General features: G+C 42.3%; 6 protein-coding genes across 10 annotated transcripts in view; 5 read left to right on the plus strand and 1 right to left on the minus strand.

Moving 5' to 3' along the window:
* LOC115545396 (arrestin domain-containing protein 3) overlaps window positions 1–2081 on the plus strand; it is a 2373-nt gene extending 292 nt beyond the window's left edge. Inside the window, exons 1-6 of the mRNA XM_030358504.1 lie at window positions 1–23; window positions 133–199; window positions 315–459; window positions 580–682; window positions 784–1046; window positions 1390–2081. The exon at window positions 1–23 is cut by the window's left edge and continues 292 nt beyond it. Of these exons, the coding sequence (XP_030214364.1) occupies window positions 1–23; window positions 133–199; window positions 315–459; window positions 580–682; window positions 784–1046; window positions 1390–1491 (703 nt within the window). The 3' untranslated portion in view covers window positions 1492–2081. The remainder of the gene's footprint in view (window positions 24–132; window positions 200–314; window positions 460–579; window positions 683–783; window positions 1047–1389) is intronic.
* A 2134-nt stretch (window positions 2082–4215) lies between these two features.
* LOC115545393 (arrestin domain-containing protein 3) lies at window positions 4216–22517 on the plus strand. 3 transcript variants are annotated; one of them, XM_030358497.1, is made up of 6 exons: window positions 4216–6370; window positions 17777–17837; window positions 18014–18158; window positions 20722–20818; window positions 20995–21251; window positions 21557–22517. In XM_030358497.1, the coding sequence occupies exons 1-6, from the start codon at window positions 6109–6111 to the stop codon at window positions 21794–21796; spliced, it is 1062 nt and encodes a 353-aa protein (XP_030214357.1). In that variant the 5' UTR covers window positions 4216–6108; the 3' UTR covers window positions 21797–22517. The 3 variants fall into 3 exon arrangements, with proteins under 3 accessions (XP_030214357.1, XP_030214359.1, XP_030214358.1); XM_030358499.1 differs by lacking the exons at window positions 17777–17837; window positions 18014–18158; window positions 20722–20818; window positions 20995–21251; window positions 21557–22517 and adding exons at window positions 6801–6861; window positions 7050–7194; window positions 7427–7523; window positions 7719–7975; window positions 8281–9272 and having other exon boundaries at window positions 4250–6370; XM_030358498.1 differs by lacking the exon at window positions 4216–6370 and adding an exon at window positions 9974–10405.
* A 491-nt stretch (window positions 22518–23008) lies between these two features.
* On the plus strand, window positions 23009–25123 carry LOC115545395 (arrestin domain-containing protein 3). The gene is made up of 6 exons (XM_030358502.1): window positions 23009–23466; window positions 23636–23690; window positions 23770–23917; window positions 24059–24155; window positions 24444–24700; window positions 24809–25123. Exons 1-6 carry the CDS (start codon window positions 23208–23210, stop codon window positions 24932–24934), a joined length of 942 nt encoding a protein of 313 aa, XP_030214362.1. The 5' UTR covers window positions 23009–23207; the 3' UTR covers window positions 24935–25123.
* Window positions 25124–25210: 87 nt separating this feature from the next.
* On the plus strand, window positions 25211–28449 carry LOC115545394 (arrestin domain-containing protein 3). 2 transcript variants are annotated; one of them, XM_030358501.1, is made up of 7 exons: window positions 25211–25773; window positions 25865–25925; window positions 26054–26225; window positions 26385–26472; window positions 26610–26872; window positions 27505–27552; window positions 27779–27920. In XM_030358501.1, the coding sequence occupies exons 1-6, from the start codon at window positions 25512–25514 to the stop codon at window positions 27535–27537; spliced, it is 879 nt and encodes a 292-aa protein (XP_030214361.1). In that variant the 5' UTR covers window positions 25211–25511; the 3' UTR covers window positions 27538–27552; window positions 27779–27920. The 2 variants fall into 2 exon arrangements, with proteins under 2 accessions (XP_030214361.1, XP_030214360.1); XM_030358500.1 differs by lacking the exon at window positions 27505–27552 and having other exon boundaries at window positions 27779–28449.
* Window positions 28450–48132: 19683 nt separating this feature from the next.
* tmem167a (transmembrane protein 167A) lies at window positions 48133–50894 on the minus strand. The gene is made up of 4 exons (XM_030358646.1): window positions 50797–50894; window positions 50061–50170; window positions 49314–49348; window positions 48133–48891 (listed from the first exon to the last, which is right to left on the minus strand). Exons 1-4 carry the CDS (start codon window positions 50797–50799, stop codon window positions 48821–48823), a joined length of 219 nt encoding a protein of 72 aa, XP_030214506.1. The 5' UTR covers window positions 50800–50894; the 3' UTR covers window positions 48133–48820.
* On the plus strand, window positions 50888–69013 carry LOC115545457 (DNA repair protein XRCC4). 2 transcript variants are annotated; one of them, XM_030358645.1, is made up of 7 exons: window positions 50888–50973; window positions 54445–54605; window positions 55385–55599; window positions 63130–63296; window positions 64183–64353; window positions 64881–64954; window positions 68612–69013. In XM_030358645.1, the coding sequence occupies exons 2-7, from the start codon at window positions 54467–54469 to the stop codon at window positions 68737–68739; spliced, it is 894 nt and encodes a 297-aa protein (XP_030214505.1). In that variant the 5' UTR covers window positions 50888–50973; window positions 54445–54466; the 3' UTR covers window positions 68740–69013. The 2 variants fall into 2 exon arrangements, with proteins under 2 accessions (XP_030214505.1, XP_030214504.1); XM_030358644.1 differs by having other exon boundaries at window positions 50890–50973; window positions 64875–64954.
* Window positions 69014–70322: the final 1309 nt, after the last annotated feature.

A 70322-nucleotide genomic window follows, 5' to 3' on the forward strand; every position in this document is an offset into this window, starting at 1 on the left:
TGTTATCATGATGAACCGCGAAGGTAGTTCTGCGTAAACAACTCAAAATCTGACAGGATTTCAGAATGAAACGATTCGCTGTGAATCCGTATACAATGTGCATTTAACTTCACTTTATCCCACTGTCTGCAGCTGCCGTTCAGTCCAAATTTCCACCTGGAACGCATGTGTATCCGTTTACATGTCAAATCCCACAAGGGTGTGTATGACGTTTTTCTGAAAGTGATTTGTAGGCCTGATCTTTGTAGACATATTGTTGTATGCTTTTTTGGTTTGTAACCAGTCAGTCTTTTTATTTATTTTTTTCCAACAAGGGACTTCCCGTCTTCTTTCAAGGGGTTCGCTGGTCAAATAGCTTACACTTTGATAGTGGGTTTCGATAGGCCATGGCACCTCACTAAAGAGTTTGAAACTGTGGTCAACTTTGCAAACCGTTGCAATCTAACCTACGAACTTATGGTAAAGTACCAAGGCAGACTGCAACAGTAGGGCCAGCACTTAAACTCCAATTAAACATATTTTGTATGCCTGTTCATTCAGATTGAGACTCATTCTGTCCTCTCCACATTGCTCTTCTAGGCACCTCTCTCCGGCTCCAACAGTATGACGGTGTGCAGCCTGTGGTGTGCATCTGGTCCCATTTCAATGAATGTTCGTCTTGAGAGGGCAGCTTTTCTCCCCGGTAAGGAAATCCGGTAAACGTTGCTTCTGCCTTGTGGGACAAGATACAAGACAGCAGGTTCAAACTCGTTTTGTATTTAAATGCCTTTGTTCTGAATGCAGGGGAAGAAGTCAAAATCATGTGTGAGTTCAGCAACTCATCATCTCGACCAGCCACCACCAAGGCACGCCTTCTTCAGAAACAGATGTTCTACACTCTTAACCATGGCCAACACCGGAAGTTTGAGCAAACTCTGGCCCGGCAGACTGGCCTTGTGGGTCGCCATAGCCCTGAGGCTCACAGTGAGCTCACAATCACTATACCTTCAACCGTACCTTTCTCAATCTCCAACTGTGCCATCTTGGAAGTCAGTTACGTAATTGAGGTAAGTGAATAATGGTTGTAATGCACGTTTTATAAAAGAGTAGGAAATACATCTTGTGACGACACTAGGGTACCCACCTCAGTTATGCTTGTTCTGAGTACGGTCCACCTGCTGCAGATCCAGCAGAGCCTGGTGGAATATATTGTGATTTAAAGAGGGTAACTAATAACCAAACAGCATTCTCCCTTCTCCATGCTTTTTGTTCGATTTGAGGCAGAACTTCCGGCATGTTTCTGACAAGACACTGTTCAAAATGCAGCTTGCATTTTGAACAGGGCAATTGCGTGCATTGGCGAAAACTGATTTGCATAGTCTTTGCTGACTGTTTTCTGCAACTTCCTAGGTGTGCTTTTCTGTCAAGTACTCCCCTGACCTCACAGTGCTGTGTCCTATTGTCATCGGCAATCTTCTGCAGGACTCTTTAGCTCCACCACCACATGTGTGAGTATGATAGAAACTCATCTGTTGTGGATATATATATATTATATTATATTATATTAAGTGCTGGTTAGCCTTTGCCAATTTGTATCCACTCAAAATTGTTATGTAGGTCTATACTCTAGAATACTAGTTAAGTTAATATTCTCGCATTCTTGTCCGTGAGATATTTTCCCAAACACTGAAAAATGATTTTATTGTTTGAATGCTATTTATTTGGCCAAGTGAGTGTTGAAGTAGATAGCCCAGTTGAGTCGACCTCAGAAAGACATTTTCAAATTCCTGCTTTGCATGGAATGACCATGTTTACATCCGGGACTTTTGTGTATCTTAAACCTTGTCAATGTGCTGGATAGGCCTGAATGGCTTAACAAATGTTTTCGTTGACACCCAATTACCGATGAGTTAAGCACAATTTTATGTTAATGAATTCGATATTCTTTGTAATTATCTGTGTTACAATGCAGTATTACAATTGAATTAGTCCTTCCTTTTGTTACTGAAGTAGAATGTTGATATCTATCTCTTCTGTTCTATTCCTCCTATTTCATAAATGTTCTTTAACATTAAATATTACACCAATTAATGCTATCAACATTCAAACCAATCTTTCTGGAAAAATGCCTGACTGAATTCCACGGCCAAACATCCGAGATTTCTGTTTCCCAACCATATTTTAGCTCTCACTGTCGTTACAAGTTATCGTCAAAGTTGTGACTTTTTAAAGATAAATGTAAAAACTCTGGCAGATTTTCCTGAGGTTAGCATTTACCTTTCCTTCTCTACTTTGCCATAACTCTGCCTCCTTGAATGTCAAAATGTGTCAAGACCAAATAGTTGTGCAGGTAGGAATCAAGTTTTATGTTTTAATTAACCAATCATGTTTTAACCCCTCATCATGGTAAATTAAATCAAATACTACAGACACTAAGGGCCCTATCTTGCATCCAGCGCAAGTGACTTAGTCACTGGCGCGTGTCGTTGCTAGTTTACAACTGGCGCAGAGCGTTCTTTTCCCACCACCGCCACTCGCCGGTAAATTAGGGATTCATCATGCGCCCCAAGGGGCGGTTCGGCGGAAGGAGGAGGCGTGTTCTGGCGCAAACGGTATTTTGCCGTTTCTGAATACCATTGCGCTACTGACCAGGAAATACCTGGTTTAAAGTCAGTGGCGCGTTGTTCAGATGCTATTTTAAGGGCGCATGCATACATGCGCATGCGATGCATACGGATTGCTTGTGCACCTCGCGCATACACTTTGCTTCTCCCATCTACCTAGCCGCACATTCTTGGTAAATTATTTGGGAAAGAACAGCTGATGCAGCGGTAATAAGTTGTACTTTTAAATCAATGCATCTGCAAACACCGTACAGCAAACACATATTTTCTTGACAGAGACATCGTGTAGGCCTACATGCCCATAACTTTTAGGATTGATGAGTATTTGATCGTGAAAAACATTGTTTTACCGCGAGTGAGTGTTAAAAAGAATGAATGAATGCGGGTGCGCGTGTGTGCTCTGTTTAAACACACACAAACTAAACACGTAACGCATAATACAATCAATGGCAATGTCTATTACCGTGGGGACACATGCATATTAGGATAGCATACAATACTGATAAGAAACAATGTTTATAATGTATTGCGTATATCATTAAATATAACCACAGTTACCGCATATCATATGTTATATCATATACGTTTTCTTTGCCGAAATTTATTTGAGGACTCAGTATTTCTGAAGTTGTGGAAGAAAAACCCTTATTCCATGTGTGAATTAGGACATATTATTTGGCAATAAACTGAGCCATTTGCAGTTTGAAATTCATGTGCATCTGTCTCATCGGAGACTGCAGACGCGCTGTCAGAATATCAACTCGTCCGATTCAAATGCGCTCATGGCTCTTAAAGGGGATGGGAGCTGGCACTCTCATTGGTTTGTTGGACGTTACGCCATAACCACACCTACGGGTAACTAGGCTGCTTCAGACCAACCCTTTTGACACTTGCGCCGCGACGCAAGTGTAATTTATCCACCTGTAAAATAGCGATAGCGCCGTAGAACCGCCCACAAAGCTACTTGCGCTTTGCGCTTCCCATTTGCGTTTCAGACCGTTAAAATAGGGCCCTAAGTGTCCCGCAAGGAATCATTTTTCGTCCACTAGCCTTAACAATTTGCATCCCAATAATGTTGAAGGGTAACAGATTTGACATGATGTGCTACGTTTTCTGAGCTTTTTAATCAATGTCCAATATATTTCAGAGGGGACAGTGAGTTATAGCTTATAAGTTAAGTTACGAGGCCAGCTGTTGTATTCCTGTATCCGGACAACAAAGTTGAAATTCTTCAATACAGCTTTATTAGGATGCTTTTTGAAACGTGTCTTCCGAGTGCATTCTAGCTATTAAATCCTGTATAATACAAGCCTAGACAGTACTCAACCTTAAATACAACTTTACGAATTCTATAATTTGCTTTTTTTGTTCAGTGCTAAAGCCAGTGGAGAGGTTTATTTTTGTTCATTGTGGCTCTTTCACCAGGTATTTGCCAAAGATTTCTTTTCAGGTTTATTCCCTGTTTCGAACCATTGTAATACCAACATTTCTTTGTACTCTTTCTTCTTTTTATTGCGACAATCTGCAACCATATTTATGTCTATATATATATATATATATATATATATATATATATATATATATATATATATATATATATATATATAGAATATATACAGTAAATCTTTTTATTAAAAATGTCAAACTTCTTTGTTTTGGACTTCTTTTAATGCATTGGGGTTTGGTTGTACCGATGCTATAAATATATTACCATTGGGATTTCTGAGTTTTATTGCAACATCTGGTTATTTATCAATCTTATGTATTACGATACATTATTTCAAATATAATGGAAGAAGATGAAGTCAATAAGTATTCATAGTATATCATTTTTATAAAATGATATATTTCTGGATCCAAAAAAAGAAGTTATATTTGCATTCCCTTCAAATATAATTCTCTTCATCCATTTACATTTAAAGAACATGTCTTTATCAATCATATTTTTTTAATGTACACCTAAAAAAGCTGTTTATTATGAATTGTGATGTTGACAATATTAGTAGTTCTTGTTAGTTAGAATATAGTAGAACCATTATACTTCACAACTGCCATCATTAAACATGCATTAACGTGCTAAAGTACCAGACGAGAGAAATACATTTAAATGTATTAATGTCCACATTACTTCATTTGAATATAACATTTTCTTTCAGTCACACACACACAAGTTTTCGATCCAGTTCATACAGTTGTGTAAAGCAATGACAAGCCCTTCAACTTGTGCACACTCGCTTTCTATTTCTCAAATACGCTCAACCAGTAGTTAGGCTGCCTGAATGACACACAGCAGACCTGAAACATAGTGGTGTTTTTGATCAACAATATACTTTTGCCTTGACTTTAGAATGGATGAAAGATGATTAATAGATCCAGTAGGCCATTTCTTTTAACCGTGGAGGCCTAACGACCTCCATGGCGCACAGAGATGAGCAGCCGTCACATGGAGTTTGGCCTCACCGCTGTGGCTTGTCAACAATCTCACCTCTCCTCCCCTTCAGTCGGCCTATTCTGTCAAATTGATGCTTTTACTCACAGTCACTCATTCACGGTCTCCATTATGTGGATAAGGAGCAGCTGGTTGTTAGGAAGTTATTTGTCTGACATTAGGGTTTAAACCCTGAACCTTTGCCTGTGAGGGATACGCCTAGCCACTACACATCCTGTTGCCTAGCTTGACGAGGATGATGATGATGATGATGATGATGTGGATGCTGCTTAGGAAAACAAGACCAGTGCAGAGATTTGACAAATGCTTTGTTTTTCTTTTAATTTAGTTGTGATGCATCACTATGTTAAAGGCCTACACAGAGATATTTCAAATATGCTTTTGGTTTATTTTTTAATAAATTAGTTCTATCAGGCCTACCACAAATCAAAATCATCGGGGCATCTCGAGTTAGGATCAACGGGTAAGGTCCTTTTTAAAGGGACTGTCAATGTATAAATTGACAATAGGCTAAATAAATAGGATTTAATACTAATTTACCTAAATTAACCTTTCCCCGGCTCACTCTATTGCAGCGCCCCATCTGGTAGACTTCCCTAGCCATCGAGATGCTTATCCCAGGATAAAGTACCCTCTAAATCCATAGGGAATGGGTATTACGTGTGACCCAAAGCCATTTTGCCAGGAAACAGCAGCGAGCGCTTCAAACAAGTGTGCTTGTCCTCTACGTGCACCTCATCGGGATAGGCCGTAGTAGGCTCTGTTTGCTTTTAATCTATATTTTTTATCAGACTACAGCAAACAAGGAATTTATAAATCAGAAGGGAAGGAGGCTGAAAATAACACTTTTCAAACTAAAACCTTTTTTCCTTTACAGAGACATTTTTGGGTGTAGCGCAGTTTTAAGTGCACCTGAGGTTCAATGGTCAGCATGGGATTAATAAATAACGAAAGGGGGAGTGTCGGGAAACACCTTAAAAGACATAGTATACGTTAGCTCCTTGCTCGACAGAGCAATCCCTCCTTCACTTCTCATTTAGGCCAAGTTGCGAGGCCATGGAAGACACTGTGAAGGATTTCTCGGTGTCTTACAATCGCATTAACAATGAAGACACCTTTACTGGAGGAGATTTCATCTCAGGGAACATCAAATTAGAACTTTCAAAAGATTGTAAGATCAATTCACTTTATGTGCAGATCAAGGGGAAGGCCAAGGTCTTATGGTCAGAAGACCATGGTAGAACGTCAACAGTTTACTCTAGCACAGAGAAGTTCTTAAGTATTAAGCAATCCGTCATACAGGAGCTCAAAGGACAGGGTAAGTGTGCTGTTTACAACATGAATCTCATTCATATGTGCATTATGTATATACAATGCTGTAATCAGAATCTCTCAACTTTTTATCAGTTTCTTGCTGTTGTACCAAAATAAAGTTAAAGTTAGACATATAAATCACATCTTATTATGACAGCAACAAGACATTGTTACATAATGACGATTAAATCAACATACTTTCAAATCTAGCCTAATCTGGCTGGTTTCTCCTAACTGCCTACCCTGGTTTTCATTTTCACTGTTGCAACCTGAGTATATTCTTCTATTTTAATAGGGATGAAGCATTACATTTCCCTCAAATGTACCTATGTCTCTTGGATAAATTATTATTAAATAATTGTATGCACACACTTTCTGTTTCAATACCCTCCACAATTCTTGCCAAAACTAACCTAATAATGTTTTCATTATAGAAAGCCAAACGGTTGGCCAAGGGTGCTATGCCTACCCATTCAACTTCCAGATTCCTTCAAAGTATGCTACATTTATTTATATCGTCATTTCTATCTGCTATCAATCTGTTTTATAGTGGAGGACCTTATGATATTTTGGAGGTTTTGTTTCACCTAAACTTTCTTTATGAAAAAAGAAATGCATAGTAAGTAATGTCTCACAATTCAGCTTGTTAATTTTATTTAATCTTTTCCAAAAATGTATTTCAGAGATCTTCCATCATCCTTCAAAAGCTTCACTGGGAAAATCCAGTACAGGGTGAAGGCCTACCTGAGTAGGTCTATGAGCCGAGATACCAAAGCTAATGCTCCCTTCACCGTTATTTCCAAAGCCAGCTGTAGTCCAGAAATGATGGTAATGATCTAGCCTTTCTAACACGTTTGACTTACTAAGCTTTTGTCTTATTTGTAATTATCGTCATTTGTTTTGATGGGATATTTTGGTAAATGGCGAAAAGGAGGCCTCATCTTCAAAGTAGAAATACTGCCTAAAGACCTTTACATAGAATGTCTATCAGTTGTGTAGAAAGAACCCCAATTGTTTTAGGTCTATATTACAAATGGAAGTTGTGTTTCTGTACTTTCAGATTCCACAGCATAGTACCAAAGATCAGAAACTAAGACTCTTCAACTCAGGAAAAGTGACCATGGATGTTCACATAAATAAAATGGCCTTCTGTCAAGGTAAAGGTCCCTCTGTTTTCACAGTCAAATGATTCTTCAATGTCCAATACTTAAAGTAACAATGTAATGAATACAACAAACCTCCTAAGAAATATTAGGATAATCTATGTTTGATTACCAACGATGATTTAATGAATGCATTCATTCATTCATTAGCCAATTGTCTGCCTTATTTTCCTGTCATCTGCCTTGCAGGTGAGGCCATGCAAGTAACAGCCTACATTCAGAACAGTTCATCCCGGGACATTAAGCCCAAGTACTGCTTGTACTTAAAGACCAGCTTTTTTGCAAATGGGAAGAAAAAAGTAAAGACCAAAGACCTGGTGAAAGAGGTGGGGGAGCCCATCCCCCACTCCGCCGGCCAGAATGTGATCAGGGTCATCACCGCCCCCGCCACCGCCGAAGTGTCCATCTTGAACTGTTCCATCATTAAACATGAGTACAGACTCAAGGTGTGTATCTTGATGTTGCCAACAAACATCTTTATCTGGTTCCCCTCATAAACCTATCACTATCACTATCGTCCGCCGAAGTCCTGCACAGAGGACACAGAGTGGAAGCACTCTCTGTGATCTGATGTGTACTGCTTTGTTAACAAGCCATGCAAACGGATGTGGAGTAACAAAGTATAAATACTTGTTGAAGTCGTCTTTTGGAGTGTCTGTGCCTTTCTTGAGTTTTTATATTTTCTGTTGATTTGTTGTTGGACGCCAGCACTTGGTTCTTGCTTTGTAACCATGCATGTCTTGCCCGTTAGGTCTATCTGGACGTGAAGTACCAATTCGACCCGGAGGTCGATTTCCCCATCGTCATCCTGCCCGCCACAGCATCTCCTGGCCTGGGTCAGCCTCCTGCCTATGGGGGCTATGGCTTTGAGGCGTTCGGGAACCCTTCACCTACCTCAGCAGCCTATGAACCCTCTGCCCCACCTCCGCCTCCCTCCTACGGGACATACAGCCTGTATCCCCCCTTGTCTTGAACTTAACAACGAACAACAACAACCAGTATCTGACATTGAGTTTAAATGCTGAGTCGATTTGAAAAGATGGTACCTAAAGGGATATCATGTTATATACTTTGGTACATTTTACTTAATCAATCGGTCTAACACGTATCGTTGTTAATTACATTTTGGGCATTAATAGCCATGCTTCTACTGTTATTCCCTTTGATATTCAGTGTCAATAGGCTGCAGTAATTTGGTGTTCATTTAGCCTCCGTGGCCACTGAGTGCACTTAACAAATAATGCCTTCATGCACATTCATTCCACTGTCTATACACCTGTTAATATGAAACGTTCATAAAATTCTTCACCTAATAAATACACACGTTTGTACACCCAATTATACAAACTCATGCACCCATGGACTCATTCATATGTCCATTATACACGTTCATTCACCTATTTATACATAATTCACTCACCTGTTCGCACACACATTCATTGAATTAATCATGCTTAAAATACATCCACATTCATACATATGCTCATACACCTGTACACATCAATGGTGATATCAACCATACAAGGCAACAACCAGCTCGCTAGAAGCAGATAAGGCAGCTTGCCTTGTTTCACTGAGAAGGAACCAGCAACCCTCCAGTTGACATATCAACCTATCTACCTCATGGGATACTGTTTGGATCCTAAAGATAATCTGAAAATCTTCTGTATAAATTCAATTCTTGCAATTTATTACTGGATAGACTCATTTAAGATTAAATCAATTAAGAGAGACAACGATTAAGTTTAAGCGTCAAAATGTCAATTTATTTGATTTATTTTGTCTTGTTTTTTTATGCTACCATGAGGACCCTGTTATGTATGACCTGAGAATATTCCAAAAAACTCATTGCTTCCTCACAATTAAAGGCTTTATGTGCAATGAGATTACCCTGGTATGGTAAAATACCATCTCAGGAGAACAAACATGCTGGAATCCAATCCAAAAAGTAAAACGTTGGGATTATTTGAGACTTTGATGTAACAGAGTTTCGCAAATCTAGCCAGTTCTATAGAGCTTTGGTTATTGTAAATAGAGCAAACATCTATGTCTAAATTACTCCTAGTTTCCCAATTTCTGAATCGACAAGTGACAAGCCAAACATTAGCCACGTATCCGATACCACGTGTCCTCAACCACCACTATCAGGTATGGAAGGCAATTAGGCCAAAGATGATAGTCATTTCAACGTCATTGTTACAAACAGATGACTACCTTACCGGTCAAATTACTTTGGAAGTCAGTAAAGATTTAATCTTCTTTTTGACCAATCTGGTCCCAAGAAAAAGAAAAAATATATATTAGCCAAAATCAAAAAATACATCAATTTGTTTGCCAATCAGATTGCTCAAAAAAATATATGTGAAGAGTGGACGTAACTGCGTCGAAACTGAATTTCTTTTTTTTAGCTACAACCTTTTTTCATTTCCACAAACATTTTCGGTGTGGCACAGTGTAAGTGCACCTGAGGGTCAATGGTCAGCATGGGATTAATAAATAATGAAAAGGGGACACACCTTACAAGCCATAGGCCTATATGAGCTCCTTGCTCAACAGTTCAGACCATACAAAAGACTGACTCCTTCACTTCTCATTTAGGCCTAGTTGCGAGGCCATGGAAGACACTGTGAAGGCTTTCTCGGTATATTACAATCACATTAACAATGAAGGCACTTTTACTGGAGGAGATTGGATCTCAGGGAACATCAAATTAGAACTTTCAAAAGATTGTAAGATCAATTCACTCTATGTGCAGATCAAGGGGAAGGCCAATGTCTTATGGACGGAACAATATGGCAAAACTGTAGTAGTTTACTCTAGCAAAGAGAAGTTCTTTACTATTAAGCAATCCGTCATACAGGAGTTCAAAGGACAGGGTAAGTGTGCTGTTTACAACATGAATCTCATTCATATGTGCAATAGGAGTGGGGAAAATAATCGAATCTTCGATGCATCGCGATTCTCTGAAACGATTCGGTCTCGATGAAGATAAATTAATAATCTGAATTTAAATATATATATATTTTTAATTATTATTATTTTTTTAATTTGTTCGCCTGCTACGACGGAGTATTAGGACCACACATACCGTAACGAGATTAAAGTCGACACGTCGACTTTAAAGTCAAACATGTCGACATTAAACTCAAAATGTCGAGAATAAGGTTGAAAGGTCATACCCTTGACAAGTCGAGATTAAACTCGAAATGTCGACAATAAAGTTGAAATAGGCCTATAATGTCGACTTTAGTCTCGATTTGTCGACTTTAAAGTCGACATTAAACTCGAAATGTCGAGGATACAGTTTAAATTAGTTGGGAGAGATAGCAACCTCTCCACAGGGCCTGCACTGAATCCAATGGCTTGTGTGGATAATTTGGTAAAATTGCATTTCAGAATCGGGTTTAAAGGGGTAGTTCGGAATTTTGGACATAGGGACTGATTCCGAAGTGAGCATTGGTATTCTACATCACTGGAGACAGTTTTCAACACATTTCATTCAGTCCTTCTAGTTGCAGAGTTCGCTCGTGCTAGGCTAGCGCACGTCAACGGGCAATGCTAGCCTGCTATTAAAAACAGTCTTACCCACTCCACAGTACACCCGAGGTAAATCAATTATAACGCCAGACTATAGATTTAAATGTCTGTGTTGATTGAATAATGTTAGAAATAAAACAAACCTTGCATCGCATGAATCATCGAGGGACTACTTTCTCAGCAGAAGCGGAATTCTACTATGCGCTGGTTAGGTTTGTAACCGAATCACGACAAAAGAACGAAAAACAGAGAAGCGTGGGACAGAAGCGCAATTGAACGACTAGGCAACATGATGGTTCAGTGTGCTTTTAGAAATTGTAGAAATAAACGGTACAGATGGGCACCACAAAGTTTCCACCAATTTCCAGTGCGAGATCAAGAAAGGACTCAACTGTGGCTTGTTGCTGCTGGCTTTGACATCAAAACACCGGCTCGTACATGTACGGTTCGTTGGATACAACAAATTCCTCATAATCGTCTTCAAAAGCAGATGCATCGCTAACTCCTCCAAACGTGGCCATATCTTGTTAATTGAATACGCTCATAGAATTCCTTCGTTCACAGTACTCTGCGTTTGTAGCAATGACAGCGGCAGGTAATAACCTAGGTATCAGTCCGCCGCTGCCGTAGCCTACGTACAGGTAAGGTACAGGTATTACGTGTACTACGTACACGTAATATAAACACTGCTGCTGAGAGCCCGCAATTCCCTCAAAATGCAATGCAATGCAAGGTTGGTTTTATTTCTAACATTATTCTATAAACAGACATTTAGAATTATAGTCTGTCGTTATAATTGATTTACCTCGGGTGTACTGTGGAGTGGGTAAGACTGTTTTTAATAGCAGGCTAGCATTGCCCGTTGCCGTGCGCTAGCCTAGCACGAGCGAACTCTGCAACTAGAAGGACTGAATGAAATGTGTTGAAAACTGTCTCCAGTGATATAGAATGCCAATGCTCACTTCGGAATCAGGCCCTATGTCCAAAATTCCGAACTACCCCTTTAACAATAAAGAGATCCTCGCTGTTTTAGCGCAGAGCCACAGTCTGGTGATTAGTGTAAGGACGCTGAAAAGATTGTGCGGAAAAAATCGTCCGTTCAGGTGGAGGACCTGAGCAGACGTGTTAATTTACGAGTCGACGTGTCGATTTTAATCTCAGGTTATCGCGTAATTATGACATAAAGTTCTCATAATTATGAGAAAATATCTCATAATTACGAGATCTTTATGTCATAATTAGGCCTACTAATTAGCCTATCTCATAATTACGAGATCTTTTATCTTTCTCATAATTACGAGATTCTTATCTCATAATTACGAGATCTTTATGTCATAATTACGAGATAATTATCTCATAATTACGATAGGCCTATATGTATCTCGTAATTATGAGATGGTTATCTCGTAATTACGACATCAGATTCCCATAGCCTAGTCTTCCACAACATGTGGTTCAGTTGATTGTTGGTCGGACTCGGTACCTCCGTAAAGATGGAAAGAAATGGGCAGATTCGGAGTTTGAGGTTCAATAGATCATCAGTGAAGCATCGTTGCGACACCAATGACACCTCAAGCTAAATGTAGTAACCTAGAGATCCAGCTACAACATTGTTTTCATCCAAACGAGCTGTCTTTATAGCGAACGGTGAATTGCATTGGCTTCTATGAGCTGTCGGCTTTCAGTCGCGACCTTAGGGATCGTCTGCAAAGTGCAAAATGGAAAACGACCACAATGGTCAAATTTAAATACCGTCGCCATTAGATTATATATAGTCATGGCCTCTATATGGTCTTACTACAATCTTTAGTTTTGAAAAATATATCTCTACTTATTTTAAAGGATTTTTCATTTTGCAACAATTTCAATAGCGTCCCCATTATTAACTGTAGAGCCCCAAAACTTGTTCCATATAGGCATGGCCCATATTTTTCCAAACCAAAGGTTGTAGTCTGACCATAATGAGCCCAAGCCTCTATTGAACAAGTTTTGGGGCTCTAGAGTCAATAATGGCGACACTTTTGAAATTGTTACTATAAAAATTCCTCAAAAATAATAAGAGATATATTTTTCAAAACTAAAGGTTGTAGTAAGACCATAAAGAGGCAATGCCTCTATGGAACAAGTTGTGGGGTTCTATAATCAATAATGGCAACCCTGTTGAAATTGTTGCAAAAAAAAAATGGACATTGAAATTGTTACTATAAAAATTCCTAAAAAATAATAACAGATATATTTTTCTAAACTAATGGTTGCACTAAGACCATATAGAGGCCATCCCTATGGAACAAGTTTTGGTGCTCTAGAGTTAATAATGGCGACGCTATTGAAATTGTTGCTAAATAGAAAATCCTGAAAGGTCCCATGGCATGAAAATCTCACTTTATGAGGTTTTCTAACATAATTATTAGTTCCCCATGCCTGCCTATGGTCCCCCAGTGGTTAAAACTTGCGTTCGGTGTAAAACAAGCACTAGGTGTTCTGCTCGCCTTTGAAGAAAACGGAGGCTCAAGCTCGCTGATTTGGAATGTGGTCCCACATGTCGTCATAAAGCATCTAAGCTCCTCCCCTTTCTCTGCCTTGTCCGCCCAGAGAATTTGGCCCGCAAGACCGTGCAAGCGCCACATGTGTGTGTGACTGTAACGCAAGTGTTTGCTGTCGGTTCTTTGACGTCTCTTGTATTTCCACAACGAGACTGTAGTGGGGTTATCTCAGCCATGGTTGAGAACGAAGGAATTGGGGGAAAGGAACTTTGGCTTTGACTCCCTCAAGAACATGAACCACGACATGGAGGAGAACGGGATTGTTGGCCGCGAATGTCTCCCGCTTGAGCCCCGCTTCCCGCTGCCGAGGGACCACCGCCTCGGCGCTGCAGGAGGCGGAGGTGCCTAAAGGCCGATATATGCTCTGTTTTAGACATAACGCGTAAGCACGTAAGATACATAACCCCCCCTTGCGCGGTAAAATATCCCCCCTTACGTGCTTAAGTGCGTCGGCCCAAATTCCTGACTATGCGACTAAAACACTACGGCCCTACGCAGCTCGCAAAGACTGTGATTGGCCAGCTAACCACATCCTTTCAGGAGTCTCACATTTCCGGTTTTACAGCATAATAGCGCCATTTTTAAAAGGCCGTGACATAAGCGAATGAAGAATTTTGAAGAAGGAGAAGAAGAAAACACAAGAACGAATTAGGATAATTATAAACAGTACCGCGGGAAGTAGGGGTGCTGGGGGTGCTGCCGCACCCCCTGTCTGAGGCCCTGTCTTATCACAGAAAACGATTATTTCTAAAAACTCCGGCCAAAGTGGAGATTTCTGAAAACGCCGGTTATGTGTTGTGTCAACGGGGAGAAACGGGATTTTAGGTTCTGAAGCGTCACATTATGCACCAGGAAATGCTTAACATCATGTGAGCGCCCGCTGTACCGTATTGGTCCGAATATAAACACAAACCCGACCTATGTTTGGAAAAAAGATTTGAAGACCAGATCTTGTTTTTATAAATAAATAAATTGTATTCATTGAAATAATATACGAAAATTAAAAGGCATAGAATAAAACACTGCATTGCCACTAAACAGTAGTGCAAATAGCCCGTACTGATGTGTACACAAAAGACTATTCCTGACACTCCTCTGCCCCGCTGTGTTCGCTCTGGCTGTGGTCGCTCCGCACTGTTTCGGCCCGTGGCAAAGCGGGTCATCGTCGCTGCTGTCCAAGGCATTTTGAGACGCAGCATTTATTTAATGCTCATATGACCTAGTGCTGAAAAAAAGTTATATGAAAAAGTGTGAGGGGAGCGGTGGCGCGCTAAACTTGTTCTGTGAGCAGCTGGATGTGAACCATGGTGTGAACACAACGATCGATTTTCGACTGTGCGCGCATGCACTGGTGTAATTGAGCTGCGGTGCTATATATCTTTTTTATCAATGTAGCGAGTTGCGAGTCGAGTCCAGGCTGAGTTTTTTTTTCCAGCACCCCCTGCTGAGAATACGTTTCCGCGGCTATGATTATAAATATAAACAAGCCAGCGATTTCCACTTCCACGCCCACAGATTCGTTCGTTGCTCCCCCTACTGTTCTGGCGGAGAATCCCCTTGCAACACGCGCAATCCTTAAGGAACCTTACGGGAACCGTAAATCAAAACTTGTCTAAAACAAGTCCCTTGTGTAAATTACGTGCTTACGTCTCTGCGTCTAAAACGACCCTAAATAGGCCTTAAGCGCTGCCCGGCAACAATCCCTTTCTCCTTCATGCTGCGGTTCAGTCTACTTAAGATTGATGTGGACGTGGAAGAACCAGGAACGGAGAACCCAACGCGGTCGTTTGAGATTCATAATATCGGCTCACACAGCTTTTGGCCGTGATAATATATATTATATTATATGATATAGATATCTGTGTCTAATATGATATTATTTAGATATAGAGCTCAAGGACTCCCGTGTGTTCTAGAATATTTACAGAACAGGGCTAAAGGCTCTGTGCGCCTCCCATTGCTATACATCCACTGTAAACAGAGTGCATGGTACCGTGGCTGCAAGCTGCTCAGGGCCACACCCCCACCCTCCCCCTTGACCCGCCTCGCTCCTCCTCAATGGCGTTATAGCTACAGACACAAAAACAGCGCATTTGGGGGGAACTCAATGTGCGACTTGTTCGGAGTGGCTGTAACTCTGCACCACGGCTGAATTTCGGGAATGTCTTTGAATGTCTTTGAATACTGTGTTAGTGGCCCACTAATACCTATATTAAAGCATCCATAAAAAAGCATGCCATGGGACCTTTAAAAATAAGTTGAGATATATTTTTCAAAGCTAAAGGTTGTAGTAAGACCATATAGAGGCCATGACTATCTGGAAAAAGTTGTGGGACGTTTTCAGTTTTGCACTATGCAGACGGTCCCTAAGATCGCGGCTGAAAGCCGACAGCTCATAGAAGCCAATGCAATTCACAGTTTGCTGAAGACGGCTCGTTTGGATGAAAATAAGGTTGTAGCTGATTCTCTAGGTTACGCTACATTTAGCTAGTGGAGTCATTGGTAGCAAACTCCGAATCTGCCCATTTCTTTCCATCTTTACGGAAGTACCAAATCCGACCAACAATCAACTGAACCACATGTGGTGGAAGACTAGGGCTGCGTTTTATTATCCATCCGTCTACTCTCGGAGGTCCGAGGACGTTGCCTAGTGACACGCACAAACACGCCCTTTTCCTCGGACGGCGAACTCGCCATCTCGGTTGAACTCAGTGGTGACCGAGCAAAATTCCGAGACAGAATTCAAGATCGCTGCGCCCATTGTGACTTGAAGTATGAACTGTTTTCATTGTGCTTGGACCACTTTGGTGGTTTAAATGGCAATTTCAATCACTCGCATTACTGCAATACCTTGCTGCATCCGTATCTCTGCCTATGGCCTATAGCCTACTTATTTTGGAGCGCTTGGTCCTCTGTCAATGCAACCGCGACAACAGCTTTCCGGGTAGCGTCCATGTTTTCCTCCAACGATCCAGCAAAATAATAAAACGCTTGAAGTGTGGGCGTGGCGTCAGATCCGAGATCCGAGTAGTAGGCTATGGGATTCTGAAGTCGTAATTACGAGATAACTATCTCATAATTACGAGATACATACATCGCAATTATGAGATCATTATCTCGTAATTATGACATAAAGATGTCGTAAATATGAGATAACTATCTCGTAATTATGAGAAAGATAAATATCTCGTAATTATGAGATAATTATCTCGTAATTATGACATAAAGATCTCGTAATTATGAGATATTTTCTCATAATTATGAGATCTTTGTCATAATTACGAGATAACCTGATTTTTTATTTGTGATGTGAATGCAATGCGCCAACGTAGTTTTTTTAATGCAAGCTGCATTAATTATTGCATTGTTCTAGAAAGTCATATTTGTGACAAAAGCTTTTTCTCTAATAAAATATTAGATAAGTTGATTAATCTGTTGACGTCTTTAATGATCATCACAAAAGTAGGAAGTGATTAGCAAACTCTGGGTAGCAAATTCAGATGTATATATTTTTGAAAATCACGCATGGAAATGTAGGCCTACATAAATTTTTTTGTTACATTGAGATGCATCGATAATCGTTTTAGAAACGAATCGTTGACCTCATATTCGGAATCGAATCGAATCGTGAGGTGCCAAGAGATTCCCACCCCTAATGTGCATTATGTATATACACTGCTGTAATCAGAATCTCTCAAATTTGTATCAGCTTCTTGCGGTTGCACCAAAATAAAGTTAAAGTTAGACATATTAGTCACATCTTATTATGACATCAACAAAACATCGTTATACAATGACAATTAAATCTACATTCATACTTTATAATTGTTGTCACATGCCTGTCATTGCACATTACCTGAGTCCTCCACAAGGTTTTTTGGGAACCTATTGCTAACGCTAGTGATCTTCTTGAGTCATGTTTTTTGGGGGGCTTTAGAATGAGGCCTGAAAGGAGGATCAGGATTTTTCAGATAGATTCTTTCAAATTCTAGCCTAATCGGCTGGTTTCTCCTTATTGACCTAACCTGGTTTTTATTGTCACATTTCCCTCAAATATACCTTTGTCTTTTGGATAAATTATCATTAAATAATTGTATGCACACACTTTCTGTTTCAATACACTGCACAATTTTTGCCACAATTAACCTTCTAATGTTTTCGTAATAGAAAGCCAAACGGTTGGCCGAGGGTGCTATGCCTACCCATTCAACTTCCAGATTCCTTCAGAGTATGCTACATTTATTTCTATCATGACTTTCTATCTGCTATCAAGAGTGGACCTTATGCTATTTTGGATGTTTTGTTTCAACTTAACTTTCTTTATGAAAAAACAAATGCAAAGTAAATAATGTTTCACAATTCAGCTTATTAATTTTATTTAATCTTTTCCAAAATGAATTTCAGAGATCTTCCACCATCCTTCAAAAGCTTCACTGGGAAAATCCGGTACAGGGTGAAGGCCTACCTGAGTAGGTCTATGAGCCGAGATAGCAAAGCTAATGCTCCCTTCACCGTTATTTCCAAAGCCAGCTGTAGTCCAGAAATGATGGTAATGATCCGCCTTTCTAACACGTTTGAGTAACTAAGCTAAAGTCTTATTTATATTTATCATAATTTGTTTTTTGGAATATTATGGTAAAGGGCGAGTAGAAGCCTCATCTTCAAAGTAGAAATACCGCCTAAAACATTTTTAAAATGTAATGTAATGTCGTCAGTTATGTATAAAGGCCGATATATGCTCTGTTTTAGACGTAACGCGTAAGCACGTAAGATACATAACCCCCCCTTGCGCGGTAAAATATCCCCCCTTACGTGCTTAAGTGCGTCGGCCAAAATTCCTGACTATGCGACTAAAACACTACGGCCCTACGCAGCTCGCAAAGACTGTGATTGGCCAGCTAACCAAATCCTTTCAGGAGTCTCACATTTCCGGTTTTACAGCATAATAGCGCCATTTTTAAAAGGCCGTGACAGAAGCGAATGAAGAATTTTGAAGAAGGAGAAGAAGAAAACACAAGAACGAATTATGATAATTATAAATATAAACAAGCCAGCGATTTCCACTTCCACGCCCACAGATTTGTTCGTTGCTCCCCCTACTGTTCTGGCGGAGAATCCCCTTGCAACACGCGCAATCCTTAAAGGTTGGGTAGGTGATTTGCGAAACGCCAGCAGATTTTGAAAATACACAACTCAAATGGTCCTACCCCCTCTCCTTCAACGCTGACTCTGACTCCACCCATTCCAAGTACCTGGACGCGCAATCATGCACGAGCGCGAACAGAGATGCGCGAGAGCGAGCCAGGCTAGCGTAGGTTTTCGTTTAACAACATGGCACTACATTCAGCTGTAAGTTGCACCCAGTACCGCGGGAAGTAGGAGTGCTGGGGGTGCTGCAACACCCCCTGTCCGAGGCCCTGTCTTATCACAGAAAACGATCATTTCTAAAAACTCCGGCCAAAGTGGAGATTTCTGAAAACGCCGGTTATGTGTTGTCGTGTCAACGGGGAGAAACGGGATTTTAGGTTCTGAAGCGTCACATTATGCACCAGGAAATGCTTAACGTCATGTGAGCGCCCGCTGTACCGTATTGGTCCGAATATAAACACAAACCCCATTGTAAGACGACCTATATTTGGAAAAAAGATTTGAAGACCAGATCCGTTTTTTATGAATAAATAAATTGTATTCATTGAAATAATATACGAAAATAAAAAGGCATCGAATAAAACACTGCATTGCCACTAAACAGTAGTGCAAATAGGCCGTACTGATGTGTACACCAAAGACTATTCCTGACACTCCTCTGCCCCGCTGTGTTCGCTCTGGCTGTGGTCGCTCCGAACTGTTTCGGCCCGTGGCAAAGCGAGTCATCCTCGCTGCTGTCCAAGGCATTTTGAGACGCAGCATTTATTTAATGCTCATATGACCTAGTGCTGAAAAAAGGTTATATGAAAAAGTGTGAGGGTAGCGGTGGTGCGCTAAACTTGTTCTGTGAGCAGCTGGATGTGAACGATCGATTTTCAACTGTCCGCGCATGCACTGGTGTAATTGAGCTGCGCTGCTATACATCTTTTTTTTATCAATGTAACGAGTTGCGAGTCTAGTGCAGGCTGAGTTTTTTTTTTTCCCAGCACCCCCTGCTGAGAATACGTTCTCGCTGCAATGGTTGGACCAGATGTTATAAACATTAAACGGTCACATAAATCATTACTATTTTTAGAAAATGTATGTTTGTTTCATATAATTGTATTGGAAGTCCTGGTTTTCACTAGGGTTGCCGCGGTGTGGACATTTTCACACCGAGTAATACACTCGTCTCCACACCGGTATTACCGAGTATAAACGGTATAAACTTTGAAACTAGGTCAACCGCCACACAAGCATCGGTTTTTAGACCCTTCTCGTCCTTCAGTTGCCGCCAACGTTCGAAAGCAGCGCCTAGGATTATTCTTGATTTCAGTTTTTCTCTTTCAGCGTTTTTATTATCAATTACTCTCTGAAAAAGAGTTTTCCTTCTCTTTGCTGGTGGTGGTGGTGGTGGTGGGGATGGTGGCGTCTTGTCTGCCATGGAAATTGTCTTCTACTGCTAGGTCCAAATGTGGATTAACTAGTTCCAGTAGCTACCGCAGGATAACAACAAACAGGAGCTTGCTCTGGGTCACGAGCTCTGGGTCACGAGTACTGCACGAAGGGGTCGCGCGCGGGGCGCGGGGGAGGGGGAGTGCAGTACGACCGTTTGATTGACGTACTTACTGTCCAATGCAACTCGGTGGCAATGGAAATGATTGGCTGGAGTTTTTCGAGCCCTGCCCGTTCCACAGATGATTGACTTGTTTAATTTTCATGTCAGTACTTCTAACTCAGTGGCTGTAAGCGGGTTATGATAAGGATTTCAAGTAATTTTGCAAAAATGGCCAAAAAAGCAAATCACCTATGCAACCTTTAAGGAACCTTAAAGGAACCGTAAATCAAAACTTGTCTAAAACAAGTCCCTTGTGTAAATTACGTGCTTACGTCTCTGCGTCTAAAACGACCCTAAATCGGCCTTAAGGCACCCCAGGTGTTTTAGGTCTATCCTACAAATTGTAATTGTGTTTCTGTTCTTTCAGATTCCACAGCATAGTATCAAACACCAGAAACTAAAACTCTTCAACTCAGGAAAAGTGACTATGGATGTTCACATTGATAAAATGTCCTTCTGTCCAGGTAAAAGTTTCCACATTCAAATGTTTCTTTAGTTCAATACTCAGTTACAAATAATACAACAAACCTCCTGAGAAAAAAACTTGTCTCCCATCTATATTTTGTTACCAACGATAAATCAATGAATGCAGTCATTTATTCATTCGTTCATTTGCAATTGTCTGCCATATGCCTTGCAGGTGAGGCCATTCAAGTCACAGCCTACATTCAGAACAGTTCATCCCGGGACATTAAGCCCAAGTACTGCTTGTATTTAAAGACCAGCTTTTTTGCAAATGGAAAGAGAAAAGTAATGACCAAAGACCTGGTGAAAGAGGTGGGGGAGCCCATCCCCCACTCCGCCGGCCAGAATGTGATCAGGGTCATCACCGCCCCCGCCACCACCGAAGTGTCCATCTTGAACTGTTCCATCATTAAACATGAGTACAGACTCAAGGTGTGTATCTTGATGTTGCCAACAAACATCTTTATCTGGTTCCCCTCATAAACCTATCACTATCACTATCGTCCGCCGAAGTCCTGCACAGAGGACACAGAGTGGAAGCACTCTCTGTGATCTGATGTGTACTGCTTTGTTAACAAGCAATGCAAACGGATGTGGAGTAACAAAGCATAAATACTTTGTTGAAGTCGTCTTTTGGAGTGTCTGTGCCTTTCTTGAGTTTTTATATTTCTGTTGATTTGTTGTTGGATGCCAGCACTTGGTTCTTGCTTTGTAACCATGCATGTCTTGCCCGTTAGGTCTATCTGGACGTGAAGTATCAATTTGACCCAGAGGTCAAGTTCCCCATCGTCATCCTGCCCGCCACAGCATCTCCTGGCCTGGGTCAGCCTCCTGCCGATGGGGCCGATGGGGGCTATGGGGGCTATGGCTTTGAGGCGTTCGGGAACCCTTCACCTACCTCAGCAGCCTCTGAACCCTCTGCCCCACCTCCGCCTCCCTCCTACGGGACATACAGCCTGTATCCCCCCTTGTCTTGAACTTAACAACGAACAACAACAACCAGTATCTGATATGGATTTGAAATGCTGAGTCGATTTGAAATGATGGAATTTGAAACAATGACTATCATGTTATATGACTCATCATGTTATATATTCTTGTACATTTTACGCATTCAATCTGTCCAACACGTAAGGTTGTTATTTGCATTTTACATCGTCTGCTAAATGCATAATTGTAAATGTACTGTTAATCCCTTTGATATTCAGTGTCCATAGGCTGCAGTAATATGGTGTTCATTTAGCCTCCGTGGCCACTGAGTGCACTTGACAAAGAAGGCCTTCATGCACACTCATCCCCCTGTATATTTATACATCCATGAGTCACCTTTTCACAGACACATTCACTGAATTAAACATGTTTAAAATACAACCATTCATTCATACACATGCTAATGCGTCCTTTCAGTCAAACACATGCTCATACACCCGCACACATCGATGGTGGTATCAACAATACCAGGGAACAAACAGCTTGCTAGAAGCAGATAAGGCAGCTTGCCTTGTTTTACTGAGAAGGAACCAGCAACCCTCCAGTTGCCATCTCAACCTATCTACCTCATGAGATACTGTTTGGATCATATGAACCAAAAACTAAAGATAATCTGAAAGTCATCTGTATAATGTCAATTCAATTCCTGCAATGTATTACTTGATTGACACATTTAAGATTAAATAAATTAAGAGAGACAACAATTAAGCTGAAGCGTCAAAATGTCAATTTATTTGAGTATTATTTATTTTCTTATGAATAATAATACCATTGGGACCCTGTTATCTATGAACTGAGAATATTCCAAACAACACATTGCTTCTGCACAAAAAAAGGCAAAAGTGCATGAGATCACCCTGGTCTGGTATTATACCGCCTGAGGAGAACAACCATGCTGGAATCCAATCCAAAAAGTAAAACGGTACGATTACTTGAGACTTTGCTGTAACGTAGTATGCCAGATGTTTTTTTTTTATTCATTAAAATAACCATCCAATAAAAACAGTATAGAGCTGTGGTAATTGTAAATACATCAAACAGCTATATCAAATTACTCCTAGTTTCCCAATTTCTGAATGGATGGTCATGCCAAACATCAGCCAGTCGGTCAGGTTATTTTGTGTGTAGAGATTGGTTGAGATCTTTTTGCCAGGCAGATCGCTCATTTTTTTTTGTTTTTGTTAGCCAATCAGATCGCTCCAAGAATCAGCTGGAGTGGATGTTACTGCATCAAAACCAGCTAAACAGGATCATCAGGCATATCACATCACATGACTATGTGTTCAGGTACCCAACTGGATGTTTCTTCCGTGTTTGCGGCACTTCATACTTTGTTCACAATCTCTTTGACTCAATTCTCTCTCGGGTCTGTTTGTCTATTCATAACGTTTCCTGAAAATGACAGTTGAATATTTTTCTATTGAGTATGACGCCAACAACTCTAAAAACACCTTTACCAATGGGGATACCATAACAGGGCGCATCATCCTGCAGGTTTCAAAGAAAACGCGCATTCAGTCTCTGATTTTTAGAGCTAAGGGGAAAGCCAATGTTTGCTGGCATGAACACTACGGTCAGAATATTCATGTTGTGATAACTTCTAATGAGAAATACTATGACATCGAGCGTCCCATCTTCACAGAGGCGGGAAGAGATGGTAAAGTATTTGTCCTCCTTCTTAAAGAAGACTATAGCTAATGTTAATGTAATTTTGCTTTTCTCTGAGAATATGTCTGGATGGTACATTTTAACTTCCTTTTCAAATGGCTGGCCTATATTTATGATCATTGTAACATGAACAAGGGGTTGTATTTTCTAATGCTCAGAAGTCCTCGGCCAAGGAAGACATTCCTTTCCATTCTCCTTCAAACTACCAGACAGGTAGACCTAAACTTGAGGATGACATGATTTTCCCTTGGCAAATGCCTTGATTTAATGAATAAATAACGATGTGTGATAGGGACATGCCATCCACTTTCAAAGCTACCGAAGGCAAAGTGGTCTACCAGCTGAGGGCTCAACTGAATCAGTCAATGAGTTTATCAAAGAAAACCAGAGCCAAGTTCACCTTTGTGTCAAAACCAGACATGACGATTCCAATGCTTATGGTAATATCCATTGGTGCCCATTCTCTGTTTACAATAGAATAGTAATAATAATACAAATTATTTTTAAGGGTTAACAACTTTTTGGTGGGGATTTGGAGGTTATTTTCATAATCTCTCAGGAGTTTATTTCTAAACATCTAGGAACCTCAGTATGGTTGCAAGGATCAATCAGTCACATTCTTCGCCTCTGGAAACATCTCGTTGAACATTTCCATACAAAAGATGGGATATCGGCAAGGTATTTATTTATTCTCAATTGTATTTGTATCATTCAGTTTAGTCGACAGGAATCTATAATGTGAAGTATAGAATCGGTGTGACTCTGACTAAAGCGAGTATATGACCTTGCACGTTTCCCCCATACCATAGCTCATCCCAGAGTAGCTTCTGCTACTGGGTTATGCTGCTCTACATCCAGGACCTCATGTATCTGAGTCCACTCACAACAATTGTTTGAGGAATGCAGCAGTATATGACCCAACTGTCATGTGATCATTCTTACAAAGTGTTTTACTGCCCCCTTAAGGTGAGGGGCTGAAGGTGGTGGCGGAGATCAGCAACTGTTCCACTCGTGTGGTGAAGCCAAAGTTCCTCCTTTACGAAAAGAAGAGCTTCTTCGCCCAGGGCCGCAGGAGAGTACACACGCACAACATTGTGAAAGAGAAGGGTGAGGAGGTGGGCTCGTCCTGCACACAGACCGTCGCCAAGACGATCTGCATCCCCCCAGGGCTGCCTCCCTCCATCCTTAACTGCTCCATCATTAAGTTGGAGTATAGGCTGAAGGTAAAGCATGCACTTCACCAGATGTATTCATTGTAGGATTCATTCTGAGTAAGAAAGAATCAACAACAGTTTAGTATTAATATCACACATTTTCTGTCCTGTTTCAAGGTGTTTCTCGATGTGACTCTGGCTAAAAATCCTGAAATCAAACTGCCAATTATTATTCTTCCCTGCGTTGGTTCTGTTACTACTAAAGGATCAGGCGTGGAGGAAAGCGCCTCGGCATACCTGTAGATGGATATTGTGTTTCTAAATGTGTCTAGAAGTAAAATCAATGAAGTGGACTTCATGCACAATAGCAGCAAGAACTTTTGTTAGTATTGTACTTAATTATGTTATAAACTAAACCTTTTAAAGTGCAGAGTAAACCAAGACAACATTCTAAATAAACTATTTTGTTTAATAATGTATTTTATTTTTCTAAAATTAGTGACATATTTGAATGGGGGGAGTGGGGGTGGTGGGGGACTGTGCTGCTGGGCACTGCGATGTCTTCGGTTACCAAAGTGAAAACGGACTCCTGCAACCTTGATCACATGATCAGGTGTGACAGAGATACCTGCAGGCTAGGTAGGTAAGGTTGGCTGAAAAGATCTCCTGTTCCAGTCATGCCACTTTTATCAGTAGCTATATGCTGGCTTGTTTCTCCGTTGGGATGCAAAGGATGGACTAAAACGTACTTCCAATGAATTGCCCGGTTTTATTTAGAGATCCCTGTCTCTCACTCCATATTCTTCAAATATTTTGACAATCTTTCAATTTTCTTTACCAGAACGAAAATATACATCTATTTTTTTTTAAATATAATACAATGACTATAAAACATCTACGTGTGGAATGTGACCAGAAGAATGGGACAACGGGAGCGTTTTCTCCAGGGGATATACTCTTTGGAAGAGTCATGGTGATGGCCGATAAGGAGACCAAGGTGCAATGTTTAATTGTCAAAGCAAAAGGAAAAGTGGAGGTGAAGTGGCCTGAGCAGCAGGGGAACAGTCCTCCAGTGGTCATCAGTGACAAGAAGAGATACTTTTATTTTGAAAAGATCCTTCTTCAGGACAAAAAAGCAGATGGTTTGTACTTCAGTGAAGGTTTTTTGGTGGTCGATACTGAGTACTCATACACGTATACATAACTAAATGACACGTGTCGTCTTTTATAAAGGTTCTGTTATCATCGGACAAGGCGAAAATTCCTATTCATTCAGCTTTGATATTCCAAATAGGTGAGTGTGTTTTATCCAGCTTGGACTTTTAACACATCTTCATTCTAGTACTTTGTCATGTAAACAGTCCCCTTAAGAACTCTCAAAATGTTGAATGTTTGACTTGTTCTCCCATTCTTTCCCTACAGAGATATGCCTTCGTCTTATGAGGGGAAATGGGGGAGCATTACATATAGTCTGCACACAAAACTGACCCAGACAGCTTGGCAAGTATACAAAGCCAAGACTCAGTTTCCGGTTTTAACAAAGAATGAATTCCCCTTCGGCTCAAAGTCAGAGATGATTATCATAGGACTAAAGGTATGGCAACATAACAATTTAAAAAGGCTTTGTTACTTCAGTTGCGATCCGTTTGCAACCATTTAATATTCACTTTTTTCTTTTGGTTTCAGTACCGCAGTAGACACCTTTATGCGATGGATAATAATAATGACAAATACCCTTTTTTAACACCCACAGGAGCCACAGTGTGCCACCAGGATTTCATTCTGTGGCTCTGGAAAAGTCACTGTTAATGTTTCGACTGAAAACATGGGTCTGACACAAAGTTAAGGCAGTTTGATGTGTTGGTGTGTGTGTGTGTGTGTGTGTTGCTTATTTGAACACAGCATAACGCACCAGATGGTGACATGACATATCTCTCCTTCCATTAACTACCTTCTATTTGTAACACTCCTGCTCCAGGTGAATCCATGGAAGTGAGAGCGGAGGTCCTCAACGACTCTGCGTTCGCCGTGACCCCCAGGTTTTACGTGTGCGAGAAGCAGACGTGTGTCACGCGTTCCCAGAGGACGGTGGTGCACGTCAGTCACGTCGAGTTTGGGACCGGGGGTTGCGCTGTCCCTGCGGCTAGCGCCACGACAATAGCGAGGGTGCTGACCGCCCCGCCACAACTCCACCCCACCTTCTTCAACTGCTCCATGATGAGACTTGAGTACCGGCTGAAGGTATGGCACGCATGTCCGGACAAACGCACACACAGACACAGACACACATGCACACAAACATGCATATATAGACACACACACAGGCACGCAAACACACAGACACAGGTACATACTGGCACGCGTACACACAGGCAAAAGACACACACAGGCTCTATTGTGTTTGGAGAAAGAGAAGCCTGGGCGGGGGGGGGTTAGGGGGTGGGGCTTGGGGGTCAGGGGGGGGGCTGGGTCTTGGCCACTCGAGGAGTCACAACACAGCTTGTCTGCTCCAACTAATGAGAGTGCATGTGGACGCAGGTCTCAAATTACAGACCAACCAGTTTTGTCAAGGCCCGGACTCAAAATAGTCCGGGATCAATGCACTTCACTCTCAGACTAAAATGACGAGCGTTTCGAATGCCCTGCGTGCAACCTATTGGTTGTCTTTTGAACAGCTATACTGTGATAATTCATCTAGTTAGGTTGAAATGGGGTGCTTTACAATGTACATACACATGAAGAGTTAACATGATGTGTATATAGGGCGGCTCGTAGCTCAGCCCACTACCCGCTGACCACACAGACATTGTAGAGACACACGCTTGATTCTGACCATTGTTTCTGTGCTACATTCCCTCCCTCTTCCACCCCAGCTTCCTGGCTTTTCCTCACTCTGCTGTCCATAAAGGCATAACAAGAATGTGTGTGTATATATATACGAATGTATTATGTATCAATATAATATAACTTGTCTACATTTCATACATTTTAGGAATGTGGAGTAGGTTTTCCTATATCTGTGTCACAGTATATATCATACATAGCATTTCTTTACTGTCAATGATAAATCATCTTTTAAAAAATCCTTTCACTCTATGAAGTATATTTTATGACAGACTTAACACTGTATATTATGCTCATTGGTAGGTCATGCTTGAGTTTGCGCAGGCAAGAAACGCTGAGATCAAGCTTCCTTTGATCATCCTGCGAGGTTACACAAGACCACTGGAGCAGAAAACCAAGAAATCACAACGCTTCAAGTCACTTCCTGGTCGAAGTCCACTTCCTTCCTGTACAAACTGAGCTGCTTAGATGAATACAATGTTTGTTGTTTAATATTGACTCAAATAGTTTTCATTCTTTCTATCTGTGTGTGTTTGTGCGTGTCTGTTGTGTGTGTGTGTGTGTGTGTGTGTGTGTGTGTGTGTGTGTGTGTGTGTGTGTGTGTGTGTGTTTGTCCTTTTGTGTGTGTGTTGCGTGTGTGTGTGTGTGTGTGTGTGTGTGTGTGTGTGTGTGTCGTGTGTCTCTCGACACAACTTTCAATTGTTTTCCTGCATTGTGCCCATTCATTCACTAGAGGGAGACATTTGCCACATTTTAGAGTTGTAGGGTAGGACGTAAGTAAACTCACTGAGTTGTCTCGATGTCCGCTATTTTGACAATATTGTCATCAATCTTGGCCAAAAATCTAGTGTGTGGTAGAATATCCTCCATGACCCTTTGAAGTAATACGGTGTGTCATGTCTAGGACAGACAAAAACGAACTATTCATGTGACATTCATGCAATTAAATATAAAATGATAAAACAGTTTTGAAATATAAGATTGGATTCCCGTTTCCTAAGCCTACTAGAAGGATACTCTGGTACCATCAGTCTACAAGATTAACCAACCTAAGCTTCCAACTACCTATCCCATGCACATACACGTACACGTACACGCACGCACACAAATACCCAGATGGTGTGTTTTGCGATCCCCGATGCCACAGGCTGGCCGTGGACATCTGGGATTGAACCCAGAAGGCCTCTACCTCTCAGCTGTGCTTCTGAGGTATAGAGGGACACTCATAAAACCCTTCTGGTTGTGACTCAGCAGTGGTGTCTTTCGCCTAAATGAACTTGCGATAAGCCTATCAATAACTTTGGTAAGACCTTTGCAACAACAACAATAGAAGAATGAGATCAGTACAATGAATAGTTTAGGACTGCAATGTAAGCACCAAAATACCTGCATTGACTGTTCTGAGGGGCAACATGTGCGTCTTACTTAGTTGGACCATTGGTTATATACTTCATACAGGGGCTTAACCCTTTTCCTTGTCTTTATCTGTGTGACACTCTCCCGTTTGGCTTTGCGTGTCGAGGCTTTGACTTTCCGTATTCCGGTCTCTCCCTCTGGCCTGAACCGCATGACATGAACTGCATTTGAATGTGAGACAAGGAGCGGAGTGGTAAGCGAGTATTAAGTGAGAGCCATTTCTCTTTTGAATCAGTGCAATGTTAATAGCCTTAACCTGCGCAGAGTACATTTACTAGAATAGAATATAATCAAATAGAACGGAAAAGAGAGTAGTTTGGTTGTGTTTTCGGGTTTGGTGGAGCCAGTCCACCTGCAGTAAAGACCAAACCGGTAGTCATGGCTCCTATCTGGCATGGCGGTGGATCTGGGTTGGAAACCCTGCCTGGTTACCAGCCTGGCTCCACATGCGGCAGGCAGGCAGGCAGGCAGGCCTCCAGCCAGCCTGCTCCCTCAGCGCACCACAACCTCTCTCCTGGTTTAGGGAGGGGGGAGGGGGGAGGGGGGGTGGAGAATGGAGGGGGGGGGGAGGAGTGGCCTCTGGCGCCTCCCACCCCCGTAGCCAAAGACAGCGCCATGACAACCGTGCAGGCCTGCTGGCGACTCCCTGTCTTCGCCGGCCATGGTTGCCATGGCGACTCCCCGCAGGGCTCCCGCAGATCAGCGGGAGGGGCGTCCAGTTGACTAACCCTCTCCCAGCTGGGGAACGGCTGAGGGAGAGCAGTATTGTGCGTGCGTGTGTGTGTGTGTGTGTGTGTGTGTGTGTGTGTGTGTGTGTGTGTGTGTGTTTGTGTGTGTGCGTGCGTGCGTGTGTGTGTGTGTGTGTGTGTGTGTGTGTGTGTGTGTGTGTGTGTGTGTGTGTGTGTGTGTGTGTGTGTGGCGGAAGAGAGGTGTTGTTTTTGTGTGTGCCCGTGTTTGTGTGCTTTTGAGTATCAGTGTGTGCTTGTGTGGGATGGCACGGCAGAGCCTGAAGAGGGAGAGATGCAGCAACCCAGAAAACGGCAGAGCGAGCTCTAGATGCCACAGCTGAGCGCAAAGAGAGAGAGGGGGAGAGAGTCGGAGAGAGATAGAAACCCCAGAAGGAAGACACAGGAGACAGACAGTCTAAACTACAAAAACAGGCCCACAGATTCAGCATAACCACTTCTCCCAGTCTTCCACTGTTTGATTGTGCTTATATTATTAGGCAGTTATATCCCACACTCATACATACATCCATATAGCTGTTTAACTATGACTCCAAACAGACACATACACCCAACTATGTATACATGTATATATATATATATATATATATATATATATATATATATATATATATATACATTTATATAAATAAATGTATACATTGGCAGTACATGTCATGGCAGTACTAGTCTGTAGTAGTGGTAGTTGTGGCAAATGCTAACTATTTATATTCCTTCCCTGCCGCGTCGACTTTATGGCAGCAGAATAGATGGCTTAATAAGCTTTTCTTCATCATAAATTATGCATATGACTCAAATGAAAGACATTAGTCACTAGCATCACTAACAATGATCAACTATGGTGAAACTCAAATGTGTTTCAGTGAAAAACAAAGAAAGAAAACCAACTCTCAGTCTTTCAGTCTTGAGTCCTGGTAACAAACCCAGTACCAGGGGGGCTGGGGCGTGATAGGTCCGCAGATGGCGTGATAGGTCCACAGACGCCGTACGTCTCAGTAGTAAAGCAAGATTTGCAAAATGGTACCGCCATGTCTACGGGAAACAGAACGGAGGGCCTTTCCCTACTCACTAATTGTTCCAAGCTGTGTCCCCTCCAAGAACTAGGTAATCACTGATTTCATGTGTGGGTTTGAGAGATCAGTCGAGGCTCACTCTTTAACTGTTGGGGGGTCATTTCATTTACTACCATGTATGTACAATGCCGTTCATATACTTTCATGCATGCATTTTGTAAAGTGAGGTGGTATGCTGTTTCTTACATTTCTACAAAGAAGGAAATGGAGATGCATTATAATGAAGTTTTTATTTGTAAAATGAGAGAAATTTCCCATAGTAAACATTTGCTGATGTATTGTAAGTGCAGAAAGATCTTCATTTTTTTTATTATATAAAACCAATGTATTTTTGTCAATGTATAAAAAAGTGTGACAAGGCAATTTTGTCAGTGTAATAAAGGCAATTTGCCAAAACATACATTCTAACCTAAAACAAAATGACCTACTTAATTTCAAATTGTACTAGTTATTCGTGCAATAGTATTCATTCTACCCTAAAACTATCTCTACGTAAAGTGTGTGGTTATATTTTGCACTTGTTGTGGCAACCTTTGGATTTACAAATCTTAAAAAAACAAAAACTTTGACACAAGTTGATCTTGACACATATATATATATATATATATATGTATATATATATATACATATATATATAGAAAACCTAAACAAACAAAAAAGCTTATCTTTTATTTATGAAACTCAGAGAAGCAGCCTCCCCTGCATAGGTGGACATTGCATATCTTGCACCCGAATACGCTCTCGTGCCGCAGCCCCTTGTTGGTGCAGTTCCTGCAGCGCCGCGAGCGCTCCGACATGCGCTCCAGCCGGTGGCCGTACTCGATGGGCGAGTCGGCGTGCCTCTTCCGGGCCGCCCGCTCCATGCCCCTGGCCCCCTGGTAGTCCCCGATCAGCTGCTGTGCCAGCCGCACCCGGAAGTGGCGCTGGGTGAACTGCTTGCCGCTGAAGCCCGACGGCGGCGCGCCGCCCCGGCTCTCCCGCAGGATGATGTAGGCGTCCACGATGCAGAGGTTCACGAAGAACCACAGGAAGTAGCGCCACCAGCGCTTGCACGGCCGGCCCACCTGGTAGCACTCCCGCAGCTGGTCGCACAGGTCCACGCCGCGCATGTTCTCCTGGTACAGCATCAGTGGCAGCGGGCGGGGCAGGCCCAGCGGCACGCCCAGCGAGAGCCCGCCGCTCCCCTCCCCCTCCGCGCCGTCGCTGTCCCCCTCCCCCTCCTCCCCGTCCTCCCCGTCCGCCTCCCCCTGCGGCGGCGGCACCGGCGGCGGCTGGCTCGGCCCGATGCCCACGATCCCCGGCGCCGAGTTGGTCGACAGGCAGCTGATCACCTTGTCGTCCCGCGTCACCGTGGCGACCAGGTTCCCCCGCTGGCACTGGTAGAACTCCCCCGGGGAGAGCTTGCCCACGTTGCGCGGACAGAGCACCTCCGGGTAGCCCCTGCGGCCCGTCTGGGTGGGCCCGCAGGCGTACAGGCCGTCCCGTAGCAGCCGCTGCATGAGCGGCACCGAGGTGAAGAAGCCGTCCATGAAGAGGTGGTGGTACTGGCCCTCCAGGCCCCGCACCAGGGACGTCACCACCCTGTAGCCAAGGGAGGCGGTGGCCACGTCCTGGCTGGGCTTGCCCACGTAGATCCTGGCGCGGTGGCAGTAGCCCGAGCGAGAGTCACACAGCATCCACAACGTCAGGCCTTTCTTGAAGGGCTTGGAGGGCATGTACTGCGTGGGCGAGAAGCGCCCCTTGGCGGAGATGCCCGATCTGTCGATGGTCAAGCAGCGGTTCGGTGTGTAGGCGTCCCACATGGTGTTGTCCAGCACGTCCAACAGCGGGCGGATCTTAAACAGGCCGTCGTAGCCCCGCTCGCCGCGCACGGGTTCCGACTCACGGTCACACAGCTGGAGATATTGTGTGAGCTTTTCAAAGCGCCTTGCGGTCATTGTTTTTTTAAAGCCTGCGTTGCCAATGAAAATGTCACTGGCCCAGTACATGCCAGAGTCTGGAAGTTGATTGATACCCATCAAAATGTTTAGTCCCACATAAGCTTTCATCTCTCTGAGATCAGTGGGGTGCCAGTGGGGGTCTGATTTTCCGCTCATTCTTTGCCGATAGAGGGCGTAATTATTTGTTTGTTCTACCATGTGTTCAAAAAGAGAATCTGGGAAGAGTAGCCGGAAATAGTCACGGGTGTCAGCATCGTCCCCCAGCGAATGCTGAGGGCCACTTACAGCAGAGAAGGGTTCGATCGAAATCACCTGGTCAGGTTCTCCCCAGAAGTCAGGAGAAGTGCAGTCCTCGTCCAAGTCATCATCAAAGCTGAAAAAACTCGTGCGTTCCTCCTCCTCTAGGTCGGAGAAATCGATATCCGAGTCGTTTGAGGTGGTATCAGAGCAGTTATTGGAGGTAGCATAATAACAGTCCTCTGTGTACTCCTCCTCCTCGTGTTTGATTCCATTACCCGTGACCAAAATAATGTTACAGCCACCTCCGGCGATGAAACTAGCGGCGTCTGCAGCCTCCGCCGCCGCGGCGGCTGTGTTCGCGGATCCATTCTCCCCCTCGCCGCCGCCGTCATCCTCCTCCCGTTCTCCGGCTTCTTCGTCTTCCTCCTCGTCCGAGTCGGGCTTTCGAAAGGGGATTTCAAACCACTTCACATCGGCCGAAAGATTAAGAGGAGACTCTTGACTCTTGTCACACACCGTTGTAGTTTCTGCGTCCGCGCTAGTTTCCAAAATAGTAAAAAGCTCTCTCCTTTTTCTTGCCGTCGCCATGTCGGGGTACTAAAGTGTCCCTGCATGAGTCTTTTTTATTTATTTTCTACGTACAAAATAGTATCGGAAACCGCGTATTTTTTTTCCTTAAATCAACTAACCTGCCACTTAGAGCTGCCCCCCTTCAGCTAAACTTGCTGGTTGTTAACCTATGCGGTCTCCATACGCTTGGTTCTCATTGTTTCCGCTCCGGGTTTTTCGACGCTTTGTAGCGCAGTGTGGCCGCAGACGTCAGAAGCTGCATGCATGTCCTGCTTTGTAGGGCGTTTTGCGACTGCAGCTGGTTGGGTTGCTAGTTCGCTAGGCTGGCAGATGGCCGCTCGCTGTTCTATGCCCGCTGGCATTCGCCACTATCAATAACCGGATAGCCGTTGCATCATGGAGAAGAAATCTACTACTGCGTTTACTGATTAATAAACTGATTATTAAACTCAAAATATTTGATACTCCCAGCCAATCGGGGTTTAGTTTAAGGCATCCCCATTTGTATATAAAAAACTAAAAAACAACAAACTTTCAATAGCAGATCTAATCCTGTTGTGGAACTATGAAGGAAAACATATCATGCCCTGTCATGGGCTGTTGCTGACAAAAGTTGTATTTGACGACCCAATACAACCCAACAGGATGTGGATTGCAATGATGGATGTGGCCACAACACACGAGGCTTCCCATTCATTCGCCTGCCAAACATATATACTACAGTGAGTGAACTTGCAACGGTGTAGGAGAGCCCCGTTCATTCATAAACATGCTTCTTCCCTCTGACAGGTTCCTACATGCATCTGAAACCCCATAGGCTATTGTGGAATCAGGGACCTCCCTCTATTCTATGAATGTGGGCAGATCCTCTAATGTTTTACTCCAGTGCTTGGCCATGAAGCTGAGCTGAGACTGATTGGTCTTGACTGTAGATCAGGCAGAGGACTTTGGCGGGCATGGCTCCACTGTGTTTTGTTGTTGTTTAGTATTTCTGAAGTCTCACATAAAATACTCATTCATATAGGGTTGTTTTATGTTTTTATGTATTATAATAGTGTAGATGACCATCTGCACCATAATTTAACCCTCTGCATCAACGTTAAAAAATATTTTTCATAGACTTGTGTTATAGATGACGTTGAAGGGTTGAATAATGTGCTAATAACCGAATAGCCAAAACACCCCAGATCACCAGCTTATCGTATAGGCCTTGTAATGCTTCTGATTCAAAGTGGATTGCTTTGTATCGTAATTAGAAATAAGCAGCGAGACGAAAGGCCTTTAGTTTCATGGATTATGTTTCCTCTAGGCCTAGACTTAACCACAATGTGACTGAGAACTAGATAATAAACACATGTAAGCTTACACCAGTATTCGAGTTCCAGTGTTTCACGCGACATAGCAAATCACAGCCTTCTTAGCTACAAGGCCTGAAACCTTGAAGACTTTGGTTGGAGCGTTTCACAAACCAAACCCAAAAACTCTTGACTACGGTTTTCTCACTGCGTTCGTGGGAGGAGGAGAAGGCGGCTAGCTGTGCCGTGTCTCCATGCGTGGGGGGATGGGCACCACGAAGGGGTCCTTCCAAATTCTTTTGGCTGCGGGCTGGGCCTGCATGGTTGGCTGAGCAGTCGGCTGCTGCCCCCTGGGTCCCGCAGCCGACGCACAATTTATGCATCTTTTCTCCAAGCCTGAGTGTTGCAAGCAGGAAAAGGTTCTAGTCGGCGTCCTCATGGTAGCAAGGCTATCATCATGCTGCCTGTATTTTACCCAGAGGCCTCTCTCTGTCTATCTCTCCCGCTCTGTCTCTGTCTCTCTCACTGGCACCGTCTCTGTCTCTCGGTCTGTCTCTCTCTCTCTCTCTCTCTCTCACCCTCTGTCTCACTCTCACTCTCTCTCACCCTCTCCCTCCATCGCTCTGTGTGTGTGTGCGTGTGTGTTTCTCTCTCTGTCTCTGTCTCTTCTTCACGTGCATGGAGAAGGGAGTGGGCCAGCCTGATAGTGGTGTGCCTATAGTTCATACACTGGGAACCAGTATGTTGGAAAACTGTGGGAAAACACACGAGGGAGAGTGGTGGTGCTTAATGATATCGAGCCCAAAAATAGAAGTAAAGAGGGGGAAAAAAAAAGGCTCACTCTAGCGTTTCCAGGCCCCTGGAGCAGAGTACTGCAGCAGACCCCTTAGAGACTCCTGTGGTGGGGTGGAGAGACGCCGACCAATGGGGGCTCAGGCGCTGTGTGTGTGTGTGTGTGTGTGTGTGTGTGTGTGTGTGTGTGTGTGTGTGTGTGTGTGTGTGTGTGTGTGTGTGCGTGTGCGTGTGACTGCCTGTGCGGCTAACTCAAGCCTCTGCACAGCTCAGATGCTTCTCTCATGGATGAGTTCCGCGCTGATCGGCTAGTGTGTGTGTGTGCGTGTGTACGTGTGCATGTGTGTGCCGTGAATGTGTGTGTGCATATGCGTGTATGTGTATGACGGTGAACATGCAAAATATTGGTGCCGCCATGGCCGCGGCATGAGCGACCAACGCGACGCTACACTGCGTTACTCTCCTAGCACACAATCTCTGTTGTTACTGGTTTATTAAACGGTTAAAACCACGTTTTTTACTAGCATAGGTAGTCTATAAACAAATACCTAATATCTTTCCCCTTTAATGGCCTGAAGCATCTTTAGTATTTTACCAAATCCAGGTGATATGCCCTGGTATGCTCCATTTAAAGCCCATCATTGCAAATTGTTAGTAGCCTACAGAATATCTTCTTGTAATCTGGATTTTAAACCTCTGAGCCAGATGTCAAGTACATCCAGAAAACTATTTATTGTCTTATTGGTATGTATTGTATGTCTAATTTCAACCTGAATCCTATAGGCCTGCTGCTTTCGAATACAGGTGTAGACTCACATGACCTTGTGTATCATTCACCTTGTTTCACGGTTCTTATTAAAAACAGTGACACAGCAACCCCTTGTGGTGGCAGCACAGGCATGAATATCCATTAGGAATGAAAGCCTCAGAACAGCTCAAGAACAGAACAGCTCAAGCAATACAAATACATACAAATGCATCCGTCTATTATTAACGATTTGGAAACATATATACTAAAATAACGCAGCACAATGTTTGTTGTTAAAAAAATGGTACAGGAGTTATTGTCGCGTTATCATTAAAGGGCTACGTTACGCGTGAAAGTACTACCAAATTAACACTAGATGGGGCTAGAATACAGGGCCATGCGCAATAAATGAGTATCACCTTATTGGCGGTAGTAAAATTATTGGAGTTAAAACGTGAGATCAGGTAGACTAATTGGATAACTGTCGTGTACAATATCCTCAATAGAACAGCGAGTTTAATGTGTAAAATTGAACTATCTTCACCTCTGCCAGATTCAAATGTAGGTCTACACTATTTGGCTCGCCGTTGTCAAAACATGTGTTTCTCATTACAGCGTCCATGTTGCTGGATGAGGGTCAACAGGCCTGGCCAGGAAAACGCTAGCCTGAGTTTGGCCCTGACATAATCCCACAACCTCCGGACGGTGGATTAGGACTGGTCCAATCGGTGATTACGAAAATCTGGCCAATCAGGGAGATTGGTAATAATCATAATTCTTCACTGCCTCTGTTGAGTCTTTGCTTATCTTTTTAATGACTAGTCCTAAAGATGTTGAAAACACATTATTTTTCACCCTAGGATAAGAGGTTCTCCTAAAGGAATGTAATGCAATCTTATGAAAGGAGTAGATGTTGCCACTAAGGTACAAATTTTGGTGATAGTTTAATTATAGCTCCCTGGTGTGTGTGTGTGTGTGTGTGTGTGTGTGTGTGTATGTGTGTGCGTGCGTGCGTGTGTGTGTGCCTGATGTGTGAGAGTTTGTATGAAAGTGTGTTTGTGTGTGTCTGTGTCTGTATGTGTGTGCGTGTGTGACTGCATCCACGCATGTGTGTTTATGTGTTTCTTTCATAGCGATAAGTGTTTGTATGCATGCTGTCTTTCGGCATGCATAAACATTGTCCAATTAAATGCTAATCATTGGTAGATTATGGGCAATTGAATTCCCATTTGCAATGTTAACATGTCCTCGTGGGCCTGAGATGGCGCCGAGCCCGCTTGGAATCGACTTCACATATGTTTTTTTTTAGCCCTGCAGAAGCAAACAGCAAGCACAGGGTTGAGGCGCAGCGGGGTGCATGGAGAGGAACAGAGAACAAAGAGCAGACTCACCCAATAAGATGAACACGAGGTAGTCCTAAACTATACCCAATAACGGAGTGATGATATATCACCTCAATTCTACTGACGTGGTCATTTGTTGTGTTCACATCGTTATGTCGTCGATATTTGTTTGCAGTATTTTAGATATGGTTATGATAATCAGAGTGAGGGAATTGTATAATTGATGTATTGGTATTGTGGCTTGTACGCCTACCTTTTTGTCCTCCATGCTGTTATGCAATTTGTTGATTTAACGAGGGCTTTTTGAGCAAAATATCAATACAAAGTGCTTGACAATCAAAACAACACAATTAAATACCAAATTAGTTTAAAATAACCTAACAAATCAAGGCCTGCTTTTGCCTGGTGAAAAGTTAGCCGTTACCCTTGTTTCTTATTGTTGAAATTCACTCGACCAAACCATGGGCAAAAATACCAACACCAGGAAATCCTATCCTCTTCGTTGAAGAGATCACTTCCTGTGGACCCATACGGTTTCCTGCCAGCGTTTTACCCGCCACAACACCACAGTCCCAATGGGAAACTCAAGGGCAGCACTAGGGACTGGTGGCGATTGATTGGTCGTTAAAAATGGGTTTGTTATACTTATTATTCTTCCATTTTCTATCACCTATGATGCTAAACGTTACGCCGGATCAGAACAGAACGCACACTTAAAAACAACACTAATGGGACTGAGGGACTGATTATCTCCACGAAAACAAGGAAAGACTTCAGTACGGACGTCAGGAGATCCCCTCTTATAATGACCCCATGAATGTGGGAGTGTTTTCTGGTCTCTACTGATCGCTCTCAGCGCTGTATATCATCAAGTCCCAGACTCTGGTTCCCACAATGCGTCATCAAACATCAGAGCATTTTGGGTGTTGTTAAGTATTTGTAATTGTTGTTTCATTCATCTGTTACATATAGTGGCCAGTCCCCTTCACAAATTATAATAAATCAAATAAAAAGACTGTAAATTATCTGTCACTTATGCGCCAACATATGCCAGTAATTCGTTCAATGCTTGCTGTTTTTTTAATTGGAACATTTAGATAGCTTTTGGTTTAAAAAGGAAATAATAACATCCGGCGGTGAGTGTTGTTCATTGGTTAGTTGATCTGGTATGATGTCCCGGTGTGAGGTTATTAATGTCAATAAATCTCCTGTTGTGGTCGTTGGCTTATGAGCAACATTATGAGAACAGCTTTGGACATGGTCCTTGTAATGAAATACAAATGTATTTTTTCAAATAAAAATAAAAACACATCAAGACAGATTGACGAGGCTATTGTTTGTAAGCGGTTATTGACATTATATTGATGTATATTCAAGTACACTTGGCTTTGTTTGTTTGTGATACATTATGTGAGCTAGTCGGCGGATTGGCAGAGGTTATGCTTCATCAATATTGTTTACCTGTCTGTCACACAACCTAAATGACACCGGCCGTTTCAAATCAATTGTTTCCTTCCAATGGTTGTATTTAGTGTTTATTTCTTCGTGTCTTCATCTAAGAAAATAAATATATGACTATACTGATATAATTTATCTTTGTACTAAATATTATGTGAAGGTATAGCTGAATTAATTTAAAGTGATCACTGATTATATACACCAACGTCGGCAATGGATGAATATTTACCTTGAGGGCATTTAGCAAATGCCTTTATCCAAAGCAACTTACAACGGTTCACACACACCGACGTCGGGTAAATCATGCCGGGCGACAGCCAGCTCATCAGGAGCAGATAGGGTTAGGCTCAGGGACACTTCGACACTCAGCCTGGAGGAGCCAGGGATTGAACTACAACCTTCCACTTATAAATCAACCCGCTCTACCATGTTGCAATCCCCTGGTTATGGCTTTTGAAAGCTACACCCTGTTTTTTTTTTAAATCACCCATGCAATGAAATAATACTATTATAGATCATCCAGAACCAAAATAAATAAAAATATCACATTATCATAGAGGACTGTACTGAAATGATGCTAAATTATTTCTGCAATCATATTATGATTATCGTTATCTTGTATTGATATTATTCCAATGATCGTTATCGCAGCCCATGGGCACCATAACTTCCTCTCCCAACGTGTCCCTGACAGGAGTCCGTCGTGACCAGCTACAGTGGTGGGTGCAGGGTCAGACCCAACTGTCAACATAAGCTTTCTAAGCAAGTAAATAAACAGCAGCGTGGCTTTCTTTGGGGGAGTATATCAATGACATCCTGTTAATACAACCTACCCCATGTTAGGTCAGAAGAGGAAATAGCCCCAGATGGCCCCTATTACTGTCCCGAAGACTTGTTGCACATATGGGCTTGAACTAAGAGAGAAAGAGCTCACACACTTCAAAGATGGCTATAATTCCCAAAGACAACACACTCGGTCAATCCAAAACTCATAAACGGCTTGTTAAGAAATCAGCAAAAAAAGGTATTCCTCACTTCAATGTTTTGGCTTCCATTACACTCAGTTGAGGAACCTTTTGAAAGTGTTTAACAGACCATTTCCCGAACTCTCTGTAAACCGTGAGTTATTCTTTTCCCCCGGTTATCACGATGACTGCATCGTTTAAAGTGGGGAGAGTTAGGTGTTTAGAGAGCTAATGATACATCTGCACATTTCCCTGTTTATTTCACACTTGTCAAGCAGCACTTCCACAAGGTACTAATGATGATGTCAATTGGACTATATGTGTATTTTATGTTTGTGTTATGTGAAGGTGACAGCGAATTGCAGGAAATATATAATCCCTCCAAGAAAAGTAGTCTTGGTACATTAACTATATAATTTATGTTGAATCTCAAATGTGGTTTATTGAAAAGTAAAAACGATTTCCCTTTATGTCTATCAAAGTATCTAATTGGAAGCAGTCTAATGGTTTCAGTCTAGTTGACACACATAAGCACACACGCTTGCGAAAGCGCACACACACACACGCTCGCGCCCGCGCGCACACACACACACACACACACACACACACACACACACACACACACACACACACACACACACACACACACACACACACACACACACTCACACACACGTACACACACGCAAACTTGGGAGATACACTGGACACACTAATGACGCGATGACTTCATCAAAATAGGACATCACATGAAAGGTATAAGTTTGAACCTTCACCTCTAGGGACCTTAGAGGATGGGGAATTCAGCTGTTGTACACTAGCTGCAGTCACGTGTATGGGGCGACCCAAAGAGCAGCAGGGCTGCCTGTAAACAAACCGGGGATGGGGATATCCTTCTTCCATCACTCGGTTATTGTTAACCGCGTCCTCGTCATCACTTCACATTCCAGTCACACCCAGTGACAGAAGGAAATGAATGAGCCCTCGGAGAGTCGTAATAAGAATATAACATAACAGCATGTGGTGTAAACAACTGGGTAAGGGTTGGTTAATGTTGCTGGGACACCAGCAGATCAACTGAAAAGTAACCATTGCCATGTGTAAAGTCACAGTAGCTGACTTTACACATGGCAACTTATTGCTAAAAAAAAACTTATTTTAAAGTTGTATGATATACTTTCTTAATTTCTTTAATGTTATCTTTATCTGGTTAATGGCATATTTTATGTGTACGAATGAAAAGTTTCATGTTGCCAGGTGACATTGGTTCAAGTCGGACCCCGTAGTGTTTACACTGATGCATGTTGTGATGCAATGTTCTTGTTTGGTTGTCATTGTATTTTGTCCATTAGAAGTTAAGACAACTCCCTAACTAAAACATAACTCACTTCCACTTTTAATTAGAAACATTTCCCTTTTCACCAAAGTACAACACAGCTTGGTCAACAGATGTCACTTTAGCATATCTAAGCGATTACTCGATTTTGATTAGCTGATTGCTGATTGTATTTTGATTAGCTGATTGCAAGATCAAATAGGATTTAATTTGTTTGATAGATGAGCTATATTGCCCTTGGTTTTTGAGAAAGATGAATGTCAAACATGATGTAAATTGCTATCTTGACCATGACTAACTTAACTAGTAATGCTTGTCTTGAGTAAAGAAAAGTGTTACAATGAGGGAACAAAACAATATAAAGAACAAAATAAAGGGAAAATAAAATCTTGAGCTAAAATCATAGCCAAGGTTCTACATGAATTGAAACAGGTGAACACTACATGAAAAATCCCTCGTATATGCAGGTCCGACGAGTGACAGGTCGGGTGTTTGTTGTATGCTGTGGGATCTCTCAGTGGACCTCGCCATGGCTGTTGGACAATATGGCTCAGCAATGACCAGCAACCACACATAGTTCAGATAAAAAATGTACAAGATGATCCCCAGTCCATCCCAAAATGACCCAGTTGCCATTTCATTGCTTGCTTTGCCAAACATGTGTGTTTGAACAGTGGTTGCTAACCGTCATAGCAAGGCGTTTGGTTTCCAAATGTGGTTAGATGTTTAGATCTGATGCTCAAGGAAAATAGACAGCTGTGTGTGGCTTAACCCTTGATTGATATGACCTTTGACACCCAACAAATCCAGGCTGACAACAACTCTCTACCTGTTTGTTTGTGTGTAGAGCAAAAAATCTGGGAGGTGTAGCAGCGAAGACTTTGGTTTGTTGAAATGTACGTATTTTAAGAAGTAGTAGTAGTAACAAAAATCACAAGTGTGTGTGTGTGTGTGTGTGTGTGTGTTTAAGAGATATTTGATTCTATAAATATTCTGAAATGTAATTAATTTAGTAGTACTAATACTTTCACTACTAAAAATACATTTGATTCATTGATTCAACCCAGTCATATTTTCTTTGTGTTCCTTCATTTTATCACAGTCTGAGTGCGAAAACAATTATTATGGTAGGACCTATCGAGCATACAGTAAAATATATACATCTTTTTTATATATATATTCGTTATAATTGTCACTGCCTAAGAACTGGGTATTTTCTGGAAACTTGATTCAAGCAAAATGAACTCAATTATTTCACAATATCTCTACCCTCACTAAGACCAACAGCAAGAGAATACTGTAATTGCTCAACAAAAAAGAGTGGCTTCCAGTCATTTTCATTTCACAGAACCAATTCCTGGAGTCAATAAAGCGTGAATCTGGCCTGTTTTTCCCCTCTTGCGTTGACATTGTTTCCTTACACCATTGGCTCTGCAGTTGACTTATCCGAGCCAAGAAGCATTCAGTGTCGATTGGACCGATGCTTTTTGGCATGGACGCCAAGGAGTAACAAAATCACACAATTGATGCTTTCTTTTAGAAAATGTCAAATGTTTTTTCTTTAAAGGATACTAATCAGGCTGATCACACCCTCGTAGATGTCTTTCCTGGCTTCACTATAACACCTGTAACCAAAGTTATTTGTCAGAATCATCGCATTTCACGTGAACGCGTCTGCCTCAAAGGTAAACAGTAGCAATATAGCACTATGGTCTTTGTGATAAGACATTTTGTAAAAGTACCTGTATGGTGATTCACTGTTATTTTTGTCCACAGAATCCGTGTGAGAGAGGCCGTTGATTCCGAAAGATGAATGTGCTATGTTGCCATTGTTTACAGGCGCCCTCATAAGGCTCTTAATCAGTAGGAAAGTCATTTAGGAGAATGATATTCGTAACAGATGATTTAGTGAAGCCAGGAGAAACGGCTATGACCGCTGGATCACTAAGACATTGTGACACACAGACATTGTGGCACACCGGCATTGTCCTTTAAAGCTGAAATTTCTTACATATTTATTTTTGAAACTAAGAAAACATGCTATGCTTTGCGACATAATGTTGAGATAACATATTTCAAACACAATGACTTTGCAAAGTAAGGTTTTATTTTATTTAGTTGTATTTCTAAACCATGAGAGAAAAGCCACGTGTGTAGCCAAGCATCCCCCAAGGTTGTTGTTCCTCCCTTGCTTATCTAACTGTTCAGCAAAGTTTGCATATAACCAACGTTTAATCCAATACAAATAACAATGCAATACAAAAAAAAGAAAACCCCCACCAATAATAAGATTTTAATTGTGGTCAGTTTCAGAATCAGATATTGCATGCTAATGCTTACACAAATCTTTCAACAACTCTTGCCACATGTAAGTTTGTTTTTTCTTTCTTTTCAGCCATTTACTCCATATTTAAAAAGTCTATCTAAACCGAGCTAATACCCCGCCAACCCAAACAATAAATGATTAGTGAACCCAACAAACAAAGCAACAAATACAGTTTATCTTGCTCATTCAAATATATCCTCTGTCTTAGCTTGTACAAAATGTCACATCTTCAACAATTTCACACACAGACTGGCTGCAACTGAATCAAGGTACATTTTCACAGATTATTGACCCCATTTAAAGTACCAAACAGGAGCTGGCTAATTTCTGGCAGCCTTTCTATTGTTCCCCTGCCTGCAGTCTTAAATCATCTGAGAATGCCATTGCACATTCTAGGCTGAAAGGCCGAAGGTTAGGCCTACTGGGCATTTTAAAATAACTCCTCTTGTCTTCTCAACTTTCGGGGGTGTGATCTTGTGTGAACTTGCTTGTTTTAACGTCTGTTGTGTAATTCTGGGTGTCTGTGGTTATTTGCCATGCCTGGTGATTTATTGGTGGGACATGGATGTGCCTTGGGCTAAGTAAGCAATCATTTACATATTTTCCACAGATGAATTGTTTTAGCGATGTCAAATTAGCTGTATTTTAAGTTGAACTATGCATTCGCAACATTGCAATAATTTGCGTTTTTGTGTATTCTCTGCGATTAGAAGGGAATTGACTTGGGTGAAAGAGTGCATCCATTTTCAATAGGGGTGACATGTTGTATGTTTGTCATATCCCCGCCTGCTGCTTTTGATTTCCCAGTGCACATCAGTGCAACAAAGAAGGGCTGTGAATAGGGAGAGGAAAGAGAGAAGCAGAAGAAGAAGCAGAAGCAGAAGCAGAAGCAGAAGCAGAAGCAGAAGAAGAAGAAGAAGAAGAAGAAGAAGAAGACCCCACTTGATGTATCTTGCTGGTGGGCTTGAGGTTGGACCCCTGCCTGCCGGCCCTTCATCTCAAGGGGCCTAAGTGGGACCACTCTCCAGGCTTCCTGGAAGAAGTGATAGAGGGGACACACAGACCTGCCCATCGCACACACCCCAGATAACCAACGCATCATTACAATCAATACTGTAAAGGGACAACTCAACCTCCCAAAGAACATTCATTCAATATTTCTATTGGTTCGTCCATAATGATTTGGACCATCTGAACAATTTAAGTATTCTCTGGAAAATGAATCAGAATGGATGAAGGTAGTTAGGGACATGACAACCTAACTGACTGTACATATCTGAGTTTACTCCATGGGCTTTGAAAATTGGAAAGCCCATTTCCCAAGTGAATATTCATGTCTCTGGTGGTGCACTGGCACATCCATAATATGATTTGAAATGGCAGGGACATTAAATAATGTTGCTGAAAAGTATTCATGAGTAGCACATAATGGCAAAAATAATGCTGCTAACTGCATCCTCAGTAGAATTATTACAATTAGAAGATAAGAGATGACCAGGGTACGTCATGCGTTGCATTATGATTATATAATGTGGACTATCCACCTTTAAAAAAAGCCTTTACTTGCATGTCACCCTTTAGATAGTGATATTTTGAAACCCTGTGAAAGTCTTCACGGTCAAACTTTCATTGGCCTCCTTCCAACACGTCCTAATTAGTCAGGAATGGAAATTTCTCACAGTGACAAGAGTAGTATTGTCATCTTAAACACATTCACATATCCATATTCACAACAATGTATGTGAATCTAAAAAGTCAATTGGGATGCACACAATGTTTGTTAGCACAGGATATGGTGTTCGACTCCCAGTGGAAAGAAACCGGGTTCAATTCCCAATAACGACAGACCTGTACTTTCCCCGACCTGCTCCTTAATAACATGTGTCTGCTAAATGCCTAAAGCATGGGTCACCAACCTTTTGAACCTGAGAGCTACTTCATGGGTACGGAGTCATACGAAGGACACCCAGTTTGATACACTCTTCTGAAATAACAAATTTGCTCAGTTTGCCTATAGTTATATATTATTATTAATGATTAATGATACTCATCTATGTGAAGACACTGATCATGATAATGATTCCTCACAGTAATTATCAACAATGACTTAAAAAAGGTGGGAAAGAGTTGTTCAAGAATGAGTAGTGCTATTTTTTAGAACGGGCATGCGGGCGCCTCATATGGTCCTTGCGGACACCCTGGTGCCCGCGGGTACTGTGTCGGTGACCCCTGGCCTAAAGAGTATCTCCAAGTACTAAACAGTTTTGATCCTTTTTATAAAGCACCAAAAGATTAAGTTGACATGGAAACATCTTAGTCAGATTATCCGATGCAATAGAAGCCCAGACTGTATCACAGATAACAGACCCAGTAAAGTCATCGTTCAAAAGTGGACAAGACAGCTGTGTGTTTTCTCTGGTCCGAAAAAAAAAAAAAAAAAAGAGAAGGCCCAAGTGTTTTGGCTCACCTTAATTCATTACACACATGATAGTCATTGGCCAGAAACATGAAACTACATTGTGCATTATTGAAAAGTAGCGCAACACCTCCCAGAGTCTAAGATGTCCCCCCTACTCTTGCATGTTCCCTTTGAAGGTGCCATTCACTGTTGGCTTGGAGCATATTTCACAATCAATTTCATTATCTCTAAGCAGAGGCCCCTTGTTTCCTAGAAATCTGAGATGTCTTTAACTGTCCCTGCATCACAGCATTGTGAAATCAGGCACAGTAATGTTTAATGCACTTATACTCAGCCTCAGTCCAGGCCAATGAAGCAGCTAGGTTTTCATTTGTTACGGCATATATGATCAATTCTGATTTCATTTGATAATAGTACACATATACTTGATTCTAAAAATGTCTTACATTTTTTTCAGACTACTTCTGTTTGGTTGGATCGGAATAGAAACTTGATATTCTTAACAAATTACAGGTACGTGACTTTTATCTTAAGTGATGTAGTTAAAACCAAGCATCTGTTTTGAGGGTTATACAATACCCCCCCCCCATAATCTTCGTTGTCTCTAATAGCTCTGCAATATTCTTTTATTAGCTTAAGCGTGTGGTAAGATGCTACCCAATAACTATCAAGAGAAATGTATGTGAAATCACTGCATGCACATTTTTGTGCCATCTGTTTGTCTAACCGTTCTCTTATTTAACAAATTTTATGCATTTTAGCTATTTAATTATATTTAAATCGTTGATTTCTCTATTGCCGTTATTCAGGTTTTGCAATCCTGGGTGTTTGTTTGTTTACATAGTACATAATACTTTATCGTATACTTGTAGATTGAATCTTGAAGAACATTGTGGTTTAATTCTCCGCTTGGCCTCCCTGTGTTGGCAGTACTTCAGCAGGATCCCGGGCGGGTGCGTGAAGAGAAACAGTGTCACACTGGGTAGGGAGGCCTTATTTCTCTCTGTGCTTGCTCACTTGGCATCAGATGCGTGTAAATATTGACCGGCCAATAGAAATACATTACCCATGAATCGTTAGAGACTGTAAGTCATTTTAAAAACAAAGTGAATGTTGTGTATGTTTCTCTAGGCATTCAGCACCAAATCCATTGGCAGATAATTTCCTCACACCCTTGTTCAAAACCGCATGTGACATTGAAATAGGATGAAGATAAATGGTGGAATCAAACGTTGGAATAAGAAATAATAGAGTTTGACCGCTTTCCCTGAGCATCTAACTGCTCTCTGAATAAAGTTTTTCACATGTCTGAAGGGGGGCGAGTCAATATTCACATTCAAAGATCATCTCGCTGAATTATACATTGATTTCCGATCAACAGCGTTGAATAGGAACTGAAATTGCCATTCCCTCCTTTCATCCTCACCAAATGCATTAGCTGTGTGGAGCCGCGCCACTTCCCTTTAGTCATCCCGTATCTCTTCTCAGGGTGATAGCAGCCGGTGACTAAGAGTGTCCTCCTACTCTGTGTCTCCTCTCCCTGCGTCACCAGTCTGATACGAACAGCCTTACGGGCAGGCTCTGCTTGATGCTTTATCTGAACCAGTACAGGCCAAAACGGATGCGCCCAAACAGAGGCCAGAGGGAATGCAGTTTTTCCCAAGACAAGTTCTGTGATGGGAGGCTGTGGAGAGTTGGATCAGTCATCATCAGACTATCAATATTTGTTAGTAAATTTATTAAGTTAATAATTCGTTTTGTACTAGGTTGAACTTTTAAACTTTGTGGTTTAAAGACTTTTATATGGTTTTAACTGCAGCAAACAATAGTCTGTAGAGAGCAGCGAGTGGCAGAAATAAGCCAGCACTGTCATAGAGGGCATTATTTTAGGGCTAAAGAGGAAACACAATAATCGCACCTCCAACTTTAATAATGTGCTGAAAGCAGGCTGAAGACCAATACAAAGGTTGTATGGAGAGAAAAGTCAAAGTGCATTTCAAAAGTTTCTTTAATAAATATTGCAAAACTTAATGAAATAAAAAGAAAAAAAATTATAGGTTTTGAAGCAACAATTGGCCAGCATCACATTTTAAGCAAAGATTACTTTCCTAATATTGGCGCTGTCGTAATTAAAAAGCAACATCGTTGGCGGGCCAGGTACATTTGGATAATGATAATAATAGTATCGAGCAATGTTATGTAGATACAATTTTTTATATCTCCAATATTGTCATTAACATTTACTTTTACTCAATTAAACCGTTAGAATTTATCTGAAGAAATAATGTCCATCTATTTGGAAAAGTCAAACATTTGAAATTGATGGACGAGGTGTACCCCAACAGAACAGTGGATGCACGACCAAAGGGGACGTTTTTAAAGAGAAACAACAGAGGAAACATTGGCCCCAACACTCCAGCTGTTATACACATTGTGCACATAAGAATAGACACAGGTAGACTGCACAATCCCGGGAGAAATGTAGACACCCCCATTTTGTTCTTCATACAGCTCTTCTCCTCGAACACATTTTATTTTTCCATGGCAAGGAGGAGGGCGTGTGGATGGATCTTCCTTCTCCATGCATGATATCGAAGTTAATGCCTTTGGAGTTTTTTTCTGTCCATGTTATCGTTGTCCATCATGAATTCAGTCCATTATCACACTCTGTGGTTGGGCTACTGCATGAAGAGTATACTAAAAGCCATACCGATGCAGAACGCAGCCACCCAGGGACTCTTCCGTTCACCTGATGCAGAAAAGACATCGACTTTGACCAAGTACTCAAGTTACAAATTTCTAAATAAATTCCACTTAGTGTGTCAGTGATTCAAACACAATGGACCATGCTTAGAATGCAGTCGTGCGAACGCTTTCTAGATGCACTGAAGACTCATTTGGAGATGCCGCATACTAATTTAAGTGTGGAAACATATTGTTCTTGCCAAATAACAGATGTAATTCAGCCTGGCTGAAGCGATTATTAAGTCTTATTTTTACTTTTAATAAGAGGCATAAACCCAACAATGCAAAAGTGCATATCAGCTATGTCGCAAAAAAAAAAATCATAAGTGATCACTCTCAGGACACATAGTTATTGCTATCAGTGCATCTTATTCTCTAGACACCAGGTCTGGGCAGAACCTTGATCCCAACCAAATCATCACTTACCTATTCTGGCACATTTCCAGAAGATACCTAGAAGCCTGTAAGAAAAAAATAAAGAACAAAAGACCAGGTTATATTATATCAAGTGTCTGGATAAAGAAGAGTGAGATAAATAGAACTGATACAATAGCCTTGGGTTTTATGATAAGAGTTGATGAATGAAAAGATCTTGACGCTGCATTACTATTACCAAACATATATACATGTATACATACATACATATATATATATATATATATATATATATATATATATATATATATATCTTTATTTGGTGTTGAATTGGCATGTTTGCCATTCATACATTTTATGTTCTTATATAGTTATGTTCTACTGTATTGTATAATGTGTGTTGTTTTTTCACAGTATCAAGATGTTGCAGTATCATTTAGTAAACATCTGCATGCTCTTATTATGCATGCTCGTTAACTAAGTCCTAAAAGTCTACTTGCCTAACATGAGAACAGATCGCTTGGTACAAAACAAATTAAATTGTATATTTAATTAGTCCATCAAGCATGTTGATATCATTTCAAATTGCACTGCATAATCAGTGTTTGAAAAGGAAAGCTTTGCTTTATTATTTCCGTAAACATTTATGGTACCCCAATCAAAGTTTTATTTTTTTATCTATCATTATAAGCAAATAGACCCCAGCCAGTTTGGATTGAAAAAATATAATAGATTTGGATTTGGATAGTTATTTTGTAAATGACGCTTTGAAACATTGCAAAGTGTGTGAAATCATACCCAGTCTTATGCTTTTCCAACAGTGATGGAGCCATTGCTCTAATGTAGGCACACGTACATATCAGCAGGAGAATCACCGTTAACAACGACTGGAAGTTGAAAATAGCAGACTGCAAAACAAAAACGACCCAATGTATTAGGCAATAGTTCTTATTGTTTCGATTGTGCCAGTAATTGTGGGCAGAATAGTTGAATAGTGGTAGGATGATTCCAGGATGCACAAGTTACATTGATCTTGATGATCTGCATAACATTGAACCATTACACTGGTTACTTTCGGGAGCTGTATGAAGTACCAAGTCCCTGTTATAAACATAACTTGTGGATCCTCATCATCATCAACCCACCCACTCCCACACCCACACACACAGCTGTAGCTACGTGGCATGGTACAACCACACAACAAAACTACGCTAACTCGCTAGTCTAAACTTGTAGTAGTACTCATGCATCAGTACATGTCTACACAACGCCTTTAACTGGATACAGTAGCATCGCACAATTCAATTTAATTATAAGGACTTAGTCATTCAATAAGCAGCTACAAAGAGACAATCATAACTTGATCGTTAGCTGACAGTTCTCATTAGCTACACGCATTAGCTCTGGCTATCGTTTGCTGAAGAAGTAAACCATCCACAACGTTATGTCGCACATCCAGCTATGCAGTCTTTACATCCGACTAACTATTCAATGAGCTAAAGTTAATCTTATCTTACGAGAGCGATAATCTTACCATTTTTTTGTTGTTAATCAAAGACACATCACACTCCCGTTTTTTTCCGGTTCTTTGGAGTTACGTAGCCACGCAAGTGACGTTCTCGTTTGTGATTGGCTAAGAAAACTAAACATCGACGTGATACAAATGTTACCACTTCCGGACTCTCACATCCTCCAAACAGTACTGTACAGGGTAAGAAGTTAAAGTGATGATTACTTACAGTGGAGATACAAACTATCTTAGCTATCAAAATCGTCTTCTGAGCTTATCTGTTATCACGTTGTTTTTATTTATCCTCTTTATAACAGGGGAAATGGGGTCTTTCAGCTTCAGTGAAGGCAGCAGCATGAGGCTGAGGGCTGTATTTGTGGTCCGCTGACCATATCCCCTTTGCTGCTTTGTTCTAAATTAAAAAAGGGTTGATTATGACAAATTAAATATGGCCCCCCAGATACATACCTTACATGTTGAAGATATCCATCCTCCATAATAACTCTTCTGCTAGAATATCCATTTCTCAGATGTCTGACTGCGTTTTTTATGGTTCATTCTTCGCACATTTATGTCTTCTTCCTTGCAACCATGCGACGGCCACAGCATCTTGATCACATTTATACCATGTTGTAATTCCTAAACCGTATGCCAATTTCACAATCCAAATGTAAATAGAAAAATTTTATATTGCACACCACCCCAAAAATATGTAGCATATTTCCGACATACAGTTGGAGACTTGTATAGTTGGAGCCTGGTTGATGTAACATTATGTCTGTGGAATGAACACACAAGTTTACTTGTATTACGCATAACACACATAATGTACATGTGCTTAGCCAATAATCAAAAAATAAATTTGCTATGGTAAAACCAGTTTTTAACAATACTGTTGAGAATTTGACTAAGCAAAATCACTCATATGGATCAATAGTATATGATTTTATTTTACCATCATGAAATACGTTGAACCACATCTATCATGGTATGTCAATTTTACACAGCAGTAGTACAGAGATGTAATGCAATTTTACCATCATGAAATATGTTGAACCACATCTCAATTATTCCGATTTTATAGAACACACTATTAACACAGAATCATGACCTTCTTCCAAATCAAAGAATCATGTCATTGTTGTGTATTGATATTTTCATACAACCATGGCACACTTCGATTTCGTCTGACAGACCAGACTGTTTGTTCCGTGCCACTTGGAGGTCTTTCTCTTCCTGTCTACTGATTTTATTGTCATGAAATGGCATGTTCTCAATTCTTGTATAGCATTATTCTTTTAGTTATTGAAGTTATTATTGGTTTTCTTCTGATTTATATGCTCTTGAAACAGTACTTGGAGTTCTTCAAACTGCAAATCATGATGTAATTGCATTTTAGGCAAACTACACAGCTAGACAGTGCTTGACTGTCTGTGGTCCACAGTGTGTCTGTATTGTTAACAAACAACTAATGTCCGAGGTGAAGCACCTTGACTCAATGGCCAGGTTTATTAAATTCCTCCAAAATGGTTCTCAACTACTACTCATCCTTACTGGATATTGAAGATGTTGAACACTTAAAGCTGACCAGGTATCTTCAATATGTTGCTGGAGCTAGAGTAGTGTGCAGAATATCTCTACAGATCAGCAAAGGTCGCAACACGGACCCTACAGGCAAGTTCCACATGTTTTGCTTTTGACAAATGTATTGCTCATATGTGAAAAGCAATCTATTCTTTAGTGTTTGAAATAACTTTAAAATCCTGGACACTTAACAATTTATGCGTGGGAAGTAAATTGTGTTTTCTAACTACGCTGTCTGTTTGTGTGTGTTTGTGTGTGTGCACGTGCGTGTCTTGACCTTTTGTGTCACGCACACCTGGAACTCTGCGTGCTGCGCGCATCTAGTGGTTGTAATGGTTCATTGAACGGTACTGCGTTGCAGAGCGAAAACCTCCATCTGCCGTTCCTTGCAGTGCGATCTGTTTATTTAATTGGCGTGTACTTCTGTCATTACTGCAGGCAGGTCATCATCCCTGCAGAGCAGATGCTACAGTTACTAATGAGTAGCTGGGATCCCTTTATGAGGTTAAAGTTGACTCCTGAAACCTGTTGCTGATACTCCTCACTCAGGCCACACCCACCTCCCTTTCTGAAGGACCAGGGGTCAACTTTAATCGGAGGTCCTGTATGTGTGTGTGCGTGTGTACAGTGCATGCAGGTATGTGTCTTGCCTCTGCAACATCCCTCAGTATGAATCCTCTTCGACATCTGCTCTGTCAGCCCTTCTCTCAGAGAGCCTTTGTACATAAAGGAACCTCCAAGCCACGCAATAAGTTATGGCACGCTCTGCGAAGGGGCTCATTTTCAGTTTTCAGACATGTCCATTTTGGCCACCTGCCAATATGCCTGTCCCTTTTCACGCTGCCCTGTAGTTAGGCCAGGGGAAGATGTCTTCCGCGCCTCTAACCTGGTGTTCTAATGGTTTCGGAGGTGTTCTAATGGCGTGTTCTCACCTGGACTTCTGCAATCAAGTAAAAGTTTCGCTCGCTTCATTTTGTGAACGGGATCGAAAGAGATGGCCATATGCATGTTCTTAGGTTGTTTTTGTTAGGGATTTGTCCATCGGTAATCCGATTTCATGGAGTAAAATTGCATTGTGGTTCTCTGCACTTTAATAGAGGAAGGTCGCAATGTTGGCGAATGAGCTTAAGAGCAGTACACCCCTAAACAGCTGTTCCTTATCCAGCTTCCCTCTCTACCTCTGACCATGATGAAATAGGGTGGTTATTGCTGAAACTTTTAACTTCATGCACTTTCGTAGAAGGGCGATTGTAGTTATCTATATGTGAAAATAAAGAATGATTTGTCTCTTCAGCTGTTACAGCAGCTAGAGGTGGACACTGAAGGGGGACACTGAAACAAAGAGATATGAAAAGTAGACTGAAAAATTAGGATTAAAAGTGGATTGTCAAAAGTCTATATAAAGCCATGCACAAATTAAATATAATATATTACATTTAGGTAAAATAAAAAAACATCCTGGCTTGATCGCCAATAGATGAAACGTAATTTTAATCATGATGTTTTCGGGGTAGGTATGACTCGGGGAATGGAATTATAATTATTTTTCTATGAAATACACATTGTATGTGCACCTTATCCCAAAAGGTGTGCACCTTGTGTCTCTCCGGCTCTTTAATACATGTCGAGTTGAGTCAAGTCAAACTCATTTGTATCGACCTTACACCGTTAACAACTCAAAGGGCTTCACTTGACGGACAAGAGAAACTCACAAGGAACAGGAAAGGAAGATCCCACTTTCCAGGAATAGCTTCCACAGAAGGAACTATGCATGCAGGGAAGAGCGTGGCAATGATTCACATACTTTCAGGGCATCTCTTTCAGTTCCCTCTTCAAGTAATCAAACAAAATTAGATACATTTATTTCAAGATAAATCATTTTCTTGTAAGGACAAGACTTTTAATTTGTGCTATTGTCTGTGCTTTGCTTCAATACAGACCCTTTTACAATGTAATTCAAGCACATTGTGTTGTGAAGTATGACCAACATCAACAGCATGTTCTCTTAATGGTCATCGGCTCTTTGAGGAAGACCTCATAGATAATAGACGCACCATCTTGAAGGCTAGTGTTTATTTTCTACTGCAGGTCTGAAGGCCATGGCGAGACAATGAGTGGCACAGTGCTCAAGATCAATGTGGCCTCTCACCCAGACACCCCCTACTTCCTACGGACGGAATGGGCTGGAGACGTGGGTGCTGGGTTCACTCTGGCTCTCACCGATGGCAGTGCTGCCTGGATAGGAGAAGGTAAGGGAGCTGCAAACCCAGCACACATAAACATGCATTGTATGATTCCACGTGAAGCCACATGTATGAATGCAAAAAACAAAACAAACTAAAAACTAAACAAGAGACCAATTAAAGGTAATAAAGAAATTACGTTTGTACAGGCTATGGTTGTATTACAGCAAGGCCCGCGATCAACACCATTCACTTTTGGCTCTACCGAGCTGTCATCAGGTCTGACAGTCAGCAGGTCTTCACTATGCAACCACCTGGCTGAACCCCAGCACAAAGCTATTGACTCATTAGTTAGTAGAGGGACCACATTGAACATTTTCTGCTTCACTTATGGGCTCCAGCTTACAGGTGTACCCGATGGATTCAACCAGTACAAGACCTATCATTGTATGTGTAATGGTGTATTTTTAAGTGGATACTATGGTGACCTTGTAAAGGTATCTGTAGCATAATCGGGCACACTGGTGCACCTATGGCCTTCCATCTGGACAGCTGAAGGGCAAAGATATGCTGGCTTTGACAGATATGTGGACACTCGCACGGCAATTGTCATTTGTGCGCCCCTGTACAGGGCTCTTTGATTCTGTGTTTAGCTTAAGATAATTGGGACCTTCAGCCCTTTGGGAGCAGCTGTGCAACAGCGAATTGCTTGATCCTAACATTTTTGTTGCCGACTGTCTTTGAAGGTGTTCACACATTACTGTATAGTTGCATGTTTACGTTTGAGTCTGTAGCCGAAAGCATGTTTTCCCTGAAGGCTGACCAACTGTATATTTTGCGTTCAGTTTCCGAGGACGAGGTGACAAGGGAGGCGAGTGACATGGGTGTTGACAGGCAACAATATGTGGACGATCTTCATCAAGCCCTGGTGGAAGGTGAAGAGAGAGGAAGAGAGGGAGGAAGTGGAGGAGGTCACAAAGCCGAAAAGGACAATTACTCTTTTCACCTTACACCAGATCATTGCCATCTGTCATATGAGAAGACCTGCAAAGGAATTTTGGTAAGCAACTAAACAGGTGATGCTATTTTATGCGGACTATAATAAGGCAACTATCATGTTCTTTATAAAGATGGAGGTGTCAAATTGCCTTCTACCTTATTAATGTGCATTCCACAGCCTCCCATATCAGAGCTTTCAGAAGATGTTCTCAGGTGATTGTCTAAAATATATTTTGCAATCTGTGTTGTAATGATGGGATTTACATTTAGCATTTGAGTCAAACACACTCACCACTAAATGATCCAGCCTCTATCATTTAATTGGGTTCTTCGAGTTCATAATATCTTTTTTAATATTTGCTACGGCCCCTGAGGTGGCCAATTTGGGTTTGGTTTGTTCAGCTTTTCCTTTCACAGCGAATTACTTTCATTAAGTAGCATATAGGTTTAGTTAATTGTTTGTTGGCCCAAATTATAGTGAATCTCTGACTACGTTTACTCATCCCATCCTTGTTCCCCAAGGATACATATATTTCCTAACAACATGCAATTGTGCAGAAAGGAAGTATTTTGCTTTACAAGGGGCTGTTTAAAAGATAAGGTTTACAGCCTCCCCCAGTATTATGGTATGATCGCAGGAAGGTATCCCCAGGCTATTGATAGGAATCTGACAATTTGTTTGCATTGTACTAGTGCTGAACATTATAATTTTCTTCTTTCTTCCAGGCATATGCCCCTTTAAATAGAAACCTTCTATCTATAATTGAGCAAATCTTCAATTTGTTAGACCCATCACAAGTATAGTAAACTCTACCTTGTTTGAGAGTTCCTAAGATTGAGTAATTCTCCTGGTGCTTCGCCACGATTGATGTTGAATTTCTCCCAAAAATGGTAGCACGCTGTTAGCCCCGGGCTAGCAGGTCACCGGGGGTCCTGTGACCGCAGCAATAGAAAGCATGGGGGCTTAATGCCAGGGGGTTAGGAACACCGGGAGGCCACAAAAGGCCTGATTTATGGACTGCGCTACCTTGATCAAACAACCAAGGTTTCTTTTTCCCCTTCGGCCAACACTGAATGCATGTTGGCCATTTAAGTTAAGCTGGTAATAACTGAGACATGGACATGCATCTTTTCTTTAGCATATCCTGGATGAAAGGATGCAAGAGTCTCAAAAGCCATACTCATTCATCCTCTGATATTTAGACAAGAGTGCAATCAAGGAAAAAATAATTATGTATATATATGTATTAGTTATTCTATCGCTGTCTCACACCTGCTTCCTTTCTCTCCAGATTTTCCCTCAGTTCTTTTTCCATGCCCCCTAGAAATTTAATAATTTAAGGTTAGAGATATGAGCAAAATGAGGCAAGCTTCCTTTTAGGAGCAAACTAAATAGAGTGCAGGGACAAACCAGGTGGTGAACCTGACATTGATATTTTATGAATATGACCCCAGAACTTGTAATGATATGTGTAATTAGGGGTTTCATGGTTAACCTGCTCCTAAGCAGGTATTTAAGACGACCTAGCCAGACTTTAACTCCTCCTTAATGTCTCTTTAAGTACTTCTCCATCACAATGGCAGAAATCGATGATGTAACTCGGACAGATATAGCACGCTCATCTGCTTTACGATTGGTGAAGATAAGAGGCAGAGAAGAATACCCTTTCATTTTGTCTGCTTCAAATCAACATACTCTGATATAGCTCTAGTGATTGTCTGGATGAGGGTTCCATAAATATATTGCGAACGATTAATATGGGTGCATATTCATTAGATATCGGATGAAGGTTTGAATCTTCGCACATTCACAGTTCGTTATTTTGTTCCGTCTTTGCTGGTTTTCAGCCATGTTGGAGGTTTCAAGGAACTTCTTTAATAACTACTTTTTAAATGAATTCTTAAGGGAAAACCACGTTTTTTTTATCCTTTGTAAGCTGCTAGATATTGTTATTGCTGCTGGCAGACATTTTCAATTGGCTGATACTGTATCTACAAATGACTCCATTATTGTTTCTCAGTTAGAGACTTCTAACCAGCTCTCAGTCTCTGCTCTTGTTCTTTCATCCTGTCTTCTCTCATCTCTTCTCCATATTCTGTAGCCATTCTTTTTCTCTTTTCCTTTTGCAGTTCTGTCAGAAATCACTCATGTCATAGATGTGTTGGATGAAATAGAATGGTAACTCACTTAAGTTTGGCAGTATGGTTGCACCCTTTTAGGGAGCTCCCTGCTGTCGGATTTATAGCATGACACACAGGTCAGATACAGCATACCGACATTTAACCACAGAGAGCACTATACCATCGCCCTATGGGGTACATCGTCTATCCCAACCCATTGTGTTGCACACTAACCTTGGCAGAAAATGTGTGTGTGAGATGGAAGGTCTTAAATTGACCGCCTATCTGTGTATTTGCAATTTGATTGGACCAGGTTAGCTGTCCGTTGATAGGTGGCACGTGACTACATAGAGGGCCCTGCCACAAATGGCATGGCCAATAAAAATCACAAGTTTTCATTGTTTGTTTCTTCTGCCTCAGCTTGAAACCAGGCTCTCAATGGTTTGACTCTCCAAGTTTTCCGTAAGTCATCCGTAGATTCATCAGCAGACCTGAAGACATATTCTGCCTAAGTCTGTTTACAGATGAAGTTGATTTAGTTGATTCTCATCTAACTGAGCCCTGTTTAGCAGGCCTCTGAGCTCAGGCTCTTGCTATCGCCTCTCATCTTTCAATTGCAAACTGCTCATCAGTGCAGTGTGGTAGCTCTTCTGTTTGTTTCTTCTTGTTTCCACTCAGCTGTACTTTCTCTGCTCTTTTATTTTTTGCTTCAGTCGTCTGTATAACTGTTGCCTCCCTCCACCTCCATCCTCTACTCATGCTCATTTCCTTACCGTTGCATTCACCTTGCACTTATTGTCCATTCATTCCTTCAAACCCTCATCTCCTCGGCCCTCTCTCATCCCATCAAATCCTGCAGCACGCCCCTTCACCAGCCTATTGTCATCTCCCACATGTTCAGATATATAAGACTTCTTCCTCAATAGCGTCCTCTTCAACCATGGTGGTCCATCTTCACCATGCTCATGTTTGGCCTCTGATCTTTTTATGTTTGTATTCTGTATCCATCATTCTGCATCTAACTATGGCCTATTCTTGTTTATCCGAGTTTGGACACTTGATGTGGCTCAACTGGGTAATTATTGATGTGGTATGCAGTGTTTTGACTCTACATCGATATTTTTTAAACCTCCTTTTATGTGTGTATGTAGTATTTACCGATGTGTGTGTGAACCGATTTTCATATGACACTGTGTGGTCGCCATATTGTCCCCCTCTATCTCTGTTGTGGTGGGCTGTAGAAGAGTGTGTCCACCTTCGACGGAAACAAGTGGATTATCAGGGCCGGTCTGTCCGTCTGTCTGCCCAACGTCGCCCCTTACTTCCTGCCCGCTATCTGACCTCACGCCTCTGCACAGAAGTCTGGGAGGCAGATGGGCTTGCTCTCCGCTTGATGCCAGAGAGAGAGAGAGAGAGAGAGAGAGAGAGAGAGAGAGAGAGAGAGAGAGAGAGAGAGAGAGAGAGAGAGAGAGAGAGAGAGAGAGAGAGAGAGAGAGAGAGAGAGAGAGAGAGAGAGAGAGAGAGAGAGAGAGACCCTTGCTCTGTCGCCATAGCCACCTCCCGCACAACGCCAAGCTGCTTATCTTTGTGGATCAAAAGGCTGTGCACAAGGACTTCGTTCTATTCCTGCTTATCTTTGTGTTTTTCCTACGCGCTCAATCGAAAACAAAATGGGGGCATCATCACGCATTAAATAACTGATGTTGACATGATACATACATCGCTATATTGCATGTAGTTTATGGAGGCGCTAAAATTATGAAATGCTCATCTATGAATAAGAATTCTACAAGCTATAGCTGTAGCCATCTTATTACAATAAGATCTGGTTATCCCATGGGATGGAAAGTTCACCCGAGGACACGGCAGAGGGAGGGGGGGGGGGGGGGGGACTGATACGGAAAGCTTTGTTCTCAATGGTTATGGTAATGTAACTGGGGGATGGAGGGTCCTTTGGACTTTCCCTTCCACACCTACATTTAGACACAAACAAACACACAGACACATACATACATACAAACCTTTCACACCGTGCTGTCAACAGATACCCGATAGATACGATATTTAGCAGTCCGGTTCTCATCTCATTGCTAACGAAAATGTTCTTTAGATTTTGTTGTATTATGTCCAGTAGTGTCCCTCCGCCTCTGGGTGGGAGTGTGGGTGCCAGCGGTCCACAGTAGTCCTGCGTGAAGCCTGGCACACTCAGGCTTCACGCCATCTGACCTCCCACAGGCTGGCAGCCGCCGGCTCACACACACGGCACTCTGACCTTTGGGCTTGTATCGCTTCCACACAGGAGGAAAGCGGGGGATTGTCACCGTCTGGAAACTCTGCCCGACCCACTGTTGTTTTCCACAGCGCCGCGTCTCGCCATGTCGTCTGTCACGTTGACTCAATTGTCTCTATTGGGCGAGATTTTGGCTGTGGATGTCCTCCATTTGGCTCTTGCAGTGAAAAAAACAATGGGACACAAGATGGATGCCATCAATGAAGTCTATCCATTTTTTATGATTTAATCAAAATGATCTAATAAAAATGAACCCCCCGATAATGAGTCTGCCGACTCAGTCGGGGAGAGGGGGTGGGGGGTGCGCGGTGATCCTGGCGGAACTTGGCTCTGATTGACATGTAGTTTCGGGGGCAGGGTCTCAAGAAAAACTGTTTTGCCGCCCCCGCAGAGTTGAGGGGGAAAATATTTGATAGTAGTTTGATATCAACGGGCAAACTCCCGACTCGCTTGGGGAGAATGAGACCGGAATCTGCGATAACAGTGGCAACAGCCAATATGGAGAAGAGAGCCTCCCGTTTCTCCTAGCGGATGACTCAGATATCTGGATTCAAATGTTGACAATCAGACATAAACCCATGATTTTCCTCCTTGTAATTTTAAATCGCTTAAACTGCTGCTTTACTGTTTACCAGGGCAACAAGGCCCTTTGTCTTACTTGCGGAAATGCAGGCGGGAAATGGTTCTTGAAATGTTGCTTTCAGTAGAGTTGACTGAGCCTTTCATCAGAGAGGGGTTTTGCAGCAACTGCCCTGTAAGATGTGTCTCCCCCAGAATGCCTAAGGTTGCCTAGTGTGGACCACACTAGGGGTTGGTCCACACTGGACTGATCGTCAAGACCATCCGCGTCGTGTGTACTGCCGAATGCCAGCCCTGACTTTTGGGCAACAGCCTCAACGGGGAACCCCAGAGGCACAGGAATGTAAAGGAACAGACCCATGTGTGCGGACAGCCCTGGCCCTGCCACGGTGTTACTGGGCTTTCATCAAAGTGGGGACTGGTGCTTTGTTATTATTATATTATTATTACTATTATGCCGCAGATGTAAGCAAAGGATTTACGTTAAAATAAAAGTGTGCAAATGGTAGGAGTTTGGCAGCTCGCTGTTCAAAGGCCTTCCAGTATCCCTGCATGAGCGGATTTATGACTGAATGACATTCGACATGACGTTCACGTGAAGTAGGAGATAACAGAGTAGGCGTAGGGGGAAAAAGAGGGGCGGGGCTGCGGTCGGTGAGATGAGGAGGCGAGATCAAAGCTTGTCGTGTGCTTGACTTACTGTAACTGTCAAAGTGCATAAGATACATGGCCTGCATGCACCAGGTGGGATGTACACAAGTCATTACGTTGAGTGATGGCACCTTCATTCACTGTCCCACCTCACGCTGAGGTAGACAAGAACCGCAATGGGAAGACTTGAGTCACGTATCTCCTTGTGCTTTTAAACCCATCTTAAACGAGGCTTGATTCACGAGGCCGCTGTTGAGGGCTGTCCCGTCCAGATCCCACCAGCTGTATCAAGTCCCAGTAGTCCAGGGAGCCAGCTCTCTCTGGTTTCTAGGAAGCGTACTGAGTCACCGATGGTGCCCACTGAACGCCTGCACTGGATCACTGTGACAATCCTCCTTTCTGCTGTGGATGTTTATGAGACCTTGGGAAGCGTCTTATTCCTATATTCTGGGTGGTCTCCTCAGTGTCCTCTTTTCCATTAGAACAACACAAAAAATGTTATTTATATATATATATATATATATATATATATATATATATATATATATATATATATAGAATGAATATATATTCGTTATTTGGGTTTGTTTTTTCTGTATATAAATGGCATCAGACCTCATCATTGCCCTTATCCCTCTGCAGCTATTTCCTCGCAGGATGTTTGGAAACACCTACGCTGCTGGCAGGCGACGGGGACACAGATTGTCCGATGTTAGCTGCAGCGCGGATTGGATAGTATTATCACGGCCATCTGGCCGCCTGCGTTCGCTGTGTGCCAACTGCCTTAGAATGCATTCGAGCATTGTTATTCAGTAGCCAAAGGCTAGAACAATACACTAATTATATTGCTTTGTCTAGGATGTTTAATGCAAATATGTAGTTTAAACAACAATATCTAGTAATACAAGCACAGGCTGTGTCCCATTACGTGTGACAGATGAATAGATGGAGCGATAACTAAGAGACCTAGATTTACTAAGGGATCAGGAGGAGGTAGAGGGAGCCGAAAGAGAGAGAGGGCGGGAGGGACTGAGTGGATAGGGAGCGAAGGAGAGAGAGAGGGAGGAAGGGAGGGGAGAGGGAGAGAGGCTGGGGATCGGTGAGTGTCCACTCATGGTAGCATGTTTAGGCTGAGGAGGGAACAGCTGTCTGGCCTGCCAGGACAGCATCCCGCCTGGACAAAAATGACAAGTATTTCATGACAGTGTTTGAAGGTGGCCGCTTTTATGGCAGCGGGTCGGCGACCCCAAACGCAGCCCCGCAAAGGTTTAGCACTTGACCACCTTCTGGTTTCCCAGGGCACTATCTGTCTGTCTATCTAGTGTGTGTGTGTGTGTGTGTGTGTGTGTGTGTGTGTGTGTGTGTGTGTGTGTGTGTGTGTGTGTGTGTGTGTGTGTGTGTGTGTGTGTGTGTGTGTGTGTGTGTGTGTGGCGGGGAGGTTGGGATGAGGGGTTGGTGTGTGTGCTGCATGCGCAAGTGAGAAGGAGAGAGCAGACAGCAGAAGGGCCTTGTCAACGGTCTCCAAGAGCAACGTTGAAACAAATACTGCACAATGCTGTGAATGAACAGTTCATCCTCCGAACAATGATAACAATTTACTGTAATATCGATAATATCAAATCAGGAAATTCATTCGTTTTTTAGTAATTGTATTATAACTTTTAAACTGCTTAGATGGCGTGTTATAGTGCTAACTGCAATAATGTGCATTGTAAGCCCTTGTAGTTTTAGAAAGGTAAACCATTGCTCATTGCTATTAAATATACATGTAAATCTGAGATAGGGGTTTTCAGCGAGAGGACTAGTTGGTCAAACTCGTCACACACTCCTTTAACCCTCACGTGGTTCATTTCTTATGTCCTCTCCTTTGCTTTCACTCCTCAATAGTCTCCTATTCACCTGTTTGTGTGTGTGTGTGTGTGTGTGTGTGTTGTGTGTTGTGTTTTAAAGATACCATTAGGCTCTGTGGAGCTGCAGCCTGCCCCTGATCCTCTGGAACTGAACCAGGAGCTGATTGGCCAGACCCTGCAGCAAGGCACTGAGCTGGGCTTGTTAAACACCAAACTGCGGGAGGAGAACCGGCAACTCAAACGGGAACACAAGCGCATCCTCAGAGAGTAAGATCACACAGATTAATCACATTTAGAATGCATAATGATGGGATATTACTGACTGTATTATTATAAGAAGAAATATAACCGTCCACAACCATCTTAAACATTTAGAAAACATAATAATGGTTTATTACTGACTATATTATTATTAGAAGAAATACAAGCATCAAGAAACATCTTAAACATCTAGTAAACATGGTATATTACTGACTATTATTATTAGAAGAAGAAACACAAACCATTCTGCTCTTAAACATGAAACCAAACACAGTGTGTTACTTGGTATTACTGACCATATGATTTAGAAGAGAAAACATCTGCTGAACACGACTGTTCACTCATTATTTCTGGTCGTGTTTTTATGTTGTTTTTTCCCCTAACAGCGGCCTGTTTCTTTTTTCCTTTGCCTAATTTGTTCTGAGGGAACAGTAATCAATCACCCGGCATAACGTCCACACAAGTGGCCAACTGGAGAGTATAGGGAGTCCCACCCTGGCCTCAGCATCACTGATGTTTACTCCTGCATTGCATTACCTCTATATTGAATTAATTACTCATTTCGTCATTGACCATAACTATCAAACTGGGACTTGATTTTATTATTCATCAACTCTCGCTTTCAGTCAAACGTATGCTTGCGGAATACAATACAAATGGCGAGATTCATATCTGTTTGGGATTTGGTCCTATTATTCAGAGGAACAACACTTCTAAAACAATTATCTCTACGTTGGGAATGCTTGAGGGTGAGTTTGAGTGTGTGTTTATTTGTGTGTATTTCTGAACGTGTATGTGTGTGTGTGTAAACACGTCTGTGTATGGCAACGGGGTAACAAACAGGGCTGGGGGCTGATGCGTGTGTGGCTCAGTGTGCGTTGGCTCTTTGCAGACTGGGGCAGCACGTCAAACACAAGGAGGCGACGGAGCAGAAACTCTACTCTCGCTTCGTCACGGTGCTGAACGAGAAGAAGGCCAAGATCCGAGGCCTGCGTCACTCCGTCCGTCAGCTCCAGCGCACCGCACACAGCGACGATGAGGAGGAGGACAAGGAGGAGCAAAGGTCAGCACAAAGCGCCTCCACTATGCTCTACTGACCGGGGGACCCAGACCCCCGTGGTACAGCTGGTATTCTGGTTTCTGTAGCGGTACCGACTCCACATTTTGAGGTCGGTATCGACTTCGAAATGGCTTTGGCTGAAGTGAAAGTATCCCGTCTTTAGGGAGTCTAGGGTGTGATGGCTTGTACTGCATCTAGTCCACCCTCTACATAAAATAACGTAATGATTTTCAGCCCCACCATTAAAGATAGAATTTTTCTCAAATATTTTTGGCTTCATTGTTATTTTCATTGGTAAATAGAGTCTAATCTTCCATATATCAGTATCCAAATTAAAGAAATATGTTTTTTGCTTCCATTAGTGGATGGATATTTTTGCTTGTTGCGACATACTGCAAACCCTGGTAGAGGATCCTGTTTGAAGCCTGTTTACTGATTACAACAAGCTGAATTCTGTCCCGATGATGCTTTGTGTGTTCATTTTGGCTTTGTATTTGCCAAACCATCCTTCTGTTTCCATCCAGCAACAGAGAAGATGAAGACGTTACTAGAGAAGAGGAGACGAGGATAACGCCATCTCAGCAGCCAACCATACTCATTACAGGTTTGTACGTCTGTTCATGTGTGTCTTTTTTAATATATATGGCTAAGATTCATAGCAATGATTGCTTCTTCGTACCCAATCGCAAACTGGGCCATTGAACTGGTCTGAACCCACTCACGCACACAAACAAAGAACACAGAGGCATCGGGTCGGGTGCTGACTCCAAGTGAGTTGCGTGTTCATTGCAGGTTTTTTGCCCCATGGGCAACGTTACTGTGTCAGCATCGTATTGTTACGACAGAGCACTCGCCATGTGCGCAAGCCCCCCCCCTGCCATGTGCGAAACACACACGTAGCAGGGCGGGGGGAAACGGGGCGAGAGGGAGACCGTCCAAGTCACTCCAGCTGACGCACGGGTCCTCATGTGACTCAGAGTGTGACGCAGACCTAGTCCCCAGCCGTTTTACCCTCTGCACATGTTCGAACAAGCACACATTATAAGGACTAAAGGTGTCAACACACACACACACACACACACACACACACACACACACACACACACACACACACACATACAGTGTGTCGTACCCCAGGAGGGGAGGGGTTCTGGGAAACACCGGCCGTCATGAGTCATGAACCCACCCAGTGAGGTCCTCTCTGATTGTTCCAGCACGGCGAGGCCTTGAGGTGGTCTCCCCCCCCCCCCCCCCCCCTCTTCCTGCATCAAGGGGGTGCGCAGGCGCGATTTCACGACTGCTGACTCATGCCCCCCCCCCCCCCCCCCCTCTCTCGATCCCCTGGCCACCCCCTACAGTACGGCCGCAGTCTACTGGGGTAACCACGTTGGCTTCCTTCTCAATGGCTTTGCCTGTGTGCACGCCAAAAGGCTGCGCCCCAAAAGAGTCATTATATTGCAGCAACGCACTGACGTCGAAGCAGTTGCATCAGGAGGTCTGGATTAACGTGGAACCGCTTTACTATGGGGTCTTTTGTTTTGAGTCTCACACTGTTTCAGTTGCTTTAGCCCCCCCCCCCCTCCGCCTCTCTTTTCTCTCCCTATCTCCCTGTTCTATCCCTGTTCTCTCCCTATCTTTCTGTCCTCTCCCTCTCCTGCCTTGACCCTCTGGTTCCCCAGGCTCGGGTGAAGATGGATGACGGGTTGTTCAGGGTTTAGCTCAGGGCCCTGGCCTGAGCGTTGCGGTTTGCTAGCCAGACACTCTGGTACATTGCTGACTGGTGGCCTTTCCGCAGATGTTGCGGTGCTAAAGGCCCTGTCGTCATTAACGATGCTACGGTGTTATAGTGCTCTTGATATTCATGTAATTGGTCGTATCTCACTGGCCCCAAAGCCTACTCTGTCTTCCTGAAGCTATGCCTAAAGGAGCAAGTCTAGACATGTAGGCCTACTTTATTTTGACCTGCTTGTTCTCTCTAAATATATATTCTTGCAGCTTGCCACGAGGTCTTTGACTCAAGAAACTGCTTTCTCCATCTTCAAAGAGAGAGCAATTTATTGTGTAGCCTCAATGTCTGTTTATGATGGAATTAGCTTTTTATGGTTGGTCCTATTTTTATAGTACGCGATTATAGTATGAATGTCTTTCTGGATTTTAGAAAGAACGTTGCAAAAACGATTGGCACGCATATTCAGATTTTAGGTGGATTTAGGGTGTCTTCCTGATTTAAAATTGTACCTTAATTATTATTTTAATCAAGGGGGTGTTCCCAATATTATTTATGTCTGTGTGTATAAGTGTAGTACGTTTTTACACTATAAAGCAAATGTTGTTTAAGTGCTCAGGTGGTACCAGTCTATATCCTGGCGTATGGTTTTATAATTTTTACGGACATATTTGACCCTAGTTGACCCTCCCACCCCCAGGCTGTTTTCATATCGACAGGTCTGGAAATAACTGATAATTACAGGGCAAAGAGGACGAACAAAAGAAGGAGGGAAAAAAAGGAAAGCGTTCAATCTTTGACCTTTCCCTCCAGGCCGAGCATCTGACATGGGACATGGGAAACACATCCGTCACAGAGAGGAACAAGTATTAACACCGCTAATACCACTGCTAAATACTGATGATACTACTGATAACATTACTACTATCACTACAACGCATGATATTGTTGCCTCCTGCTTACTACTTACTATTACTACTGCAAAAACTACTACTATAACTACGGCTATTGATACTACACTACTGATTCTACTAATATTATTTAAAGTGTGTCTATTAATACCAGCTGATGCTACATATTACAAATGGTACTGCTTATACTGCTGCTATTACATTTCCAGTTACTATCAGGCTTTATTTTAAACAATATTCAAACACAAAAGAAAAGGTTTTAACCCCTGGGGCGTATGCTGTTTTCAGATTACCTGTTTGTTCATCACAGAGATAACGCGACAAAGGCTTCATCTACCATTGTGCACCGGTTCAGGTTGTAAACTGGTTGGCTGTCACTGGGGAAATCCCGTTCATATCAAGGCGTTGCTTGGCTAGCAGACTAGAACCTTGGGCCCAAGGGAGGCCCATACAGCCACCAGAGGACAGAGGGATGTGTTTGAGATGCTGGTGAGGACTGCATTGCAGAAGTCCTTGTGGAGATCAGAGCCCGAAAAAACTTGTCAGACAATGAACGAGTGGTCTGAGTGAACCCAAGTATGTAAATTATTCTTATGTTTTTGGTTGTGGTGGAGGGAAGAGACTGAGTGCGGGTCAGCCCTCAGACAGCCTAGATTGATGGAGATCTGGACGGATGGATCTGTGACGTCTGTAAATACGCAAGCGGTGGTGTGACTTGAGGAAATGGGAAACGTACGAGAGGGCGCGTCAAAAGCTTTGGAATAAAGTAGTTAAAAAGAAGGACGCAAGTAGAAAAAAAAACCTCAAAGGCTTATATCGTATCATCAGAACACATCCACAAACTGCTGTTGCACTCTAACTCTCCCAATCAGGTAAGTGGGATGTCTGCAGCCAAAGAATGAACGACGACAACGACTTACGTCAGCCTTGCCCCTTTAGGGCGTTCATCTAGCATTCACCTTTGTGTCTGCCTCATTCTTGAAACTCCAAGGCTAGCATCAGCCCCCTGAGAGGACCGCGGGGTGTGAGTCGCTCTGTCTATCTGGACACATTTGTGACCTTGTTTGTTTCCTGTCTAGTAGCTGTACCGAAATGTTTGGCTGTGTGGAATGTTGTCTCTCTCTACCGATGAGGGCCACAGGGCATTGGTGATGAAGGGTCTGTGAGGGGTCCCCAGAGGTTATCTGATGTATAATCAGTCATAAAATCTGCCACACATTGCTGAGGGAAAACGCATTCAGGGTGAGGAATTCTGGTGGTGTTGCACCAAGTTGACCTGTTGCTGAAACCTGAGCCATAACAAGCACTCCAAAGAACTGATTAATGATCGATGTTCCATACCGACCAAAAGCTGATCGAGATATACAGCGACATGCCAAGACATCTGTTCCTTCAATAAATCAATAAAAAGAATACTGCTAGTGTTGACTCAAATGGGTGTAGTACATCCTGGCAATACGTTTTAAACAACAGAAATAACAACAAACAAGACAAATAACATCTGGTTTGAATTGTTCATTTATCAGTATTGATTCTGAACTCTCTGTCTTTCTCTATCTCTGTCTTCCACTTTCTGCCTTTACCTCTCTGTGCGTCTCTCTATCTGTCTGTCTCTGATGTGCAGGACGTGATCTGGTGGCTGGTGGTATACCCATGGATCAGAGCGTCCCCAGAGACCAAGCCTCTGCCCCCAGGAGGAAGCGCCGGTCTCTCCGTGTCCAGACTCGGGATTCTTCCTCTGACCCGGAGTGAAACCAACGGTGGTCACTTCAAGTACACACGATCACAACATCAACAGGAAACACAGCGCAGGATATGGGGCATCAGACTTGTTCTTTAGATTTAGTGTTGTTTTTGATATAATGTGATTATTCTCACAAATTATTCAATATTAAATTTGATGATGCATAAAAGTGAATGTAATGGGGAACATGTTTTCAAATGTTGACAGTGAACGGAATACGCTTTCTACCCCATGTGTTTTCAATTTCAATGTATTGCAATAAAATCGTATTTTATGAAGTGATTTCAACAGTGCCATTATCGTGCTTGTTAACAGTTGCAGTTGATCTGGAACCTAGAATAGCCGTGTGTGTGTGTGTGTGTGTGTGCGTGTGCGCGTGCGTGCGGGAGCGGGCGCATCTGAATGTATGCCTGCGTGTGTGCGTGTCAAGACTAGCGACATAAACACACACACGCACACACACAAATGTATGTGGATTCTCAGACTGTTGCCTTTTTAGGACTGTTTATTTAAATGACCTGCAGTGAATCATCAAAGCTAATCCCTCTCAAGAGGAAGTCAACTTGATACCTCCTATCCACTGGAAGCAAACCATTTAGGGTTTAAAAGGGTTGTTCTGCAGTCACCAATATATATTTCTAAAGAAAACATGAAAAGGAAATAGATTACCTTGTCACCCATTGAGAGCGGATTAGCGGATTTGGAACCATAACTTAGTAATCATAATGAATTATCGTCTTATCTTTATTTATTTCATCCAGAAAGCGAATTCACTCCACCTTTTAACTTTAATCCAGAACATAATTTATAAAATATTGTTATTTTTCTTGTTATATATATTATTACATTTCTTCTCATCGCTCTTGCTAATTATTTGTTGTGACATTTAAATTAAATCCTAAGAGCCTCATAACATTTCCCCACATTGACAAAGCCAGACGGTCATCTGTGTTATATGGAAACACCTATTGCATTGTTGCGCTAGGTGTTGGCTAGAAGTCCTACAGCTTGAACTTTCCCCCTTGACCTGGCACTTGCACTTTGTTGTAGCCTGTCGATTCCCCAGCTCCTTGTGAGGGGAATATGCAGTGCGGTGTTAGTTCTGCTTCGGTTTGTGAGTCCTCTCTTCAACCACCTTCAGTCACTTCATTATGTTTTGATTTGGTTCTCAGAGTTAAACGTATCCTCTCCCTTTGTGCCACCCCACCCATGTCCTCCACCAATGGAGGGGATCCAGGTGTCATCATGTGCATGATTAAAGCCTTAGTCAGTGGCGCATGAATAGGAGGTCCTGTTGAGTATCCAGCGGGGGAACGTTAACCCCTGGTCCAAAAACACTCAGCAACAACAGAGCAACCGTCTCCTGGAGGATCACTCGCATTCTGGTGCCAGACTTTAGCTCACAACATCAAACCCATTCGACCAGCAAATTCGGTTTCTTACCAACTGATCTGTCAACTGGTTTCATACCTGCCAAAATCACCATAGGAAACACAGAGCCTGGCTCTATTGTTCCCCCCCCCCCCACACACACACACACAGACTCACACACATACCCCCTTTGTAAAGCGTTTTGGGTCCCTTGAAAAGC

The sequence above is a fragment of the Gadus morhua genome, chromosome 6 (assembly GCF_902167405.1).
Source record: "Gadus morhua chromosome 6, gadMor3.0, whole genome shotgun sequence".
Classification (NCBI taxonomy): domain Eukaryota; kingdom Metazoa; phylum Chordata; class Actinopteri; order Gadiformes; family Gadidae; genus Gadus; species Gadus morhua.

Bases quoted from the DNA above. Each gene is read 5' to 3' on its own strand.
- LOC115545393 (XM_030358497.1), top strand. From the start codon at position 6,109: ATGGAAGACACTGTGAAGGATTTCTCGGTGTCTTACAATCGCATTAAC. The intron at 17,838-18,013 runs GTATGCTACATT...AATGAATTTCAG, and splicing joins AACTTCCAGATTCCTTCAGA to AGATCTTCCACCATCCTTCA. The intron at 21,252-21,556 runs GTGTGTATCTTG...CTTGCCCGTTAG, and splicing joins AACATGAGTACAGACTCAAG to GTCTATCTGGACGTGAAGTA.
- LOC115545395 (XM_030358502.1), top strand. From the start codon at position 23,208: ATGACAGTTGAATATTTTTCTATTGAGTATGACGCCAACAACTCTAAA. The intron at 24,156-24,443 runs GTATTTATTTAT...TGCCCCCTTAAG, and splicing joins AAAGATGGGATATCGGCAAG to GTGAGGGGCTGAAGGTGGTG. The intron at 24,701-24,808 runs GTAAAGCATGCA...TCCTGTTTCAAG, and splicing joins AGTTGGAGTATAGGCTGAAG to GTGTTTCTCGATGTGACTCT.
- LOC115545394 (XM_030358500.1), top strand. From the start codon at position 25,512: ATGACTATAAAACATCTACGTGTGGAATGTGACCAGAAGAATGGGACA. The intron at 26,226-26,384 runs GTATGGCAACAT...TAACACCCACAG, and splicing joins TGATTATCATAGGACTAAAG to GAGCCACAGTGTGCCACCAG. The intron at 26,873-27,778 runs GTATGGCACGCA...GCTCATTGGTAG, and splicing joins GACTTGAGTACCGGCTGAAG to GTCATGCTTGAGTTTGCGCA.
- tmem167a (XM_030358646.1), bottom strand. The intron at 49,349-50,060 runs GTATGATTTCAC...TTTTTCTTACAG, and splicing joins TTGGAAAAGCATAAGACTGG to GCTTCTAGGTATCTTCTGGA. The intron at 48,892-49,313 runs GTAAGTGATGAT...TTTCTGCATCAG, and splicing joins CTGGAAATGTGCCAGAATAG to GTGAACGGAAGAGTCCCTGG.
- LOC115545457 (XM_030358644.1), top strand. From the start codon at position 54,467: ATGAGTGGCACAGTGCTCAAGATCAATGTGGCCTCTCACCCAGACACC. The intron at 54,606-55,384 runs GTAAGGGAGCTG...TTTTGCGTTCAG, and splicing joins TGCTGCCTGGATAGGAGAAG to TTTCCGAGGACGAGGTGACA. The intron at 55,600-63,129 runs GTAAGCAACTAA...TGTGTTTTAAAG, and splicing joins AGACCTGCAAAGGAATTTTG to ATACCATTAGGCTCTGTGGA.